A 72,089-nucleotide genomic window follows, 5' to 3' on the forward strand; every position below is an offset into this window, starting at 1 on the left:
CCCCTGACTTCATTACTCACAGGGACCCTTTACCTCTTGGCATATGGAGGCCAGACAGCATTCTGGGTGTGTGGGAGACACCCCATTTCTCAACAGCAATCACAATGGCTGCCTTTCCAGCAAAGAACTTAAGCACAGGAAAGAGATGGGTGATGCTAATAAACCTTGGCTGCAGTTTCACCTGGATAATGCAGGCGCCTCATCCCAGCTTCAACCGAGTCCTTTTGATTGTTTTTTTGATTTTTGTCCATAGTGTTTCTTTTTATGTCTTTTGCCTCACCTTGGCCCTTCCATTCCTTTACATATTCACAGGATATGTTACTTCCTGTGAATATAACTGTGTAATTTTTTTTTTCTAATTCTTCTTATTTTTGAGCCATGATCTCCTATATAGCCCAGGTTGGCCGTTGAGTTTCGAACCTCCTGCCTCAGTCTGCTGGGTGCTGGCATTCCAACCATATATATCATAACAGCCTAGGAACTGGGTTTAACATTTTGTGTGGGTGAAGGCTGGGAGTAAATGAGGTGTTAGCTATGGTTGTTGTTTGCAATTGCGAAGACAAGCATGTATGACATTTGTCCTTTAAAAAATTACTTGTAGATGGGGGCTGGAGACATGGCTCAGAGGTTAAGAGCAGTGGCTGTTCTTCCAAAGGTCCTGAGTTGAATTCCCAGCAACCACACAGTGGCTTATAACCATCTATAATGAGCTCTGGTGCCCTCTTCTGGCGTGCAGGTATACATGCAGACAGAATATTGTATACATAATAATTAAATCTTTTAAGAAATTATTTGTAGAAATAAGTGTATGTGGCAGCAGGGTGGAGTGGGGGTTATCTGGACTCTGCTTTATAATGAGTTTAAAATAGCTAGTCAAGTAGCTAACAGACTGTGACCAGAGAATTGTGACCAAGGTTTTGACTCTTAGACCTGCATGATCAGCTCAGAGACTTGGTTCACAGCCTCCTCTCACATTCCACGATGGCAGCATTCCTTTTTTTGTCCTATAGATGGGCAAGTTGAAGCTTGGAAAGCCAGGCAGCACAGCCCAGGTCACAGAACCTCACAAGATAGGGTCTGGGGGTGGGTTTGGGGGTAAGGTATAGTGGGAGAAGCTGATCTCCTCAGGCAAACCTTAGTGCTCCTCTCAAAGTGAATCTCTGAGGAGCTTGGGGAAAAGCTGTTTCCTCTGCTCAGCATCAGCCAGCGTCTGTAAAGGGCTATGAATGAGCAGGAGTGTGACCAAGGCCTGGAAATGATATGCTCAGGACCACACTGACATTACATAGACTATGTCAGGGGCCATGGTTGGAGGCCACAGAAAAACTCAGGGTCCCTGTATTGTAAGAAAGGAAGGATGCCCCCCATTAGAGAATGCAGAGCAGGCTTGCTGTGGGAGGTTCTTGCCTCTCCCCAGGGTCTCCCTAAGGGCACACAGGTAGAGACCCAGGCCCAGGGCTCCAGAGAGACATGGTACTGGATGGCCATAGCACAGAGCACACATGTCAGGGAACCAGGTAAGATGGTACTGGAGGAGTTAGCTCACAGGAAGAGACAGGCAGAACTCCATGGATTTTGCTGTTTGAATCTGAAACACAGATGCAAGGTATTAAGCATCCTGGAATGGCACAAGCATCTTGGGTACTGCTGGCAGAAGCAGAAAGATACTCGGGGGAAGGATGTTCAAGATAAATGTCAGGAATGAGAAGCATTGGGTCCTTGTGACCTCACTGCCTCCTTCAGTGTGCAGAACCATCCCTTCAGTGTTCAGAGTACGTATCCCTGTGGTCCTGGCCTGTGCCTGCTGCTGGCAATGGATTCGGTTGCTGCCCTCAAGTCGGTCCTATAGATCAGGGACCCGCTGTCCTGTAGGCTCATGCTTTCTACCTGCTTATTAAAGAAAGCCGCTATAGAACCTTCACCGGGATGTGCTGTGAAGGTAGGAACCCCTTCTTTTTGGGAAGTCTTTTGAGAAAGGGCATAAAGCACCCCCAGAACAGTCAGGGGACCATATTCCGCGCAGCAGCAATTCTTCTAAATATAGAACACAGAGCAATCACACGAAGGAGGCAAGAGATGTCCTTGGATGGCTCCACAGAACAGGCGGATGACAAAGCTGCTGAGAGGGTTTTGCGCTGAAATCCCGTGCTCCCCGATTTAGCAGAAGGCACCCTCTGCTCCTTTCACGTGAGTGGGCTGCGGCGCAGACCTGCGGTGATGGCACCCTGAGGCTTACCCCTTCACCTTGTCCCAGGCCTGCCTTCCCAGTTCCGTCAATTATTCCCTGGACCCCGGGAGTTTCTTTTTTTAACCCCCATGGAAGTAAATTTACTTCTCCAAACTCGAGCTATCTCTAACATTTGCCAGATCTCCCGGGCCGATTTCTTTTCTTTTTTTAAACTCATCTTCACGGCAGGAACATAAAAGGGGGGCGATCCATAAACATTTCAGATGCTTAATATACTGCTTCCTCTAGGTTGCTCGAAGCGGAAACGCTGCTCTTGAGGTGGGCATCTCTCAAAGTCATCGGGAGGGCTCGCCACGCACTCGGCCACAGCTGAAATGTGTTTTAATAAGGCCTCTCCCTCCTTTACAAGCCCCACTGCCTTTCAGCTCCAGCCCCCAGCCCAGGCTGAGGGAGGAAGATGGCTCTCAGATATCCTTTTGTTACTCTAATCGGAGCCAGAAGGGCTGTATTGACTTTTGGGCCCTTGGGGAGTTGTAGCTCTTTAGTATCTATCTCATCCAAGAAATCAAGTTTGATTAATTTGTCATCAAGCAAAATGTGTGATTCGCTCAGCGCCAAGCCTTTGAAGTTAATCGAAGGATGGGGTTGGGTTGGAGGCCCAGGTCAGGAGACGAATATGCCGTGGTGTCCCGGCAGAACAAGCGGGTCTAGGCACACCCGCCAGCTCACGCCAACAAAACCTTTTCCACCCAAGTGTTCTGAGTGGGCTCTTCCCTGGCAAAGGCTCCCTTTTGTTGTCTTTGTTAAAACAGCGTGATCAGGGCTACAGAGCAAGGCTCCACAAAGCATTGGGATGGTAGGATGTGACCTCCAGCCAATCTTAAAAGCTCTCCCAGAGAGGGCTGAACTGGTGTCAGCCTGTGCTTCCGGAATGAATATGGAAGGGGTCTCCAGCTGGGTCACAGGACAGATGCTCGTTTACGAAGCTCCGGTCTTGTTAACCCTCACTTGGTGGAGTCCCTGATTTCCTGAAAGTGTCCCTGAGATGTTGAAGGCGGGATTTAGTGTCACATTTCTTGTTCAAGCGCTATATATGGTATACAAGGAGTTACGGGGTTCTTAAAGAAAATGACAGAGTGGGCCGCCCTGATACATTCCACAGTGTAAGAGGTCCACCGTTGACATGTGCAGGGGCCTCTTCATGACAGTTACTCCTCAGGTGTAGACACAAAGACCCAGAGAATTAGGGAACAAAAGTCAGGGGCTCGCTCGGCTTTTAAAGAGGGCTGGGAAGTGCCAACAAATTACAAACAGCCTTCGTGCTTACTGACTCCAGTGTCTAAACTGTTCTTAGAGAATTTTAAAATACCAAGGAGCTCAGTGCAGGCCCTCAGCTTTAGAAAGCCTAGGTTGTTTTGATTTGAAAACAAAGGCAAACTTTGCTTATGACAAATGTTCAGACATTTCAATGATGTGCTATATGTCAGGTATGTGGAACTCAAAGATGTTTGAGTTAATTTCTTCCCCTTCTTAGGGACCAGTGGTTTTTGCTTGTTTGTTTTTGTTTTTTGTTTTTCAGGACAGGGTTTCTCTGTGTAGCCCTGACTGTCCTGGAACTCACTCTGTAGACCAGGCTGGCCTCAAAAATCAGAGATCTGCCTGGCCGGGATTAAAGGCTTGTGCCACCACTGCCCAGCTAGCGACTCTATTTTTTTTTTTTTTAAGTAATTCTTATTGGTGTTTTTGCCTGCACGTATGTCTGTGTGAGAGTGTTAGATCTTGGAGTTACAAACAGTTGTGGGTGCTGGGAACTGAACCCTGGTCCTCTAAAAGAACAGTCACCGCTCTTAACCACTGAGCCATCTCTCCGGCTCCCCTACCCTGGGCCCCCAATGGCTCTATTTTAATGCTACTTCTCAAGTCTCTAAAGTCTAAGTTCCACGAAGTAGAGGGGATTATGCTATTTATGTGTACATTTTCTGGCCCTAGTACCCCACAGCTGCCCAGCCATCACTTGATGGGGAAATGAGTCAAAATACATATAGAAATCCCCATGAGTTTCCCTTTCAGCTGTCAGCAGCTAAAATAAATGCACGTGGGAGCGTGGAGATGGATGGCTCAGTCAGTAAAATGCTTGTGCTGCATGCTTTCTGACCTCAGCTCAATCTCCAGGACACACGACGAAGAGCGGTGTGTGTGAGTATACGTTGAGAAGGCAGCAAATGGCGGGCCCATGGGAACTCACTGGCCAGCCTCATGTCCCAGGGAAGATCCCTGTCTCCGAGAACAAGGTGGACCACTCCTGAGAACCACCAGAGGTTGTCTTCTCCCCTCTGCACACACATGCATGCATCCCCCCCCCACACACGTACACAATAATAACATTCAGAGAATCCAAAGAACTCTCCAGACCGCCAGCACTTATCCCCGTTACACCCTTGGCTGCCTGTCATTCACAGTCGACAAGAAGGGGCTTCTATGTCACCAAGAATTTGTTCAGCCTAGAAAACACTTTCATACACCAGAACTTCCTTGACACGTTCCCAAGCAATGCCGATAATATTGTTGTAAAATCGTTAATTGGGAAGTTCTCTCAGGTTTGAAACTTGCTCATGGCGAGGCAACTCGGAAAGCAGGCCCACAGAATCCAGTGATGGGGACAATTTGTTCTTCTCTGGATGGCATGATGGGGCACAGCAATCAGCTGAGAAGCGGGGAGTAGAGAAGAACAGGAGGCTTGACCAAAACAGCGCCACCAAAAGATTCACGTGGGATCCTACCCAGGTAAGCTGGGTCGGCACCTCAACTCTCAAGTGAGCAGCTCATCTTTCTAGTACCAGCCACTCTTGGTACCACGGGGATGAACCCACAGAAATGCCTCCTGCTAATTCTCCACCAAGAATTAGCTCCCCAGTGCCTTCTTTCCTACGTTACTTGTTTCGGTGCAGCTGACTTCTCCCACCTAAGGATGAGGAAACTGTGACTCAGAGCAGTTGAGTAACTTGCTCTAGGCACCCGCTAATAGGATTTCAACCCAACAATTAAGCTCCCTGCATTACAGCTAGCTTGCTTTGAGTGTTCACAACCAAGGCCAGGTTGTGCATGCCAGGTGGGTTTGATTTGGGGCACCTCCTACAATCATTCTGTTGCCTTAAAAGGAAAAAAAAAAAAAAAAGATGCTGAAACTTCAATCAGGACACCGGTACTCTGGTCAAGAAATCAAGCCGTAACTTCTCTGTTCTTCTTTCCAGTCTCGGATAGAAGCATTCACAAACACAAACAGCTAAAGGTCACCAGAAAGCAGTGGGAGAGGGAGTTGCGGCCGATCCATCTGTGCCGGGATAATCCAGAGTTGGCCGTGAATATGTTTAAGGGCCTACACACTACAGCAGTAATTCTTTTTCACCTGCCATCCACAGCAGTCAAACGTGTTATTCTTGTACATTCTTCAGAGAAGAGTGTTAGGCATGTGTGTCTACAGATTGGGCACTCAATAAGTGAGACAGAAAAGCTTCAAATGTAAGTGTTTTTAATTCCCCGTTAAAACCTTGCGAAAAATAAGCAAGTGTATGGAGGGGGCCTAGGATGGAAACTATTTTCAAGACCGAGCTGGTCACAGAGATCTACTGTAAAATGCAGATGAGAAAATGTATACTTTTGGGGGAGGGGTGAGGCATCAAAGTGAAGGCTGCACCCCTGGTTTTCAGGCAGGAGGTTTGGGGATGCAGTTGTGACCCTTCCACAAACTACTTGTGTGACTTCAAGCAGACAGATGCTCCAGGCCTCTGAGTCACTGCCTATAACCTGACTATTTTGGATGAGGCTTGCAACTCTTCCATTCTTTTTTTTTTTTTTTAAGCTATAGATTCTTTTATTTTTTATTTTATTTTATTTTTTTAAGGAGGGGAGCATCAGGAATCTCAAAGTTCTTGCCTTCTGGAATCTTCCATTTCTATCGAGGCCCTGGTTTTTAAAGGGGCCAGGGCCGCGGTTACTGGAGAGCGATGGCGGCATGTCGGTGCTCTGCAATAAACACACCGTATGACTCGGGGCAAGTCCCTTCACCTGTCTTAGCCTTCACTTCCACATCCAGAAAATGGAAGCAACAGTATGGGGGAGCCATGTATGTATGTGCTTATATGGCATGCCATTCTACACATGTTAATATTACTACGGACACTATCCATGTTTATGAACAATGCCTGTTGAACTTTGCCCAGACACTGACTCATGGGGTCAGTCAGGGCTTACAGGACACAGGCAGAATTTTGTGTTCATTGTCAGAAAGAGCTGCCATAAAGTCCACCTCCTAGAAATGGCTCTTTGAAGACTAGAAACCTCTACAAGCATTTTTGACCCAATGATGCTGTTTTATTTCTTAAGACAACATTTTAAAAACCAGCACCTTGTCCCGTGTAAGTGGGGTACTTTGGGGATGTAGCTTCCAAAGGGAATCCACCTTCACCCCCATCGTTCTTCAGTGGGAAAGGAGGATCATGTTAAACCCTGCTCTGGGTCCAAACTTTATAGAATCCTGTATGCTCAGTAAAACAAATGGTTTCAGTTCCCTGAGCTGCACAGGAAATTGGGGAGTAGGAGCCTGTCCACATCCTCACTGTGGGGAGGGGTCCAGAGTCAGCCACGCCATCTGTACAAACTGTGCAGAGTTCAACATGCTTATGGTTAGAAAGGCTTATGATTTATGCTTGCTAGTTAAATATGCTTATGATTTAAACTTATTTTCTCTGGCAAAGAATAAGCTAGTCAGCACCGTAGCCTAGCCAGATGATGGGAATAGAAACATATTTCAGTGATACATATTTGAACTCGCTGAGCCTTGTAAAAGCTACTGTTTTCTTTTCTTCCTATAACAAAAGACCTATCAGCCTGTAGGATTCCAGAAATTTTTTTAGTGCTTTCGTTAGTGAAAGCACTTAAAACTTTCTTTTGTTTTGTTTTGTTTTGTTTTCCTAACAGTAGTCATCACACTGAAAGAATCACTGAGAAAGAAGAGGCAGGCATGCATGGTCTCGGCCTCCTAAACGCTGTACGTGAGGTGGGAAGGCAGAGCCTGTGCTTACAAAACAACTAACATCGAGTTCCAGAGATCTGCCCGCTAGATGATAACATGACAGAGCGTGCGCGGACTCCAGTGTGAGGGGGCATGAAGAAACGTCAAAGCCTTCTATGCTAAGCCCGGCCCCTCATAGATTTCATTAAATTTGCCGTGTTAAAATTAACTGGGCATCACAGACAGAGTCTTGAATTGCTTGCTCCTACAGTGAGGCAGGAAACTGTAGAGACAAATGGAAGCTGCAAGAGTTCTCAGGCGTTTCTGTTTGCTCGAAAAGATGTGTTATGCAAGCAGAAAGGAAGAATCAACTCATTTTGCTCAGTTAGGTGGGACAATTGACCCACGTGGACACACTGTCCCACCCAAAGAGAAACAAAAGTAATGAACTTAATGAAGTACTTTAGCTATTTTAAATAAAAGGTTAAAAAAAAAAAAAAGAAACTGAATACACAAAATGTTTTCCACAAGGCCAAGATGAGTCCTACAGCAATGGCATTCATTCCATAAACCAGAGACAAGTAACACAGAACCTAGGATACTCGAGGCACTATGAAGAAGCCCTGTGCACATCAGAGCCCTTTGGTAGAAAATTGTGCTGTGCATTGAGCTGGAATAAACAACCACTACATATATATTTGCAATGCAATTAAGATCAACATAATGAAACTGCTTGAGATTTTAAACCTAAAAACTGAAAAGGTTTATTTTGTTGTTTTGTTTTTGTTATTTTAGTGACAAGAACCCAAATCCAGAGTAAGAATTAGTGGCAACAGATGAGCAAATATCTGAAAACCAAGCTTTGAGAAACAGGAACTCTTAAGCACACTCTAATTTTCTTTTCTTGAAAAGAAAAAAAAAGGCAATGTAATAAATTCATAGCTATAGAGTCCTAGATGCAAAAAACAGCAAAGACTCTGGTATGAATAAACATCGTAATATAAATCACTACATTTTTGTGTGAGAAGAATGCAGGCTCGTCTTACCTTATCGCTGCAAAAGGCTGGAATAAAAATTACTGGCTTAGAGAAGCAACTTTCACATGTATCTGAACATCAAACACACACAGATATAAAAATCAAAAAATAACTAGAACAGAAAAAGTTTTCAGTCTGACCTTAAAAATACCGAGCAACTCACTAGATGAGACCAGATCAAAAGGAAGGGCATTACACCAGCTTGTAGCCAGATGTGAAGGAGTCCCAGGCTGCACGGGGCACAGATGGTATAAAATGGGGTGGCGGAGGGTGGGGGAGGACTGCAAGAACATCAGAAACACGAGGCGAGCAAACCCGGTTTGTCTTACACAGGTAAGACAGCTTGAAAGGACGAGTCGCTTTCAAGCCAACTGATAGGATTTTAAACATGAGGCAAATGTTGCTAGATGCCTCCAGCTGAAGTGTGCGCAAGGAGTTTAAGTTTGAAATTCTCTTGTGTACTAATTCAAAGGGGAGAAAAAAATCTTACCAGAGGGCAAGTGTAAGGTCATGGGGACTTAGTGTAAGCAAATACCAAGGATCCAGCATCCACAGTACTTAAAAACACAGAAAGCCCCACCCCCTGATAAAAGTCTGAGAAACTTGAAGGAAATTCAATATAGGCTCCCAAAACATCTCTGCTTGAGAAGAGCAAATGTACGTGTGTATTAACATGTCCAAAGTCTTTAATAGTCCTCACTGATTATATAAAATGATAAAACCACACTCTTATTTTACCCTTTTGACAAACACTGCTTCATTGCATGTAAAAATAGATACGTTAATTTCCCACCCAAAACTCAGAGGCATCGATTTTAGGAAGGATCATTTTTGTAACACAAACTTGCCAGTTTAACAGATCCCAAATGAAGACTTCTTCCCCAACACTTAAAAAAAACAAAACAAAACAAAACAAAAAACCAAAGTAAAAAACACATCCAACCTTAATGTTCAAAGTTGAAACTGGAAATATTGTTTCATTGAATGAACCAGTCAATTTTTTTTTTCAGGCAGCAACCCAGACAATAACACGTAACACACATTCCTGCAAACCCATGGTTTCTGAAGGACACAGAGCTTAGAATATCCAAAGGGCAGTTTATTGGATATTCTAATAAGCACAGCCGACACACACAGATACAATGAGACTATAAACTTCAGTAGCAACGATGGACAGAAAAGTGCTGACTTCATGATGACCTTTGCTTACCATCCACATGCTTTGGGGAGTGCTTATGTGATTCTTTGTAACACTGGTATGTATTAAAGCCTCCCTCCAGTTTAGTAACAGCTTGGCTAAGCTACGTTTAGAAAGTGACAATTAATTTTAGTGGAAACTCATTCCCAGGCTACTTTGATAGTCCTCCGAACAGTTTCGAGGTATTTTACATGCGCTTTTATAGCTCTGTAACATTCATTTAATCTTGTTCAATGATGCTGAACCCCAGATGCCATAAGACATTATAGAAAAGTAGTTACTGCACATATGGAGTAGCTACTTTTTTCTGAACATTAATTTTTCTTCTCTTAACAGGCTGAAATGTTATTTAGAAAAGAGAAGCCGTGGCTCTATATTAAAGGTTTATATTATGGACTTCCAGAAACGGGTTACTTATGATCACTGTGGTCTTAGCCATGAAGCTCTTATTTATGAGTACCTTCCCTTTGACTAGTAATGGTTTGTTTTTGTTTTTTTTTTTCCCCAAGACTTGGTGTTCTGCCTTGCTATCAGGTATCCGGGAGAGCTTGGTAAGGGGTTCCTCATCAGTTCTATGCAGAGGTTAAGGTCTAAAGACTTGCATTAGGGTCACAGCATGCTAGCTCAAAATGCAGATGCCCAAAGCTCCAGGTGTGTAGCTTGGGGAAGGAGCTTGAAAAGCTAGGGGGTAGTCCTTCTGCATGCTAAGCAGTCAGACCCTCTGGCTGATGATCTCGAAGGTCCCTTCTACTCCCACATTCTATGCCTTTGGGTTCTCTTTCAAATCTTGAGTCCTGTCAGCACCATGAAGGATAATGACTGACTTCTGGCCACAGCAGACTGACTAAAGCTAAGAAGTCTTCCTGTTCCTCCATATGCAAAGCAAACAAGTAAAAGGAAAAACTAAAGTAGTCTAGTTCAATGGTAAAGGAATCAATTCGTTTTTTTTTTTCTTGAAAAACGTGAAAATAAACCCAACTCACTGCCCCAGCAGTCCATTTTTGAAGGGATTTTTGTGTTTGTGTCACCTCACCCCTGCTTTTATTCTGTGACTCTCCAAATTCTTACGAGTAAGCTGAAGTGATACATAAATATACATACAGGCATTCCCCAACTTTCATTTCATTCTTAAAGGCATTCTATAATTATCTAAAAAGAAAGGAATCCTAAAACTTTGTCATCATTAGCCATGCTAATTAAATATTGAAACATTCCCTGTATTTTTATGTGTTTCATTTGTTTGTTTGTTTGTTTTCTCTCTTTATGAGTACTTAAAAGGCCAAGGGGAGGCTGGGAGCTGAGATGTTTAAAAGCATGTCTGGAGCATTCTGCCTGTGATTCGTTTTTGTTAGGCGTATAAGAATTAAATGTCTATCACTAAATACGATTTGTATGCTCGCTACAGAAAGTTTTTGCCAAGCGCTACAGCAGCATGTGGTGGAGATCTTCCCCATATACAGCAGGATGCATAGCAGACGCCTCTGGCCCAGAACTGTCAGCTGGAAAGCAGCGCCACCATGTGATCACTGCAGACGCTGTCAGTTTCGTGTGAACAGGAAAGTTGGGATCCTTGGGGACGGAGCACCTGACAGCAGAGATCCACTTCCTGTCACACTACCGTGGTCTCTGGACCCCAAACCTAACTCCACTCAGTCTGGGGAGTGAGAAGGAATAAGCAGCTGTTGACGTGAGTTTGTCTGAGCGTGTGCTGTTACTTTAGCCAGGGTGGGTCAGAGGCTCAGTGCTGAGCAGGGTAATCTGGTGGGAAGGCACGATTGTCTTCCTTACGTAGGAGACTGTGCCCAGCTCTCCTGATGGCTAGAGCCATCCTTCAATCAGGGACAAGTTCAGTCAAAGCTCCGCTGCCACACTGTATCCTGTGTGTACTAAACACAAGTCCATGTGAAAGCTCCTTCTGAGGGCGAAGTTTTATGGCTGTATTTACAGTGTAGACGTGCTAAAGCAAAGGAGGGGGCCAGGAAAGGTCTAGCGAACTTAACCTTATGGTTTCTCGGGGTCTTGTTTTCCTTCTCCTGTTTGTTCTCTGTCAAGGGACTCATGAATTAAATCACAGCATGGCAGGTCTGCTGGGTTAATTCAGAAAGAGGAGAGAGCTAGGGAGAAAGAGGAAATCTTAAAAACATCCAGAAAGGGCTTATAAAAGTCACAGAAATGCTTCAGGGACAAGGTTTTCCTGGCTACACTCGTCCTGATTTGGTGGGTACATCTCTCCCACGTAGGCAAGAGCCTTCGATGTGACAATCAAGGGGACGGCAGGATGGAGGAGAACACAAATGGGGTTCAGCCAGACTTCCTGGCTCTGCCTCAGAGACTGAAGCCTGACGGGAGAAGGAAGCAAGTCCCTGGCTTCTGTGTGGTGCTCTGCAGAGCAGACAGGGACGCACCTGCAGAACTTGACTGCCACACCAAGAGTCTACCGGAATCTACACTTGCCCCAGCAGTGGCCAAGATGGCTGAACTGCTCCGACACCGAGTCACACGCCCCAGATGTTGCCTCCCCCTCCCTCTCTCCACAGCATCAGCTTCTTTAAGGAGGCAATGGAAGGCTTTAAACTGCTTAAGTCAGCTCAGTTCTCACAAGAGTCAATTATGACTGAATATTCAATTAAAACCATTTCCTAAGCAAAGTTGACAAAATCCACTCAAAGTTATTCAGATGACAGGCTCTGAACACTGGGCAGGTTAAATCCTCCTCATGGTTATTGTTTTCCAAAGAGAAACAGCTGCAGAAGTTCACTGGGCCAAAAAAAAAAAAAAAAAATCTACTTTGTGTGCTTGTCATGTTTCATGTTCATAAACAATAGAAACTCGAAAGCATTAACATGAGCCTAACATTCCTATTTATTTTATTTTATTTTTACTTCAAAAGCTACATACACGCAAAATTTGAACATGTCATCACAAATGCTTTAAATAAAGTTCAAAAATAAAAATTCCTCAAAATTTATTCACTTATGGAAATATTATATATATGACAATTATAATAATAAAGTCGATTATATCCTTTTTGCTAATCTACCAGAAAAATACTTATATTATAAAAAGGAATTTCATGTCCAGAGTAAGTTTTAAGTCCTTGAGTTAATAGTTTTAAAACAAGTTTAGAAACTGTTCAGAGAAATGCAGGTTATTTAGACAAACATGTCGTAGGATTTTTCGATAAGGATCCAATACCCTGAGGAGTGAAACTGTTGAGGGACTTAAAGTTCAGCAAAGAAGAACCTCTCAAACTCTGACAGCTAATTATTTTGGCTGAGTGTTTAGCAATGCAAGTGGAGGCCACGACTTTTATAAACAGGTGCTCCTGGGAGCCATTTAAAATCTCTGAATGGGGAATTTTGTTTACAAATGCATGTGGAAAGCTTGGAGCAGCCCCATCTCTCCTTCCCACAGTGCAAGGGGAATTAAAAACCCACCCTTCTGAGAAGTACAGAGGCTGCCTGGGTCCTGGGGCTCTAAAGCCAAGTCCACACGAGGGAGGACCCTACTCAATGAAAATTACCAGGATGTGGGGCAAAGTTGAGAGGGGAATTGGAGCACTTGGGAGTCGATGTGATGCTCTGGAAGGTTTTCTTCCATCGAAACCAATGCTATTTTGGTGGTATACTACAATATCTAATAACACAGGTAAACAGGAATGAGACGCACTCAAGTTCAATGAGTGCCTCCGTGCTTCTGGCAACAGTGCGCAATGTGAACGAAGGGGAAAGATGCCTATGCTGGAAGACCATCCATCTTCAGAGAGGATGCAAGGCAGGAGACAGGGCTCACTTAACAAAAGATGTGAGAATTAATTTGGAGAGTCCAAAGTGGGTAAACATGGAAGAAGCACCATGCCATACAAGTAATAAACATTGCCTCCTCTATGCATCAGAAATATAAGGTTTCCTCTCAGGACAAATCATGGGGCTTTTGTTGAAAAGGCCAGATTGGGATTCTGGTCAGAAATTCTTACACAGTTTGATTTTGAGCCCGACACTCAATTGTGATTAAAGTTTTCAAGTTAGGCAAACCAACAATTTCTTTTCCTTACACTGCTTTTTAAAGGGGTTTTAAGATTCGTGTGCTGTCAGTGAGTGTGCTTTCTATGGACACACACACAAAGGAAACAATGCCCAGCTCACAGTGTGCAGGAAAGTGTCACAACAATTTATCAGAAAGGGGGTTTTGCTAGGCTAGGCTTCCTCCCAGTGCCCTGTGGCTTCACAGGCAGCCCTGTGGCGATTGTGTAGATGTTCTTTAATAAGGTACAGTAGAGCTGCTGAAGGGGAAGCCCAATTCTTATGCCTCAGTGAAAGGGTGTGCAGAAAACAATAATTACCCCGAATACAAAATCTTGGGGGGAGGGGGAAGAGTGCAAAGAACAGAGAATTTAGAAAGCTTTAAAAAAAATTAGTTTTCTTTTTCTTTCTCTCTTTTCTTTTTTTCTTTTAAAGCAAGTGATATGATGGCAGAAACCCACACGCTCTCCCCCATCCCCACCTGCCACTTTTGAGTCCTAATCGCCCGGTCTGCAAGGACAGAAACCCACTCTAAAAGGACCAGCATCGGGCTTCGGCAAGTCTCCTCTTCACTCTCCCTCCTGTTAAGACCGTTTCCAAAACCAATCAGCAAAGGACAAAGAATTCTTTACAGAGTGCAATTAGTGTTTTCCACGTCCACCTTCAAAAGCATGATGCTCTTCATGGGCTAAAGGACAGAAAAAAACAAAAAAGAAAAGAAGGAAAGAAAACTTTAAGCAAAGGATGGGCCAACCCTCCTCTAGGCCTCTCATTCAGCTTCCCCCGATGTTGGCAAGAACTCAAATACCTTTTTTTTTTCTTTTTTCTTTTTTTTTTTTTTTTTTTTGCTAGTAACTGTTAGCTAAGGTGTGCATTTACTGAGAAATGTAATAACGAAAATTAAAACAAGGAATAAACAAGCTATGGGATGCTGCCTGTTTCTTCTTGTCGTGCCTGGAGGGGGGGATGACTCATCCACACAAGCTGATGAGGAGAGTATGTTGGGGCTCTAGGCAAAAGCTACGAGGAAAATGAGCCCCACAAAAAATGCATGGGAAGGGGAGGAACCTATGAACCAAGACAGAGCCATTCACAAGCCCACCTTCAAGAATAAAATAACACAAAAGAAAACAGAACCACACAAGAGGGGGTGGGGATTACATTATGCCCCCTGCGTCTCATCACCTTTTGTGGGCAATGAAGTTTCATAAGAGTCGATGGATCTACCATATTCCCCAACCCTCACCCTGTACCTCAGAGATTTTCAAAGTTTGTCTTGTGGAATTACTTATTAGGAAGCTGACAATTAAAATTATGCTCTCCAAAGACTTAAACTTCTTAAACGGGGAGAGAAGAAATGAGGGGCCCCTGAGACACCCAATATTAGCTGTAAGACAAAGGGCCAAGTTTGAGTGAGGTGTAGCTACCTGTCACTATGAGGCAAGGTTTGATACAGCCAGAGCTATTCTGACCAAGGGCTTCTGCTGGCTCCTCCAGCTGAGTAGCCACTACATCTCCGTAGCTCCTCCCATTCCTGCTTTTAATTTAGACTACCGAGGGGAAAGATAGCTGGACGAGCAGATCCTCAGAGAACATCTAAGGTAGCCACTCCGAGCAGGAATTCATCTGGATAAACCACGGGAAAAGACCAGGGTGACTAGAATTGGTGACCTAATGTCTGCCTAAGTTTACCTGCACATCTCCCACAACTCCAGTTTTCTAAGTATCTAATTCGTTGTCTTTATTTGAGTACGTTTCTGCATGCCCGGGTACATTTGCACGTGAAGGCTATGGGAGTGGGGACGGAGGAAGACAGAGAACAGGGAAGGCAAGGAATAATCTTGGCTGTTCTTCCTCAGATGCTATCATCCATCTTACGCTTTGAGACAGGGTCGGGTCTCTCACTGGCCTGGAACTTGCTAAAGGCTGGCCTGGCCAGCAAGCCCCAGAGATACCACCACACTCAGCCTTCTCGATGTGTGTCTGCCTATGGATATGTGTGTTAAGTGGTGTGTACGTGTGTAGATGTGTATTGCATATATATGTGCATGTTGTATACATGTACTGTAATGTGTGTGTGTGTGTGGTATGCGTGGGGGGGTGTATGTAGTATATCTTTGTATACATAGATATAGTATGTGAACATGCTGTGTGTGTGCCTGATTACACTGGCGCACATACCTGTGCCACGTGTCTAGAGGTTGTGGAAGATTGTAGAAGGGCGCTGCGGACGGGCTTTGTCACCCTGGCATACTCCTTGGAGACAGGCTTTCTCACTGAATTTGAGGCAGGATTCGGACCAGAGAGCACTGACTGGTGAACCTCCTTTCTCTGTCCACACAGTGCCAGGGTTACAGTGGGTGTGGCAATGCCTAGCTCTTCCCATGGATGTTCAGACATGAACTCAGGAACTCACGCTTATAGAGCAAGTGCTGTTACGGAGCATCTCTCCAGCCCTCACCACTTTAAAGATTTATTCTTAACTATGTGAACTTGTGGGGGGGAAGGATCTACATGAGTGCAGATGCTTATGGAGTCCAGAATTGGGAGTCAGAACTGCTTGACCTGGAGTTTCAGACTGTCTTGGGTGCTGGGAATGGAACTCAGGTCATTTGCATCAGCAGTATATAATCCTAATGGCTTAGCCATCTCCTCAGGCCCTAGCACGCCCCATTTTAAATACGGGATCTGGGGATTGAACTCAGATCCCCTTACAGAGCTAGCTCCCTTACCCTAATCCTATCTTTAAGAAAGATGGTTAAAGGCAGACAGACACTGGATAAAATACAGACTGGCCTTCAGTGAGATATACTATTCTTCAGGGCCAATTTAAGAAGCCACAGAATGATAGCAATGCTGATCTGCAACTTATAAACACTGAGGCAGATATGATGCCAAGACTTTTCTTTAGTTTTTTTTTTTAATATTTATTATTATTTATACTGAATTCTGCCTGCATGTGGACCTGCATGCCAGACCTCATTATAGATGGTTGTGAGCCATCATGTGGTTGCTGGGAATTGAACTCAGGACCTTTGGAAGAAGAGCCAGTGCTCTTAACCTCTGAGCCATCTCTCCAGACCCACCAAGACTTTTCTTATCTCTAGTTGTATGAGGTCAGGACGGCCACAGTGGAAACACCGAAGTGTCTGTGGTCACAACTCATTAGCAGGTACACTGCTGTACTGTGGGCATCTGGGCATCGAAGGCCTTTTGTCATCTCTAGGGCAACTAGGGAAGCAATGAGAGGAGTGTTCTCCGATCCAAGAGCCAGCAGACACTTTAGAAGTAATCCATGCAGTCCTGACTGCTGAAGAAGCCACAGAAAATGGGAACACGAATGAGTGCTTCTTTAGGCAACCAGGTACTGACGGGTACTGAAATTTAATACTGTTATAATGATCATGTTTCACAAACCAGTTTTGCTTTTTCCCAATCAGATGAAAATGTAGAGACTCCTCTCTGCTGCACCCACATGGAATGGCTCTCAGCACCCACAGGGAGCTGAGAGGCTGGCTCAGCTTCCATTCTGGGCTTTCCTGTCCCTGCCCTACACAACGCTCACACCAGATAAAGGCCTTTGTCTTTGGGCTCTCCATGGAACTTAAGGGAACTAGGGAGGGTGTGTGTAAATGGTGACTTTCTCACTCAAATCATCAATCTGGACGGAGAAGAAATCAAATTAAGTGCCAGTGTCCAGTTCCTCGTTTGTGAGCTGCAGGCCAGGACCAGGTATACTTGGATTTTCCTGGCATCTAGCCAGCTGGCTTCTACAAACTCTAGAGTGCCAGGGCCCCATTAATAACACAAAGGTGGCATGAACTGGCCAGCCACTTCCAGCCTAGCTCACCCGGGACTGACCTTAACCTGTGAACCAGTTTCTGTCCAGGCCTCGTTTTTCCAGACTAGTTCTACAGCATGTGCTGGCAACCATGCTAAGTAGAGGACAGCCTGTTTCGTGTCAAATAATACAGGAAATTCCATTTTTTTTTTTATTCACACAGTCTGAGCTTTTAAATGTTAATGGGTGTCGTTAAAAAGCCATTTTCTGCTTAGACCTGCAGCTAGTTCCCTCTGACTCACACACCTGACAATGTTAGCTACCTTCAGGGTGTCTGTTCAGCTTTGACTCAACTGGCCTGGGCAAAACTTCCTTTCTCCTTGCTTGGTGTCCCTCATCCCCCACCCCAGGCCTCCTGCCAGCCACACCAACAGCTAAGCAGTGGACCGCCTGCATTTGGTCATTCTTATGTGACTATGCCTTGGCCCTAAAGATAGGACCTACTTATGTAAGAGGATACTGACTTCACTTTGAGCTGCTGGCCAGTTTGTTACCTGTTAATTTGTTCACAGAACTGAAAAGTAGAAGGGACCTTGAAGATCATCTGAGACCAACCTTCTGGGCACTTAGGTGACAGAGTGAAAGTAGGGTCAATTGTGACCACTTAGGGTCAGACCATTGAAGCATAGTAAACATCCCGTGACTCCCAACTGCTTCTGCCTCTGTTGAGTCGAGAGTTGGGCAGACTCAAGTGTGGGCCCACTTGAACTTGTTGCTAACTCACGTTTCCTTTTGCAGTTTCCACTAGCTATTCTTAGGGACTGGAAACCAGAAAATACTTTGGAGACCTTTTGGTATCCGGGGTGAACTAGAGTTGGCACGTCCCTAGGGAACAGGCGCGATGTCCGTGTGCCTGCTCTGTCTCCACCCTGCACAGCCGAGAGCAGTTCTTCAGGGTGCATTTTCTGTCTCTTCTGTTTTCAACTTTCTGTCACGACTTAGACAGGGAGGGCAGGATCCTTCTCCCTGTGTGGATCCTTTGATTGTTGCTACAGGAGTCCTCCCAGGGAGGCCTGAGTTTCCATCTACGCTACACTACTAGGGCAATCACAAAGTTCGAATTGTTTAGCCTCTTGACAAGGACCACGACTAATGAGACAATGATGAAGTCTATTTCAGAGAGTCTAAGATGCCCCTGCTCTGTCCCCTGCAAATCTCAAAACCTCTAGAATTAACAGTGCATCCTGGTTTAACTGAAAAATCTTTTATTGTTGTTTTTTTTTCTTTAAGTACTAAAATAATAGGGTGTATTATGTTCAAGAGCACCTTAGAGTCAATGAAATACAATAGTAAATAAAAATGGGTAGTGACTCCCAGAATGGTTTGGGACATAGAAAATCTATCACAGATATGTGTGTGGGGCTGCCAATCCTCTGACTCACTAGTGAAAGCGTAACCCAGCATGTGATCTACCAAACACTGGTTTCAAATGTGCCTAGATGCTTGCATTATGAAAAAGATGACTGTAAAGAGCACACAAGAGCAATGAACACAAATCACAATGGAAACAATGGGTCCACACACTGGTCACACCACTGCATTCCTGGTGACTCTGCCACAGTCACCATGATGAGGAAGTGGTAGCATTTCAATAGAACTGTCAATCATACCTGAGCTCCCCCGTAAATAGAGATGGTAGACATGATCGATTCCTGAGTCGGAAGGGATGAGTGACCATCTGATGCCTGCCAGCTCACTGAATGACTTTTCTTGTTTGCTGTTACTATTGATTCCCACAGAATATAATTTTCTCTGACGAATTTAAGTTCAGGTTTAACTACTTGAAATAATGAATATAATGTATATTTGCTTTCCCAATTCATGCACTTAGGCAAGTATAAAAATCTCATTTTAATTTCTGAAACTAAACTTGATTTAAAAAAAAAAAGAAAGAAAACCAAAGAGCATTGTGTTGAATTGTTTTTCTGCATTAATAGAGTTTTGAGTGGTTCTGCCTTCACCTCATTTGCCATGTGCTTCTTCTATCTCTGGTAGAAGAGTCTTGAAAACAGAGATTGGAAATGAAGCACTTACGTTTATAAAACACTGCTTTAAAAGATATGTGGGGCAGGAGTTCGTGGATCTTCTCTATCACGGTAGCTTCGCCCACTAACGAGGCATCGACATTCCAGACCTGAATGACATCCTCTCGGTCCCGAATGCTCACGCTGACTCCTATGACTTCGTCATCTGAGAGGAGGAGGACAAAAAGGCGAGAGGTGATTAGACAACCACAAGCTGGTCTCGTCACATCTAAGTGCCTGTTGCTTTTAGCTGTGCTTTCCGGATAAGCCAGGGACTTGCCCTGAGTGACTGCTTCCGCGGGGGACGGCTGGGGAAGGTGAACTCAGCACAGATGCTGCATGAGCCGCGTCCCATTTAGCCAGGGACTCAACAAACAGAGTGTTCAAGCCAAATGAATCTTCCAGATAAGTAATTTTCCCCCTTTTTAACATGCTACCCAAAGCTTTCTGTCACTTTCTGACTCTGTTTTGATGAGACTTTTTCTAAAATAGGTTGCATAATTCTCTGCCCTCTGTGAGCCAAGTGAACTCAGATGAACTTTTTGCTTGAGGCCTATCCCTCTCTGCTAAGAGCAGTAAGACCTTCTGTGACTCCCTGCTAAGTCTCTGGAGGTTGTGGGGCTGTTAGCACTATCTGCTCGGAACCTCCTGTGTCCAGTGGCTCCCCCGCTCTGCCTGCTTTGCCTGCTCTTTTCCTGGCCCCTAGTGCTTCCTTCCAGCAATCACCCCTCTGACTGTGTCGAACCATGGCTTAGAGAGCTCATGGCCACCGGTTGGCATCATGGGTAAACTAAGAGGAAATGTCTTCTGAGGGACAATCCACCATCAGCGCCCAGTGATGGTCATCAGGCAGCAACCTACACTGACAAGGTAGGCTTTTTCCAACATGGGGTCGGCCTGGAGGCACTTGAGCATGGCAGCTGGTCGATGAACCTGCTGTACCACTATGCCCCTGTGCAGCCACTCTGTTCACACTAACTGGCAGCAAAACGATAGAAGTGGAGGCTTTTGACTCCAAGCTTTGTGTGTTCATGGCAGAGACACAAAGCAGAGACAGTTCTTTGTACCCACGTACCCTGTGCCAATAAGTAGCAGACAAGCGAGAGGCACTACCTCAGTTAAATAATTTTTTTTTTGTTAGCTGATACACGTTGCCTAATTTGCCATCGACTGTAGGTTGACATATCCATGCCATCAGTTTTTCTACTCGCCTCCTGAACATTTGAACATGTTTCATTTAATATGATTTACCCAGTCTACTCAAAGAAGCCATTTTCTGTGAAAAAATTTCCTTTCTCCTCCATTTCACCCTTCCCTCCCCTCTGCCTGTTTTTCTTCACGAAGGAATTTGATCAAGGCTATGGTACGCAGTCTGACACCTTGTGAACGTGAACACGGGTGTTCAAAACCAGGCAAAAATCAGAGCAGGCTGTTAAAAGTTGGATTGACTGCATCCCATGAAGAAGAGGACCACGAGGGAAGTTTGCAGGGCAAAGGGGCATTAATGTCCTGCTTCTCAGTATGCAGGCTTGTGAAAAGGACGTGATTACTTTGCAACTTGCTGCCAGGCTCCGCAGCTGTAATGTGGGGACTTTGTTGCACATGCATCATATTCAAGCACACATTAAAAACAAAGCAAGACTTAATCTGCTCTTGGCCAACCTTGGAATCTCTCATCTCACCAAGATGAGATGAGATGATAAATTTCATATAAAAATAAACTTATTAAATAAAGAAAGAGGTGATCCAGTGTTCTACTCTCAAGAATGGCCAGGACACCATTGACCCAGTTTTGGGAGGAGATATGAGCGTTCCCCAGTCCTCTGGGATTATCCTTTCATACACTATTGGTAACGGGCGAGGTCACCAACAGATGCCTAATAGTGCAAATGGTCACTATTTCAGTTTGGCATGGCTTTTAGCCGAATGCAGCCCTTTGGCAAACAGCACTGTCAAAAGCCCACAGCTCTTAGGAGAAGGCAGGTCTGTGGTGAACTATGCAATCAATGTTCACATCTGTAACACCTGCGCTGTGGCAAAGCCCTGGCAGCAGAAGACGGTGGGGCCGGGAGGAGCCACTGTTTAAGACGCTCTGTAAGCGAGGCTGAGAAAGACTAGCTGGTTGCCTCAAGTGACAGGGATGGTTAATGGAAATGCTGAAGGTTACTAGGCAAGAGTGTCCTCCTTTCTAGCTGGCCACAGAAGAACTGGCCTTCTTTGCTCACTACTGTGGATTCACTATTACTTATGACTATTCTGGGACTTCTGTGTTTATGGCTACACACAGGGTGCACTTTGGGCCAAATAAAGATGATAGCTCTTCTCCAGTGGAACAGGAGAAATCTGCACCTGTAAGACCATTTCATCTTAACATATGCTTTGTCTGAGGCGAGTAGAGGTGGTGTGGGAGGCAGTACAGATAGGCCAAATGGCTGAGTACCCCACCACCACCACCCAGTGAGGTAAAGTTGAGGTTGGTCATGAGACTACCAAGATGACAAGAGCTCTCAGAGACAGCCTAAGTCTAACTAATCCACACCAGTTCACACACACACACACACACACACACACACCAAAATAGGAAATGAAAGCACATAAAACCCTGAACCAAAATCAGCATAGAAGAAACAAAAACAAAAACAAACAAACAAAAATCCCCACAAAACTTCACTGTAAATGTATTTTCAGGGAAGGAGTGACACAAGCAGTGAACCCCTCCTGGATGGTTCTTCGATAAACTCAAGGTAAACCAAAAGGGTTCATGGAGAGGAGAAGGTGTGACTGTGGCAGAGCTCATGGCTTAGAGTCAGGCCTGTGGTTCCCGCCATGCTCTCAGAGAGCCGCTCAGCATGCCAAAGCCTTCTCCAAAGGCAACTCCCAAAGCTAGAAGCTCCTGTTTCTACCTTAGCTGAGAGGCCAGGGAGATACCTTTGTCTCCCCATGTCTGCCTCTCTCTGTAGAGCCAGAAGAGCAAGAGGAAGGGGATAAACTGAGAGAGAAGGAAGGGACTCTTCCTAGCCACCCACAGACCCCACTATCCCCTTTCTGCCCATGAGGCGGCTACAGGAAATCTACTATGAACCTTGCTAGCCCACTGATGAAGACTTTCCTTTTCTTTCTGCCTATTTATATTAGATGAATGGCTATAACTGTCATAGAGTAAATAACATAGGCATGCATATATGCATACATATACACACATATTTATGTATGTTTTTATAGATGCACTACATAGCCAGCCCTTGCTATTTATGAAGAATAAGCTTTAGATGCCCTCCAAACCATGGATGTTTAAGTCCTTTATATTAAAGGTCCTTTGCACATAATATTTATTTAGGTATTTATTTTGGAGCAGTTTATTTTCGCACGCCAGGTGGGCGCTGTACCACAGAGCTGTACTGCCAGGCCAAACTTAATTTGAATCATCTCTTTTTTCACTTATAATATTTAATGCAAATGCTGAGCAAGTTGTTTGCATCGCTTCCTGAATAACGAGGAAAAATGTACGAGTTTGGTTCAGATGCTGTTCGTGCTTCCTACTGTTTCTGATCTGTGAAACCATGGCTGCAAGATCTAAAGGTAGGAAGGGCTGGCTGTACCCACATGTACATACACACACGTGCTTATAGACGCAAATCTCACCCCAAACCCCAAACCACAGGAACACTTCTAAATTACACCACAGCTACAAAAACCAACACCTTGCAGGCAGGTGAAAAAGACTACACGTAAAAACAAAGGCGTGTGAGTAACAGACAGGAACCAAGCAGGGTATGGACAGCTGGGCTCTGGGCTTCCTACCTGCTGCCGCACAGTCTGTGAATTGCTCCCCAATGGTCGCTAACAACAGTTCTTTCCAAACTGTGGACTGACGTAGGAGAGAATGAAAATAAAAAACAAGGCGATGTTTAGGCAATTATCATCAGGTGCTAAAGAGATGCAAGCGCCCCACCCACGGCTGGAACTTGTAGATACATCCGAATCACAGGAGTGAACATGTGCCGTCACACATCCACAGGGCAGCTGGCCAATGACTGACTGGGCCCGCACAGATACGAGTGACCCAGGGCCTTAACTGCTAGTGAAGCTCCCATGAGCCCCAGGAGAACTGGGGGGGGGAGGGGGAGCACACCTTCAACTCCATTTTCTGATGGATGCCTTTTAACTCTCCAAGTGTACCAATCCATTACACTTGAGCGGCATTGCTCAACTCCTTCTCTTTGTTTTTTTCTCTCCCTGTTGATACAGTACTTACAATGTTACCCCGTAAGACTTTACTCAAGTCAAGAATGTTAAGAAACACTGTTATTTACTGAATGCCAGAGACTTGCAAAATTCCCTTTGCTGCTGACAGGTTGTTTGTGCTGAGTGATAACTTCATGTAGGACTCGAACACACACAATTTCCCTTGAAGTGATGATTAGCCTGCATTCATTGCCCTCTGCCTCCCGCCAGTGAGAAGCACCAGGGTTCCTCCTGTGGAACGTGTAATAACGCCGTCAAGTCAACAGAACCCACTCGCAGGATACTGGCTCAATGGCTCTCCCAGTTTTTTCCCTGGCAAAGGTTTAGGCTCGCTCTTGCCACAGTTCCTAGGTTCTGAGGCCACCCAGAGCCCAATCTGGATCTGAGAGGTGGCTCACTTTACTCTTTGCCACCTGGGCAGGCCTTGAGCTACTCCAGCTTCCGTGTGGGAGGGGAAAAGGACAGAACTGACCTCAGGGCTGTGGCAGGTATGGCGCTTGTTAATAACTCCTCTGCACAATGACTGCAAAGAGAGGGCTCAAGATTTACGGCTGTGCCATAAGTGGTGGCATGCATCCATATGCCAGGCACTCAGTACACATTAACTGTCACAGTGCTTATTCTTACATTCTGATGAGCTTGCAGCAGCTGCTTATCTTTCAGTCAAGGCGATGGCGGTTAGCTAGGGAGCTGAAGGTGAATCTGTACTCCTAGAAAGGCTTGTGCCTTCTTTCCTAGACCCTCCCTTTACCTGTCTGTCCAGCTTTGATCTTGAGCTCCACAGGGAATGGAGCTGAGGTGGGAGAGGAGAGCATGATGCTTCTGTTTGGGACACAGGCTCCCAGACTTCCAAAGGGGGGACTGGCACATAAGAGCCCAGGCACCTGTCCAGACAAAAAGTCTATCTGTGCCTGAATTCAGCCTAATGAGCTGCAAGGTAGGCCAGGACAACCCAGCCTTGGGCAATTTTCTGTGGGTGAGGGCATCAAGAGGGCTTCCACTACAGTTGAAAGTCTAATGTGAGTAAACAAGGCACAGAAATATGCAAGGTCCCAGGGCGCCCCCCCCCCAAAAATAAGCCAGCAAATAACTGACACAACACACGTAGAAGGAGGTAACATCTAAGAAAAACTAAGGGCATCTTGCTTTTTCTTATTTTCTGCTTGCACTCTCTTAGCGGGACAGAGGGTTCAGCTTGCCTGGCTCCCATTTAGCTCCTCAAGAGTTTTTTCATGTTTTCAGTGTAACAAGCAGATGTGCAGCCCTGACCAGGCAACCTGGTTGTTCACACTTCAAATGCGTGCTCACAGGGAAATGACTCCTGTTCAAATGCGTGGCCTCCCAGAAGCATTTTAATTCTTTGAGCATAACTGCATGAAAAGAATCCAAAAAAAATTTTGCCCTTCTGTCTATTTTATTTCTAATGATTTTTACTACTTATGTATTAATTGTGGGTACACGTACATGTTTGTGTGTGTGTGTGTGTGTGTGTGTGTGTGTGCAGGGGTATGTAGTAGCCGGACGTTGATCTCTGGGGTCTGTCTCAGTCATTTCTCCATCTTACTTCTTGAGAGTGAGGATCTTTTATTGAACTAGCACTCACTGTTTGCCTAGACCAGCTGGCTGGAAAGTCCCAAATTTCCTCCTGTTTCTTTCTCCCCGGCACTCGGTAACAGGTATTCACAGCCACGTGCGGCTTTTTCACATGGGTCCTGGGGATGGGGACCAAGTAACTGTGTTCCATCGCAAGTAGTTTATCTAATGAGCCATCTCCCCAGCCCCTGTCTTGTTATTTTACGCAGGGTCTCACTGAATAACGTATTAGGATTTGAACTCACGATTTCTTCTACCTGTATTTACAACTTCTGGGATCAAAGGGATGTGCTCCCATGCCCAGATCATTTTGTCTACTTTCAAAGGAGTTCTGTGTTTTCCCAGGACTCAATGTATGTTAATCTTTAAGGCTTAGGCTCGTGTTTCAGTAGTAAGACTACTCCTGGGGAAACTAGACTACTGAGGCTTGGCCAGATCTGATCCATGCATCCCAATGAACGGGGAGCCCTACGTGTTCCTATTTTCCATGTCATGGTCCTTCTGGAGGTGCTTCCATCTTTAGCCAGGAGAGCTGAGCCTTTGGTGGGAAGGACCCTGCCCTTCTGTGGAAGATCAGTTTGCATGTGTTAGGCACACCTGATGAGGAAACAGTTATCATGAAGATCTGGCTTTGCTCTAAAGTTTACAGGCTCTAGACCTGGGATGCCACTGCATGATTTCTGCAGAGTCACACTTACACATTTCCTTATTCTCTGTCTCCCGCCCACCTTTTGAGATAAGGTTTCTCTGTGTAGCTTTGGCTGTCCTGAAACTCACTTTGAAGAACTCACTTTTCGGACCAGGCTGACCTTGAACTCAAAGATCGAGTTGCCTCTGCCTTCTGAGTGCTAGGGATAAAGCTGGACCCCACCACACCCACCATTTTCAAGGCGACAGCATTAGGTGATCATCAACAATGTCAGAGAACAAATTTCTCCACTTAGGGCTGCCAGAAGACTTCCAGACAGGTTCTGTGAGAAGCACAGTAGGTCCAACCCCAAGCCCAAGCAGTCCTGGGAAATGATCAGCAGAGACATACCGTGCCGTCCTTGGGAACTTTCATCTTCCACACGCCACCCTTCGCATTACTCTCTTCCTCCCTACATCAAAGAACAACATTTAAAGCTGCACCCCACGAGGAAGGAGTATTTCTTATTTCCACTCCGTTTAACAACAGCTGATGTGAGAAAAACAAAAGTGCACAGGTATTTTTCAGTAGACATCCCCTAACCCTATGATTAGTAACAAAGGCAAAAGAATGAAAAAGGAAGGGAACGGAAACGAGAGGGAGGGAGCAACAGGGAATTGGCTCCGATGAGGATGCAGAGTGGCGCAGGGATACAAGGTCCTCATTTTGGAGGAGGTGAGACTAAGGGGATGGACAATTGATGCAACTGCTTTGAGGGTGTGAAGATCTATACATTACAAAGCATATTCATGATACTGTCTCATTTCATTCACATGTAAACTAGGAGCCACAGATTTAACAATGTTCCTGTGATGGACCAGGGTTTAATAAGCCACTTCCTGTCCAGGAAAAGCATCCCAATTTCCCTGTGAGAGGCATTCTGGTAGGGTCGATTCCATATTTTGATTTTTAAATACAAGCCTGTATCTTAGGTTTGCTTATAAGGCTACTGTTTCTGTCTCATCTTCATGATTGGCCAGGGATGGAGACCTGAGCCACAGTGAGCCAGTGGTGGCAAACCCTAGCTTTTATTGTGCTTGGAGAATGCGGACACTGATGAACTTGAATTGTCAATCACCGCAGGACTGGCTGTACAGGTCTGTCACCCCAGCTGTTTGGGAGGCTGAAGCAGAGGAATGGCAAGTTCAAGGCTTCTCACGATTACAAAGTGAGTTCAAGGCCAGCTTGGGGAACTTTGTCAGACCTTGTCTCAAAAACAAAACAAAACAAAACAAACAAACAAACAAACAAAAAAAAACGGGGTTGGGGGCAAGGACGTGGATGTAAATCCAAGGTAGGTAGGGTGCTTGTTCAGCACGTGGTCCAAGGCCGTAGGTTCAATGCCAGTGTTGAAAAAGACTAGAATGTGAGATCCAACTTCCCACAGACAGAAAAACCTGACTGAAAACTCAGCGGCTAACACTGCATAAGCAAAGGAAACACAAAGTAGAGTGTCGGAGTCCAGAGGAATTCTGGACACCCAGATGTACGGGACTTCAGCCCTACCTGTAGACTACTCAGTCACAGGTTCCAACAAAATGCTACTTTGTTTCTGTTCAATTTAGGTTTCTACCACTGACTGAGAAATGAGCCAAGAAAGAATTTCATCTTACTTGTGAGTAAGTAACTGTGAAAGGTTGAAAGATACAAGGATTTATTGGCTAAGAGGCTCTAGCCTGGGCAAACTAGCTGTCTAATGCTTTCACCACTACATCAAGCGATTAAGGGAGCTATGGCAGGCTCCTCTGAGACCCTGGGCCTTGATGAGCAGGGCTTGCATTCTGCTAAAAGGCATGCCACAGGAGAAAAGAGTCCTCATGAAGTTCGTGGCTATTTCCCTCCCACCTTGACCTCCAGATGAACCATACACACTTACCAAAGCGGTCGCCTCTCTCCTCTCATTAAGTGATAACTGCATCTCAAAGGCAGGCTGGTCACGGGAGGGATGTTATTGTACACACTCCAGAATATCTTTAAAAGAGAAATACTTCATTTAAGAGACCTGGTATTGATTAACCACGCCAGGACATTCTAAAATTAATGGGTTAAAGAAAAAAATTGATTCTCATTAATTCCTAGCCCCTTGGAGTGCATTTTTCTCATTAGCAAACCAAACTTCTTACTGCAGAACATTAAAACATTGTTCCTTCTAGATATTAGGCTAGGTTCCATTTTTTTTTTTTTTAGAAAGCTATTGTTATGAAGGACGTTTTCCTAAGCTACATGTACTTATACAACCAGAGAGGTAAAAACGTACAGTGCCAGAACTGTTCATTGTTTTAGATTTATGTGTTATGACTGTTTTGCTTACATGTATGTGTGTGTCCCGTGTGCATGCCAGGTACCTTCAGAGGTCAGAAGCAGGCGTCATACCCCCTGGAGCCGAGGTTGTGAATGGTTGTGAACCATCATTTGGGTGCTGAGACCCAAACTTGGGTCCTCTTTGGGAGCAACAAGTGCTCTAGGCCCAAGGACTGATATTAACAAAAAATGTTTTTCATTAGGAATTGTGTTAAATATGTAGATTTCAGCTGCTTTTTTCACAGGAGAATGTGAGATCAGAATGTTAAGCTATAACCTTAAGATATATGGAGGCTGGTTTGTTTTGGAAGATTTTATTAAAAAGATTAGAGAAAAAGCATGCTCTGTAGTCTACATTTCAATATAATCTTATCTAAAGACCCCCATCATGGGGTCAGAGAGATGGCTCAGTGGTTCAGAACACTTTCTTGCAGAGGACCTGGGTTCTCTTCCTAGCACTCCTATCACGTGAGTTCCAGCCACCTATGACTGGGGTTCTGATGCTCTCTTCTGACCTCTGTGGGCATGTGGACACATGGTGCACATCCAGATGGGCAGGAGCACAAATAAACACACAAATAAAAAAATAAAAATGAAAGATCCCCGTCAGCTCTAATTTCATCATGAGTGGAGACTGGTTACCAAGAAGTTGACCCTGGAAAACTCAGCTTCTTGAAACTGTAGGTCATGACTTCGTATGGGTTGCGAAGAAGCTGGTAGCAGGACAAGGTTTCTAACAGGCAGTAACAAAACTAACTCAAAATTAAACGCTAAATACGTGATGACTCTGGAATGTTTCTTGGAGCATCTGCCCATGCTGCTCATGTAGCTTCACTATAGTCATGTTTCTGAACACACAGCATGTAACACCAGTGAGCACGCCTGGGACACCTCCTCTTAGACCAGAGAAGACTGCATGCTATCCCTGCAGTATTTTCACTGTGCACGTGAAATCTTCTGTTCCGATGGAAGCACGATGTTAGAGTACAGAGACTTTTAACATTTTATCCTGCTGTAATTCCTCAGCATGAACGATCATTAGCATATATTTGGACTGTAGTGTGTTAGAATGTTTGGCTTGAGGGCTAGAGCGATAGCTCAGGGGTTAAGAGCACTTGTTGCTTTTACGGAGGACCCAGGTTCAGTTCCCAGGACCCACGTGGCACTTCACAATCTTCCATAACTCCAGTTCCAGGGGACTTGATACCCTCCTCTGACCTCTGCAGGCACCAGACAGAGTCCATGTATGAGATACATGAAGACAGAACCTGCATACACAGGAATACAAAAAACTTCAGGATGTTTCATTTTTAAAAGTTGATGTGGTGTGGTGGTACATGCCTGTAATCCCAGCACTCGGGGAGGCAGAGGCAGGTGGATCTCTGGGAATTCGAGGCCAGCCTGGTCTAGAAATAGAGTCTAGGACAGTCAAGGCTACACAGAGAAAAAAAAACAAAAACAAAACAAAACAAAACAAAAAAAAAAACAAACAAAAATAAAAATAAAAAAATTGATGTTTGAATTGCTTTCTTGCACTTCACTGAAAAAAAAAATCATTAAATGAATTTTGGCTTGGGATTGGGTCCAAATTCTCATGGACTTTTGAAATGGCTGCACAAACACTTTTGTAGTGCATGTTGATGCACAGTGGCATTCTCAGAACTATAAAATCAAATGTCTATCAGCCCTGAAACATACGGAATGCACGCTATGCCCTGTGGTATCAAATATTCAACTAAGACGCATTCTTTTAAATAAAAATTAAGCACACTCATCTCATTAGTATGCACATTTGCTTTTGTTTTTAGTAAATGATGAAAGTATGCATATATACCAGTTAATTATTTAAAAATAAATACTCTTACGGTCCATTATCAGTAATGTTTTAAATGTGCATACCTACTTTACGTTCCTATACACCCAGGTCCATGTAAAACTTCCTCAGAGGAAAAGGTTCAGGAGAGGAGACAGATCCAGAAGCCCTGTTCCAGCACACACACATTCTCAAGGGAAAAGGTCTTGCTAACAGATGTTCGACAGGTCTGCGCTTAGCAGAGCCTTCACTATAATCACTAAACTGCACTTCCTTGTGACGGACTCTGCCAGGAAGAGGTCTATGGTGCTTTGCCTCCGGGCTGAGGGTGAAGGCGAGAGGAAGCACCTTAGATTCTGATTCTCTCTCTTGTTCTTCCTAGAAGGATCAGAGAACAGCTGAGCACGACGCATTATAAATGGATTTCTGGTCTGTGTCTTTGCCAAGGTATTCCTTTTGGCCTTCACACATACACACACATACACACACACACATACGCACACCTGGACACCTGAATTAACTGCAGATATAGTAACGATGGACTGAAAGAAAGGCAAAGGCCACATAGAATGTATGTGTGGTAGACTTCTCAGTGGGGAATCCACTTCAGCACTTCAGAAGCCTTTTAATTAAATGGTGCTAATTTACGCAATCACAGAATTAGCACGGTGTGATAGTAGATCCTCTAACCGACTTGTGTCCCTGTGGCAAGCTGATGCTCTATGCGTCCGTGAAAACAGTAAGATCTCACCTTCTCTCTGGGCTGTTGCTGCGAGCAGGCAGGGCTGGAACGTGATTACCAAAGCCCTACTGACCTATTTTCTTTGAGGATACCACTACATGTTTTGTGCATATCTTTCTCCAGTCTTTGAAGTCACAAACCAGTCATGTGTAGAGTCACAGAAGGAGGGACACCTGTTGACAGTGCCTTCCAACCGGCCAGGTACCCACATCTCCACTTAGTTTGGTGATGCACATAACTCCAGCCCAAGACTCTTGCCATAACATGGCAACAATCTCTGCTGCATCCATGGACCAAATGGCACAAAATCAAAAAGCTCTACCTCAGAGAAAGCCAGGAGGATGCTGCTGACAGCAAACTTTCCACCCTGAAGGTCAACCCTTCCAAAGCACCTCCCCTGACATCCCTGCTAGGCTTCTCCAGTCCCTGACCTTTCGCATAGCATTTGAAGTACTTAGAGAAGGACACACAGCACACATTTCTTTTATCTCAGAATGAGAAAAGGCCAAAGGACCCCGAGCTTGTTTACTTTGGGGAGTCTGGCAGGAAGAAGACAGACCAGTCTGATGCAATGGCGGACTCAACTTGGAAACTGTTTTGTCGTTGTGTGTGTTTGTGCTTGAATACACAGTGGGAGCAAAAGTTCCAAGCACGCCAGCGGGAAGGGAGCCACTCAGAAAGCATGCTGCACTGCACAGCTGTTTCCAAATTGCTGCACCTCCCTCCTCTGTCACCTACTGGTGGAGAAGGAGCTGGAGGGATGTGCCCACTCCCGGAACTTTGTTCTTTCCTTCGGGAGCAAAGGACAGACACATGCAAGCTTCATGATTCACAGTGACTGTCTCCAAAACACCTAAATGTTACTACAGGTTCAGCTTTGCAAGTAGACTTCCAGAGGCACCAGGCTTACAATTAATCCTCTTTGGCCTGCAACAGAGCATTGCAGTATGGCTCTCTGACCCCTCAAAGCCTTACTACTACCTGAGGGCTAGCAGAGCTATCAACACTGGCACCGTTCAGCCAGTCAACATCTGTGGATGCCAGTCGTATGCAGGACACTGTGACGGAACTAAGTTTACGAGGAAGGACAGCTGTAATCACAGGAGCCACTCACTGGTTGATAAGATTTTAGCATCATTGTTGTTGTTTTCCTTAAGGATCTAAGGCAAGGCAGCGCAATGAGGACTAACACCTGGATTTAAGGCACTGGTTCTCCATGGGCGTCGGTGACACACACCTTTAATCCCAGCACTCAGCAGGCAGAGTAAGCGGGATCTCTGTGAGTTCACAGCTAGTCTGTTCTACAGAATTCCAAGACAGCCAGGGCTATAGAGAGAAACCCTGTCTCAAAAACAAACAAACAAACAAACAAACAAAAGTACTGGTTCTCAGAAAAGGTCACTCAGTCATCGAGCATCCCCACCCTGACCCCAAATGCACAGTAGGAGTACCACACCAATGCTCCCTTGGGTGGTTCCTTGACAGTGTACTGACAGCAACCGGGAGGGAAGACATGGTCAGACATCAACTATGGCATTGCACTGGCTGCAGTCAGAGCAGCTGTCCTGCCTGACAGTGTTCTGCCACAGCTAACCATTCATTAGGCGAAGTTCAGAACTTCCCTCTTCAGTTTCCACCCGAAATGTTCTGAGAGGTGGGAGGGGAAATTCTTGAAAAAGTCTTAGAAAGATGCTACGCGTTGATGGGAAAAGAATGAAGTGTTTGTTTTATAAAACAAAAGGAAAATAAAGCAAGGGAACCTGAAAAGAAGGAAGTGGGGAAGGAAGGAAAGGTGGTTTGATGCCTATCATTGATTGCCAATTTGACTCCATTTGGAACAAACTAAAATCCAGAAAAGGGGACACACCTGTGAGAGTTTTTTTTCCCCCTTGATATGAAGTGGGGTATCCACTTCTAGTCCAGACCACTAAGGTAGGAAGACACATATCTTTTTTTGTGATTGTTTGTTCTGAGACAGGGTAGGCTTGACTGACCTTGAGCTCACAGAGATCTTCCTGTCTCTTTCTCCCAAGTGCTGGATCTAAGGTGTGCACCACCACAACCCTGAGGATATACATCTTTGATCCCGATCCTGAGGCTGGAATGACACCTTTAATCAGAACCACACCTTCTGCTCGAAGTCTACAGAGGGACACAGAGAGGAAGGAAGGTTTTTCTCTTTGCCTGCTTGCCCTTGCCTTGCTAGCACATGCATTCTTCACTGGCATTGGAATCTACTTCTTTGGGATTCCAGTATACACTGAAGACCAGCCAAGACAACCACCAGCTTTGTGGACTGAGCAAGTACTGGATCCTTGAACTTTCCATTCACAGCAGGCCATTTTCAGATTAGCTGGACTGTAGCCTGTAAGTCATTCCAATTTATGACTATAACTTCTGCTACCCTAGAGAACCCTGACTAGTACACCAGGGAATGAGGAAATAAAAAGAAAAGGAAAGGGGGGAAATAGAGAGGAAGAGATGGAGGAGGGCGGTAGGAAAAGAGAGGAGGAAAGGTCAGGAGGGGAGGGAACAAGAAAGAGAGGAGAGAAAGAGGGAGAGGAGGGGAGGGAAGAAAAGAAGAAAGGAGGGAGGTAGAGGAGAAAGGAAGTTGGAAAAGAGGAAGAAAAGAAAAGGGGGAGGAAAGAGGAGAACTCGTCAGGTTTTCTTCCGCGTTGCAGCATGGATAGAGGAGAGTGCTTCCGAGACAGTGGAGAGTCAGAGGTTCCTACCTCTGAGTCCAAGGTCCTCACAGAGAGAATCAGAGCTAAGAACACAGTAAGCAGCCTCTTTGGCTGGATGTTTTTTAACTCACAGAAGAACCCAGGCTGAAAGCAGAGAGCTGCTGGCTTGCAAATAATCACACAGAATGCTTGCTGATTGAGTCCGAGTTGAGAGTTACAGCCCAGTGAGGAGAGGCAAAGTCTGGGGAAACCTTGAGCAAAGCAGTGCACACCTATTTCCTGGACACAGCCCATAAGGCTGGAGTTCACACTGAAGTTGTAAGGCAGAGGAAGATGGCACCCCAGCGGGAGGAGGCAATATTCTCTTAAAAATAACTTTTAAATTTAATTTTATTAAATGTGGTTTTGCTTATATGTATGGTTGTGTACCAGGTGCGTGCAGAGACCACAGAAGCCAGAAGAGGGCATCAGATCCCCTTGGAACTGGGGTTACAGATGGTTATAAGCTGCCACATAGGTGCTAGGAATCGAACCAAGGTCCTCGGGAAGTGCAGCCAGTGATCTTAACCACTGAGCCATCTCTCCAGCTCAGGGGCATAGTTTTGCTTCAGGGGCTTCCCACAGCCTCAACGCTCCTCTTGCTCTGGGAAGGTAAAGTTAAGGCCGACAACGTTCCTCACCCCGCCCCCTCCCCCACCATGCTGGAGGTGAGGAATCGATCTCATGATTGACAGAAAGCACATGGACAGAGGGACCTGAAGTCTGGATGTGCATGTACCCATCAGAGGCCATCATGATCTGGGGCCATGGCAGGGCGGAAGGTGGCAGGAAGCTGACACATGGCAGGTGTGCTTCTACAGTTCATGGGTAAAACAGAAAAAGGCAGACAGGTGCCCTTGAGAGATTTAACATTGGGAGACTCCAAGTTTTATATTAGACGTGACTAAATTATTTGTAGTTTGTAAATAAAATCTCATTTACTTCCCATCCTTACTCCTGCAACATACACAGGACCATGAACAATCTCACTTAATTCTTAGTTCTCTATAACTGGGTTTGACTATAAACGTTGGTTTCACGATACAAATAGTATGTCAATTAAACGACGATTGAAGAATCCCCTTATATATGACATTAGGTCTCTGTATAGGCAGAATTGCCTTCAAGTCTTTGCCCTGTTTTTCCTGTTCTTCTCTCTTCTGTCAAGGGAGCTCCACATCCTTCTGCGACAGGATGCCAGCCACCATTGGTTACTCTGTTATGACCAGGGCAGTGAACACCATGACTCCACTTCCCTGTCATCCCTGTCAACCCTGGCTTATGAAACCTCTGTATCTGCTGCGCTGACCTTTAACAGCCCAGCACATCGGGGCGCCTGACCCCAGATCAGGGACATGCGCCTCTATTTAAAAATATTAAAATTCATTATCGCGCGTGTGTGTGTGTGTATGTGTGTGTGCACACATATGTAGGTCAGAGGACAGCTTGCGGAAGTTGGTTCTCTCCTTCCCTCACGTGGACTCTAGGGTTTGAACTCAGGCAGTCAGGCTTTACCTACTGAGCCATCCCAGGCCCACCCCCTCCTACTATTGCACCTAGACAAGTTGTCCATGTTTCTTTCAGCTGCAGTGAGTTTTACATATTGTTCATGAAGGTGTTCCTGTTTGAAGGGTGATGCGGAGATTCTACTCACAGAAGAAACACTGTTCTCTCCGTTCTGAGTTGTCTATGGGAGGTCCTGGGTAGGACACAGGAGAGGTGAGACCAGAGGGGCAATGTATGAAGGTGACAGCCCAAACTACTGAGGTTCGGGATGGAAATTCTGAAAAGGGGTGCTTTCGGGGGTGGAATTAAAAGTCAATGGGAGGGCAATGCTGGAAAAAAAAAAAAGTACTACAAGCCAGCCCTCCCTGCAAATCATACTGGATTGGTAGCTCTTGGTGTTCCCAGCAGAGGTCATGGGCTGCTCTGGATACCTCTCCTACTCCGTTCTTCACACAGGGGAAGTAAATGGATTTCCGGCCTTAGAGAGTCACCATGATCAGCTGTTTACACTGCCAATTTTGTGTCGCATGCCACCCAGCCTCAGTTTCCCTAGCTTACAAAAGAGGATAGTAATTTTCTACTCTTCACCAGGCATCAAACTTGGATTTGCAATAAGTGCTCAGGGTAATAAAAGAGAATGTATCTGATGTTAAGCCACTGCTCAGAGCACGTGGTTCTTAAACTTCATCAAAACATACATGGGGGTGGGGGCACAAGTACCACTGGGTAAGTGTTTAAATAAACGCTACAGTAGCAGAAAGAATTAGCATCAACATACAGCCAGGGAATAAAGACAGCAGGAGCAGGGCCTATCCTCATAAGCTCAAATGCTCTTTCCCCTGCTAGTTCTTACGCACTAAGGACCATTCCTGAGATGCTGAAGATGACCACAGCTGAGTTACCAGAAATTATGGACAAGTCAGATTTGTTTTTAATAAATAAAAGGTTTTAGTGGTGTCACCTGGGGAGTATCCACTTGTCATGAGTAATTGTGAAGCTGTGGTGCATCATATTCCTGCATGAAATATGACTTAGGGGTGTTTGCAATGACGGGCACAAGGAGACGGGCAATGAAAGGCAAGACATGCTGCCGGCATTGGTCACTGACTGTGCATTTTTTACTTTAGTGTACTTCACCTCAGCATGATAAAATCTGTCATGATTATTCTTGCCTTGAAGGTGAGCAAAGAAGACATACAGAGGCTTTAAAAAGAAAGAAAAATGTGGACATGCTACCAAGTGCCAGCTATGGACCCCAGCCCCATACCCTAGGCACCAAAGAGGCAGATTCCAGTAACCTAGTAATCCCTAGCAACTTGCTGTAAGAGCTGATAAACACAGGCCCCACAGAGAGCTGCACCCAGGTCTCACTTATCCTTCATCAGCCTCATGGGACAGCGTCTATTCTCACATTCATCGTGCAAATAAGGGACTTGAGGTGTCCCACAGCCTCCTTATCACTGTTGTCCCCTCCCGCCATCTTGAAGGTGTCCTTTCTAAATCAGCCCTGAAAAACTTTCAAATCACGGGGGAAACCTGTGTTCATCTATAGGCTGCGTACCCGTCAGTGCTTCGTACACACAAAGATTTAAGATCTGGTCCTGAGTGAACGGAATTTTTGACCCGCTGGGAATGTGCAGCCACCGCTGGCTACCGCTTTCTGAGACGAGTTTCGTGGAGGTCCAGGAAATCTGTGCTTACAGTCATTTCTCTTCCATTCACTCCGTCCTTCATACCGACTGGGTGAAAAGAGGTCAGACAGAGCAGAGGACAGTTCTGCATGCTTCCCCGTGGCTCAAGCTCAGTCTCAGGAGGAAGGCCATACACGGGCAGAACAGGAAGAGCGGTTGCAATGGGAGGGAGAGATGGGCAGGGGGTGTGAAGACATGCTGGCGAAGGACACATGCATGCTAGTTTTTAAAGGTCCAAACATAGAAACTGTATCCTACTAATTGCATCTCATTACAATAAAGACAAGTCTCTGCTGTGTGTCAGCCTGAGGCCCTTAAATTGGTTCCTAAAGATCCTAACAGATACACTGTAGATGCAAACCATGTTGCAAGTACGGTTAGCATGCTAGGGTGGGAAGTTCACCTTCTAGCCTCTGTCCTAGGATCCCACACCCCATGCTGACCCTCTCCTGTCAGTCACAACAGAGCGGAGGAAGGAGGAATCCTTCAAAAATCCCAACAGGGTTACAGAGCTTCCTCAGGCAGGTGGGCCTGTGCTCTGAGCTTTATAAAAGTGGCTTCTGGGAAGAGTGTCAAAAGCCTACAAATTCACCAAAAAGAAGCTAAGGGGAAGCTCTCCCAACTCTGAGGATTCTGGCTCTCTGGGCAGCAGCTCCTGGGCTGCTCCAAGTTACTGCCGTTCCGGCAGCCCTGAATGGTAGCCCTAGAGCAACACTGTTTGCTTTTCACATGTTTATGTCACTTTCCTAAGAAGATAAGAAATGGAACTGTGTTCACAGGGGCTACTCATGGCTGCTTACCACCTAGGTTCCTGGGGCTGTGTAAGTATAAAAGTGTAATTTGTTAAACCGTTGGCAGCAGGGCCTAGAAGAAGGAAGAAGGAAGAAAGAAGAAAAAAGAAAGAAGGAAGAAGAAGGGAGAAGGAAGAAGAGGATGAGGAAGAAAAAGAGAAGGAGAAGGAGAAGTAGTCTGTGCTACCTTGCACAGGACACAACTGGGATGCCTACCTATCTAGCAGAGCTACCCAGGATGTAACAAAATTTAGGGGCACAAGAAGAAAAATACTTGTAACTTGTAGCAAACCCATGAAACCCATGACATGTAGCTAGCATGGCTTTGATGCAGCCCCAAAGCCTTGTATCTGCAGCTAGAAAGGATACCCAGGGAAAGGCAGTTGATGGAGTTTGCTTGGAAAGAAATGAGAAATGCGATTAACAAAGCAAATCAGTTTTTTTTTTTTTTTTTTTTTTTTTTTTTTTTTTTTTTTGAAACTGTTTGTCTTGGGGGAAATGGCTCAGCCAATAAAGTACTCGCCAGCATTGGCATTTAAAAGGCAGGTGCAGTGGTGTCACCTCTACTCTCACTAATGCTGAGCTGAGTGTAGAAACAAGTGGATCCTCGTCTGCTAGCCTAGCCTCTACTAGGCAGGTTCTAGGTCAGTGGGAGACTCTGTGCTTGAGGAATGACACTCAAGGTTAGACCCTGACCTTCACATGCATGCAGAGACACACGCACACATGCACCCCATGCTTGAAGGGACAAAGGGAGAGGAAGGAAGAAAGAGACACACAAAGAGACAGAGACACAGAGAAGCCAAATAGAACTAAGGATCTGTAGGGGGTCTCTTGCCTATCAAGTATCTTGCCGAATACAGTGAAAATATGGTCGTGCTCAGTCTCCATGGTGACCCATGGAGACAGATGGTACTGGTACACCAGTTACACAGAAAATCAGAGAAACAGAGAGGCCGAGCTGACACACAGACATTTGCAAGGAATATGGACGCATGTCTTTAAAACTGTCACTCTTAGCTGTGCACTCCTCTCGCCTCCCCTGCAGATCAATGAAAGATGTTGGTGATGAAGTTTTACCTAGGGCTGGAGAAAGCCGGCTTCTGGGTGAGAGGGATGAACAGTTGCTATGAAGGTGGGCCTAAAAGACAGCTCCAGGGCAGAGCCCTGAGCGAGGGCCGCCCAGGCAGAAGAAATTGTGAAGTTGGGTGACTATCTATCGTATATCCCTCACTGGCTGAGAATGTCCCTTTCCTCCCTTTCCGCTCTTACCTGTACTGTTTGCACTGTGTAGATTTTCTTCAGATTCGAGGCGCACTCAGCTGCTGTGGCACCAGGGAGTGATCTAGCAGCAGGAAAATAACAAGCAAACAAATCCAGTCAGTGACTGTAAGGTAGTCCACAATGTACCTATGCTGGTTCTGATGGCACACAGGTCCAAAGCATCAGAATGGGATATTTGGAGATGACGGGCTAGAATTTAACTCCTTTGGTGTGAAGGCATATGTTTGCTTCTCCTAATAGTCAGAAACTTTAAAAATCACATGAAAAAAAAAAACTTAAAAAACAAACAAACAAACCAAAAAACATGAGAACAGCTTAGTAACAAGCAGGCATTGTTTCGGACTTCAGATAAGAAGCCGCCTGCTGTGCCGATGGCCATGAGAATGCAGTGTTCTCCTCTGGGTGATCAGCTCAAGACCAGGTACCTTTTGGTAAACACAGCACCCCTGTATTTACAGAGGGCCACTCAGCTATTCTACGACTGCTATTACAGTTAGGCTTGGTTTCCCCTCTAAATTTTTTTTTTCCTTAAAAGAATACTTTCAGTAGTTTCTCCCAAGCTCATGCAAATAGCTTTTGTGAATTTTACATTAATCTCTAGTTTCTGTATGTTCCACTAGATGGCAACACACTACAGGTTTATTCTCTGGGAGGAAAAAAAAAAAAAACAAGATCGCACTTGGCTTTCCAAGTCCAGTTGGGACTGGGCTGCGTCATTCTGTAGGGATTCACACACTCTGTCACCACTCTGCTTCTCTGTCTTCCTGCTGACCTAGCAGTCCATGCTCAAAGGCCCTGGGATCCTTGTCAGTAGCAGCTTTAACAACACTTCACCCGGCAAACGGGGCTCAGAAGCCTTTTGTGTGGCTGCTGGAGAAGAGAAACATCCTGTGCACGGCTGACATACTACGGTCTGGAATCGACACTAAGAATATTCTTCAGCAGCCGCTGACCCTAGTGACCCTAAGAGTCCCAGGGGTCATCAACATGGGGCACTTCCTGGAGGCTGTTATCCACGGTACCCTAGAGACGTAGAGAAAGCCCACACCAGCTCTGAAGCAGAGGTGATGAGAGGGCAAAGGTCCTGGAGACAGGGCTCCACTGCCCACATTATGGACCAATAAAAGCATCAGAGCTGGGGACATGGCTCAGTGGGGGAGTGCTTGCTGTGTAAATGTTAAGGACCAGAGTTCAGATCCTCAGTGTCCATGTGAAAGCCAGGGGCAGGGACAGACATCGGCAACCCTAGTTCGGAGGGAAAGGAGACATGTGGATGCCAAGGGTTTGCTGGCCAGCCATCTTGCTAAACTGGCAAACCCCACGTTCAGTGAGAGAGTCACCCTGTCTCACAACACAAGGTAGAGAGCCACGGAGGAAGAGACGCAACATCAACCTCTCACCTTCACACATGCACATGAAGGCTTGCATGACGGCCTACACATACACACATCACACACACAAATCAAAATATCAAAATGCATTTTTGAACATAGTTTCCTTGTCTAGGGGTCAATAAGGAGGCAAGTATGTACTCGTTTAGGCGCAAAGGTGTCCTGTCACCCACTAGGAAGGTAAATTCTAATCAATAATGAGTCTATAACTTTTTCCTTGCAAGTTTTACGGCCTTTAATGTTTTAAAAAGCAAAATAACAGCCACAAACATGGCTACCATTTGTGATACTACCTAACCTGACCCGAGTCAACGGTGGCGATGAACATAGAGGGACCAAACCCTGGTGAGAACAGCAGTTGCCTGGACCTCAAAGAAACCCATCAGGGAGCATGGATGGTCTGGACTGTGGTTACTAGAGCATCTACTCCGACAAAGATAAATATGCTACATGAAGCAGGTTATTATGTTTGTAGATTATAAAGACTTTAGAAAAAAAAAAAACAACTTCAGAGTACTTCACCTCTTTTTAACTTGTGTGGTACGGACTATTGAAAAGGCTGTTGCTTTTACGTGAAAAATCAACCGGCATTTAATCCAACTAATTTTTCTTGCTTTGTGCGCTCTGGCTGACTGCTCTGCCAAGTACGTACAGCAAATGTATTCTTACAAGCTCTTTAGATGGGACTCCTCCCCTCACTGCTCCCTCCTTCAGGAGGGAGGGCAGGCGAGAGCCTGAGGAAGGGGGAATGGTTTCTGCAGTTTTTTTAATCTGCAGAATAAAATAATATATTTGACTTTTTCACCGATTTTTAAAGGCCCTCTTCAATTTAGGACAGCTTAGAGTATTATGTGGGTGTTCGCTTCGGAGAAAGCATCATGCCAAATTATGAAAATCCAACATGTGGGCAGTAGCTACCATTTAACTTTTCAAAAATCCCTGGTGAGCACTTGGTCTCCGAGGCTCTTTTTAAGGCCCCTGTTTCTAGTCTGCTCTCCTCCTGATACTCCTCGGCAGGAGACAATTGTACAAGCCTTTTGCGGTCTCTGCTTCACTGTCTGAGTGTCTGAAGATGCTGAGTTTCTAGAGCTCGGGAGAAGCACCTGGTAGGAAGTCACTAAGATGCTCTCACCAGTGGAAGATAGGGGAAGCCAGGGGGAGGAGCCAGGCTCCTGAAGCTCTGGATGACGTGGTCCTGCCGGGGCCCCTGTAGCCTGCAGTGTGCTTGCACGCTGGGGCTCAGCGAGGCATGGCGGCTTTCCAAAGGACACGACCACTCAACAAAACCAGATGATGTGCTCGCGACAGTTCTCCTTATCCCACACTGCAGAGCTGCCCGGCCACGACAGCGCGATCACAAAACCCATGTCTCATGTATGCTAAGCATGCGCTCAACCACCGAGCTTCACCCGGTTCCATGCTTTCATTTCTGTGTGTTCATGTGCACACAGGGTTATCTCCACAATCACTCTCTACCAACTGGCTAGTACCTGGGATCCTCCTAGGTCCTTGCGTTCTACCCTGGGATTACAGGCATGCTCGTCACACATAGCGCTCAAGTCCTCTGTGCTTGCACAGTGAGCACCGTCGCTACCATCCACACTTGTACTTCTAAAAGTACAAAACAAAACCTAACTTTTTCTGTGTGTGCGTGAGTGTGTGCGTGTGTGTGTGTGCACCACACTCATCCATATGTGCATATGTAGAGGTCAGTATCTTCCTCTGTAATTCTCCACTTACACTTACTTGTTTTTCTCTGAACCTGGAGTCTGCTGTTATACATTAACTGGGCAGCAAACCTCCAGGGTTCTCCTGACTCAGTCTCCCAGTGCCGGGGCAAGGGTGGTTTCAAGCGCACTATATCTGCTTTTCACACTGGTGTTGAGGATCCAAACTCAAACCCCCATTCTTGCCCGGCAAGCACTTTAGCTACTGAGCTATCTCAGTCCCATTTGCTGCTGTTTATGGTGGAATCTTGGGGTGTTCTCGACAAGGCCACCGCTTCTTTGTAATCTCATTGTTAACTCAAGAGTGTGTCTGTGGGAATTAGAAGATGTGGTTTAAAATAGTCTTTCCAATGAAGCAGGGTAGGGGAGGTCTTCACAGCACCAATCAGGAACATGCGGGCCACATCCATCCTTTGATAGGCTAACAGTTACATACCAGTGTGTCAGGGTTAGGAAGGAATGTCAGGCTCCATAGAAGCTCATTGTGGTAGTTAGAATTTAAAAAACAAAACAACAACAAACAAACAAAACATTTGAAGAAATGTACCTAAATAAAACCTTTCTTGCCCGCATTACATTTGGTCCTGGCTTTTGATCTCAGCAACTCTAAGGTAGACAGAGAGCTTCCCAGTTTCTTCATGAAGGAAGTTGTAATTCTGATTTCAGAGGTCTCATCTAGCTGCTGGGCAGATTTATAAACATCTGTCTCTCGGACTAATACAGTAATGTCAGGACACTGTTGGCTGGTCAGTGCAGGTCTGATCTATGCACCGAACTTGTCAACAATACTCACTAAAACACACCACTATGTCTCAACCTCACCCCTGAGCCTTAGGCTTCCTTAACAAGCAAGACTGGGGCACCGCCACAGATCCCATTTTAGAAAGGCAAATAAGCCAAGATTTTCAAGTGGCCTGCCTTGTAAACAGGCCAGTGAGCACTGGATTTGCTGATTCAAATTATCTCATCTGCTGTCATCTGCTGTGACTTTTTTTCCTCCCTTCACTACTGAGGACTAAACTCAGAGCCTCACACATACTAGGCAACTAGGCTACACCTCAGCATTTAAAAAAAAAATTATTTTGAGACAGGGTCTCACTGAGTTGTCCAGGCTAACCTTGAACTTGAAATCCTTCTGCCTCAGCCTCCTGAGTAGTTGGGGCTACAGATTTGTGACTGTTTCTCGAGAAGGCAATGCACACTGAGTAAGGCTGCTGCAACGGAAGGGCAAAGATGTGGAACAGATTTCAAGCAAGAGATATTCTTACCAAAACCTCCTAGGTAACATCTACCTTTATTATATCTTCTTACCTTACCAATATCAGAGATCTCATTCTCCAGACAGAATACTAGTCAGAGCCCTCTGCCTGCAGACCAGGGTACTCATGTGGAAGGGCAGTGACCCAGATGAGCAAAGGCAATATTGGGAGGCATTTTGTGCTGCTCTAAGTAAGTAGGCGAACCTCCATAATGCACAAGACACAATGCCTCACGATACAGAAGCTTTGGGTTCAAAATCCACCTTCAGAAAACCCTGGGGTAGTTGGCCCTGAAGCGCCTCGGAGGATTTAACATTTAATCATACTAGGAACATTCATTGCTACCTCTTTTGGAGCTGAGAACACAGTGATGGTTATTCCAGACAAAGCCCTTGTCCTGGTGGAATGTATGTTCTACACAAGTCACCTCTGCTTTCTACATACCAACCCCAGGCTCCTGGAGGCAAAGAAACAGAAATTGTACCTGTATTGTTTTCGCAGAAGAGAAGATACGGGAAAGAAAGCTGACAAAGGAGTACAAGTGTCAACTGTGGCCATTCCCAGAGGACCACAGATGTGGGACGCCAGGCAACCTAGGATCAGGCCTGTATTATTCCAGTTCTCTGGAATCTATACAGCCCTCCCTGCAGTGTAGCGCTGAAGCTGAGAACCCAGCAATGGAGAGATAAAATGCCCCTAGTAGGTGAGAGTCTAGATTTTGAGTTGTTCTTTCCAAGTCTACCTTGTACTTAACAACTGTAATGTAACCACTGACTCCTTTTATTGAACATATATTAGCTCCGATTCTCAAAGTGATTCTGCCAGACTGATACAATAGCCTACACTTACAATCAGGAAACAGAGACTCTGCATGCTTGTTTTTGAAGTAGCAGATACAGATTCTTCTTCATCAGCTGCCTCTGATGCTATGGCTTTCCTGACTTTCTCCCAAGACTATACTACCTCTCAATGAAAACTGACGCATCACTGTCAGCATGGTGGCCCACAAAACAAGGGTTATGGCAAAGTTCTCCTTCCTCTCTCTCATACCGTCTGCTCTCCTAGGCTTCCATTTCTCATCATTTGCTACACTGTGTGAGAGCCACAGAGACACAGAGCCGGGAAAGCCCCGATGCCTGGCAACACAGCTTTGGAGGAGGAACATTTTAGACCATTGCTAAGGAGCGGGCATAGGAGGAAGACAACACACCCAATAAAGACCACTGAGGAGCAGGAAATCTATGGAGACTAGTGACTGCTCGTAATCAACAGCTTCCAGGCCAAGCCCAGTTCTGTCACCAGCCTCACCCTCTGCTTTCCCCCTCTAGCAACAGCCCCTGCCTACTGTTTTGCTGCCTGGACACATGAGCTAGTGCTAGGCTGAAGTCTCTCTTACACAGTGCATCTAAAGGTACCTGGTCAGCGGGAGTTACTGATGCCATCCTCTGCAGACAGACAGACAGAACAGGAACTGATGATGAGAAAGCCCTCAATACAGACACAACAACCGAAAACAGAGAAAAGGCCACACAAATAGCTGAGAGCTTCTTGTGTCCACCTGCAGAGAGGGCACCCACCAGACTTTCCCAGGCTGCAGCCGTGGCGGAGGTGTTCCCTGTGTGAACTTAGTTAATTAAGAAACCGTTGGTTAAGGCAGAAGGGATCTGGGGCCTGCCAAATCAATGATTAATGTGAAGATGTCAGAGAGCTGTTTATGTTACATAAGACCGAATTCCAAGCTCTCTGTCCCTATTACTCCAGTGTCTCTAACAGGACAATACAGAGTGAATCCTAAGAGTCTCTTTATAAAATTGATGAAAAATTCTTCTCATTTGGAGCACCAGGAGGAGGCAGGGAATCCAGAAATACTGGACCAACTGTTCTGCTTAAACGGTTCCCAAGCACCAAAGCACCGTTTGCACACAAAATTTTAATACGCTGTTTACAAACCACATTTACTCACTGAGACTCTTCACAAGAGCATGCTCTCCTCATGGACACCTCAAATGCCTGCAGGCGATGTTACCCCCTTTCCTTATTTAGGAGATACCACGGGCCAGTGACTGAAGAGATTACAGGTCGCCTACATGGGCACGTGTCATGTTCTGCCTCCACTTGGCAGATAAGATCACTGAGACCTCACTGGAACAGGAACTCACTCTCTGACACACAGCTGCAAGTAGCAGAGCCATAGTTGGCTGACATCTTGCATTCGTGGTGACCCTTGAAGGGACCCACCTTGCATGGAACACGGACCCAAACACCACACCTTGCAATCCTCAACTTGATCATCCCAGATGAACACTCTCCTGAAGGTAGCCACTGCAGGTGGGGCCTGGAGTCGGTTCCTACCATAGCGATCTTACCCGTGGCTGTGGCACCACTCCCCAGCCTTTGAGATACCTGGTGAGGCTTCCCACAAAGCAGAAGTGCTCTAAAGCACCTTGGTCACCTGAGGTGTGGCCGGTCCACAAGCAGCAGCTCCCGGGAGCTTGTCAGAGGCGGGTACAGTCTCTAGGTCCCAAACATGCCAAGTCCCTAGGGTTTCCAAAACTCCTTCTAGTCATGCTGGCCCTGTATCATCTGAATAAAGTCACCACAATACCCTCGTGAAGTCCAGTAAGTAATGGCATCATAAGCAAAACGCAAAAGCTACTGTTTTCACAGAGCCATCAGCACCACTCAAAGACATCACTAAAGCAACGTTATTACTGACCGTGGGGGATGGTCCTGTCCTGACACTTAGATGTGGGGTTCCGACAGGGCTCTGTTTTCTACACTTAAAAAAAAAGAATCTCAATCTCTCTCTCCCTCCTGCACCTCTGTGTGTGTGGTGTGTGTACACGTGAGCGTGTATGATTATGGACTCAAATGTGTCATGTCATATGTATCATGATTAGGAGAGCCCATGTGTTGGTCTTCACCTTCCATTTTGAGGCTAGCTGGCCTGTAATGTCTTGGGAATTCTGCTTATCTGCTTCCTATCTCCCTGTTGGGGTCCTGGGGTCACAGAGGCATGCTCTCAACAGCTGCCATGAAGCAAGGTCTGGGGATTCAAACTCATGGCCTCATGCTTGCACAGCAATTGTTTGATCCACTGAGCCATCTCCCCAGCTACCTCTGCAAATTTTAATGCAGGGGGTCCTTGGCTGAATCATCTTACACAGGCCTCAGTTTCCCCATTTGTGAAACTAAGTCGCTGAAACCGAGAGATTACCTCTAAGCCCACACCACTGCATGACAGGACACATGAGGGAATGAAGTCCTGTTCACTGTTCCTGTTCCCAGGGAAAGTGTCAGGGGCTCCTGATCACCAGAGCCTGTGGCCACCCAGTGCTCTTTCCACCCTGCTTCTCTGCTGCACTTCTGTGTGAACTCAAGCAGGCACTTCTCTGGACCTCAACGTTGTCATCTATACAATGTCACGGGGACACACCCATTGCAATATCATGAGGATTTTGTGCTTGAGTTCATACAGCATGTGGGTCACTGCTTAACACACAGGAGTACTGTACTGTGTATGTCATATTAATAGGAAAAGATGGGGAAAGACCATTTATAGCTTTGTTTAGTACAATGTCTCCAATTATGTGCCCAATGCACATACACTTTGTGGAAAGCATGAATGATGACAATATTCAAACATCCTACAGGAGGTGGTTTCGTTTTAGCAGAGAGAACAAATCTGGAGGGGAAAGACTTCAAAGCCAGGGATGTGTCTGCCGAAATCCAGCCTCCCTGAGCAATTTACATCAACATCGGGCTCAGCTGTCAGAGGGAAAACACACACAGGCCCAGTACCATGATTAAGTATGCCCCGCGTACATCATTCACTCCATTAAAGATGATTTCATTTTAATCACTTTTAGATAGATCTGTGGCTTGCGGCTACACCAGCTTCCTGTTGGAGAGTCACATATAAAAGGGGCCAGAGCTTGTTGCTGACAGTTAGCAATGCATCTGCTGGAGCTGTCTGCATTACCTAAGCATTCTATACGTTTATCTGGCTTTGAGTTCTCCCTGCTTCCAGATAGTACCACTCCTGTTCCATGTAGCTGTGGGGCTCTTCCCATCTTGACTCAACAATTAATCCTTTGGGGACAGAAGTCAGGTGAAGAGGACAAGTTCACAGACCCCACTAAGACAGACTGACTCCTGAATCGTCCTTATGCCATGTCACTGTTCTTGCCTGTCTTGGGTTTCCCAGAACAGCAGAGGAGGCAGATTTCTGAGGTTGAGGCCAGCCTGGTCTATAGAGTAAGTTTCAGTCTAGCCAGGGCTCCAAAGAGAAACCCTGTCTTAAAGCATCTGTATTATAAAAAGTGGGAAGACTTTGTTTTGTTTTGAGCTGTCACTATCAGCCAAGAATGAGTAACTTTTCAGAGTGAGAATGCTGAAGGCCCAGGGCCATTCTGCAAGAAGCATCCATCCCTCAGGGAAGGGCACTGACTGCCAACCAGATCAATACTGAAATAAATACAAAAATAAATACAACCAGATCAATACTGAAATAAATACAAAAATAAAACGCCAAGCCACTTAAGAGTTCATAGAGATGTAAAGGGCAAGAATGAGGGAGGAGGAGGAATGTCAGTGTCAGGTCAACCTCTTCTCGTGTCCTCTGCTGACCTCATCCATGCAAGTCACTCAATGAAGAGAAGTTATGTGGGGGTCTCCTTCTGCAATCCCGCCCCACCTCTGTCAAATGTGTGGTTATGGACCACACCACAAGAATGCATTAGGACGCCTCACACCCCGTAAGGTGGATTTCCCCAGAACTCCATGTGTTTGAAGTCTCACTTGTGCTCTTGAGGTGCTCTGCTGGCTGGGTGGGGAAGGGCCACACTGCAGCAATGGCTGCACGCTCGTCTCTCTAATTGTACGTGATCCACTTTAATATGTTTAGTACTGAGAATCAATGTACACAGCAGTGACATTCCAGTTCGGATACAAAGGGCATTCACGACAAGTTCATCCTCTGCACCCAGAGGTCTTGCTGAGTGGGTCCTGGACAGGGTGAAAGCTAGCATTTTAACAGCATAGGCTGGTCATTCTGATGTAAGAGTTAGAGACACACAAACATGGGGCGGCTAAACTGGATGGACTTGGTGGCAGATGCTGACAATGGTCCACTTCTGTGATCAAAACAGAAGTTCAGGCAAGAAGAGACAGCTCAGTAGTTAAGAGTACCAGCTGCTCTTCCAGACAACCGGGGTTCAAGTCCCAGCACGCACATCGACGCTTACACCTGTCTTTACTCCGGCACCAGGTGATCTGATAACCTCTTCTGATCCCTGTGGGCACCAGACACGATTGGCAACTACAGATTTACATGTAAGTGAAATACTCATATACCTAACAGTAGTAGCAACAAACAATGAACAAAAGTTCATTCACAAACACAAAGCGCCTGCTATGGGCCAGGTACTCTGTTAGGTCACAGACCCAAAGACATTACCATCTCACCATCAAGAGTAGGAGACAAGAGATCAACTGTCCATAACAGAATGCTTTCCTAGAAAGAAATGCTAGGGAAGAGCCAAACAGTAGCAGGCTGTAAGCATCATGGCCCAGGGACAATGCATTAGCCGGGTCCTCAAGGTAGACCAGTACTCATCCTATATCCCAAACAGCAGGAGCTCATGAGAGAAAGTTCACTAGCAGTGAAGTCCCTAGTCCACCCAAGACAAACATCAGAAGTTTGCTGTTACTCAGGCTTGGAATTAGAGAAGGTGTTGTCAGGTCAAAAGGAGAGTTCCGAACTTAAAATGGCAAAACATAAATTGGTACTGTAACCTGTAAGTTTAAGGTTTTTTTTGTTTTGTTTGTTTTCAAATACAGCTCATGTCTAAAGCCAGCTGTGGTGGTACATGCCTGGAATTCCAGCACTCCAGAGGTTTAGGCAGGAGGATGTCAAGACCAAGGCTAGCCTGGACTGCATGGTAAGACCTTATATTGAAAAACAAAATGAAACAGAGCCTGTTATGGCTGATATCTAACTCCCCTCCTGGCCAAACACACCTCAGCACTGAGGACCTCTCTGGTAGAATTTCAGGTAGAGATCTAGAACCCCACTTTATCTGAACCACACACGAAGCTGAGACCTCAGAGACCTAAGTAAATTCTGCAGCATGGTGCGAGGCCACGACGGGCAAAGAGCCAGATCAGGCGTATTCTCAGAAGGGTTCCCTCCCAGACAGGGCACACCTGGAGAGGGAGGATATTGGGAAGAGGCAGGTACCTCAGCAAGCTGCTATGCTCCTGGAGCTACAGCTGACTGGGGCCAGCAGAAAGAGTGAGAGGGGCTCATGAGGAGGAAGGGATATCTTAGATTTTAGTGAGTTTGCTAAGGGTCACTAAGACTACCAAAATATAGATATGGATGGAGCAGAGTACTTAAGAAAGAGGATGCAAGGCTCAGACAGACATGTCAATGTTGGGCTGCTGGTAGTATGGTGGGGATGTGCAGCAACACAGGTGAGGAGAACAGGAAGACGCTGGAAAGAAATCAGCTCCGTTTGGGAGTCATCAGGAAAGCACCCAGACTGTGTGCCTCCTGGCTCCTGGCTGTACGCGTCTGGACCTGAGAAGAGGGCTAAAGTTTACTGACAGACATGTGCAAGAGTGAGATGAGCCACCAAAGAAAAGTGCAGTTGCTATGGGGAGAATTCAACGCCGCCATGAACACTATGAAAGGTCCAGGAGCTGAGAAGTGAGCCACCAGGATCAGGCCTCTGCCCTCACAGGCTCACATCCTAGAGAGAGACACTAGCCAACGGCAGAGAGTCTAAAGGCAAAGCATAAGACATCAGGGGCTGTGGGTGTGAGCTGAGAAGTGAGCCACCAGGATCAGGCCTCTGCCCTCACAGGCTCACAAACTAGAGAGAGACACTAGCCAATGGCAGAGAGTCTAAAGGCAAAGCATAAGACATCAGGGGCTGTGGGTGCGCACCTGGAGTCACTCGTGCCCTTCTACCTCAGTGGTCAGGGAAGGTCTCGCTTGGAAGGCGACATAGGAGCAGAAGCTGGAAGGACACAGAGAGCAGGCTACAGACTTGGGAAGGCAGTCCAGATTGCAACAGCAACAGCAGCACTGGGAAAATCCCATGCTTAGGACACTGGCGAAGGAGCGAGGTGGCCAGGAGGGAGAGCAGCAGAGCAGAAGAGTGTAGTCGCACAGTTGTTCTTCAGTTTCTGCTCTGGGCAAGGGTGGTTACAGATGACTCTGGGATTTGGGGGCCAAGAAACTGGACAGATAGAGATGGCACTAACTGTTAGCTGCTCATAACTAAGCTCCAGAGGACATCAGGGACCAGCTGTGAGGGCAGCCAAAAAGGTGGCCCGGTGCACACAGGATGCAGGATCTGCCTGTGGTGTTCTGTCATCTCCTGTCTCAGCGGGAGCCGCAAGCCTTCCTTGGGCCTGGGTGGAAGCCCTGTGCAACAGGACAGGCCCAAGGGCTCAGTCCTGTGAGAAGCAGAGGGAAGGAGGTCACCACACAATGACCAGGAAACATGCAGGGATACTGGAGGGAAAGGGAGGCAAGAATCAAGCACACAGAGTTTAAATACCCAGCTAAGGGAAAGAGGTCTCTTCATCCTGTGCACTGACCCATATACTTACATTCTTTGCCACAAAGCCCATTGATTTTTCAGACAAGTAAGTTTTGTTTTTGTTTTGTTTTGTTTTTGCAGTTGACTACTTAAAATGCAAGTAATTTCTGAAGGGTTCTCCAGTTTGCCTAGTGGGGAAATGAACTCAGGATGCTGGGCTCCTGATACTGAATTCAGATCAGCTGCTCTTCAGACAGTGATTTGTATGGGGAGGCCAGGGGTCAGGCTCGGCTATCTCTTCTCAGCAATGCTGTCTGTCTTGGTCCTTTCCAGACAGGGTCTCTCACAAGGCTGGAGCATAGGCCAAGTGACATACAGGGTGGGCGGCCAGCAGGTGTCAGTGATTACCTGTGTCTGAGATGTTTAAGTATGATGTGCCTAAGTATGAGTACTGCATCACTGTGGCTGGCTTTTCCCTAGGGTCCTGGGGAGGGGCGGGGGAATGCAGGTGCTCATGTTCCTAACAGTTTACCAACCCAGCTTGCTCCTCTGCCCCATTAGTTGAAATGTATTAAACTCTTACTCCAGGTCAGGGCACCTGCTCGGACCTGCTCGGTACTTTACACACACTGCTTACAACGGCCCTTGCAATAAATGCCACATTATGGTCACTTAACAGTGAAGTGCAGCTGGGTGAGCCTGGGAAAGTTGCTCCTCCTCCTCCTCCTCCTCCTCCTCATCATCATCTAGACAGCTGCAAGGTGGGACTGCCTAAGACACAGGTGCCAGGAAGAAGTTCCAGGCAGCAGGGGGCCTTTGGGTGCTGTGGAAGGCTGTCCTGTAGGACTCTGTAAGAAACTCACTACTTTCTGCAAAGTTGCTTTCCGGGGGGTGGGGGGAAGGAGGAGAGGATTATTAAAAGTTTAACTTCTAGAACCTGAGGTGGGCATCCCAAGTGTGCCCAGGGGTGGGCACAACCTCTAAAAATAAAAACGGCAAGATTCTCAGAGAAGAAAAATAAAGTTCAATAAAAATCACGAGATGATGGATCAGGCACAGCGCTGAAACTAGTTATAATTGCTAAGTTACTACAGCGTTTCTATTAAAAGCCTGGACACCACAGAAATAACACATTACACTTATTGACTTTTCAGAGGAGGAAAAGTGCAAATCAATAGAAGACAGACATAATTTGCGTTTTTGTTTTTTTTTTTCCTAAAGCGACCTCTTCTTAGGGCTTTCCTCGTTCCACGTGGACGCTCCCACTGAGCTACACCCCAAGCCTGCATATTCTCAGGTTTAAGAGATGTCTTCGTAAAGCACCGAAAATTTTTGGGGCATACAGCACTGACACCTTAGAACAGCCCTAAAATGTGCTGTTCTAAGTAGACTAAACTTTAATCTGCTGAAAGGAGAGTTCTCCCAATCCTGTTTATGCTGGTCAGCATGTCCACAGTTTGGACCACAGGCCGGAGACACCTTGAGAACAGACGCCAGGTAATAACTCCACAGTTAAGGACACCTTTGAAAACAAAGACATGACTTGACGCTGCTAATGACTGCCAAAACCCCAAGCCACTCCTGTTATGACAGTCAAATTCTGGAAACTCAGAATGAAAGTGAAAATGTTTTGCAAATCTCCTCCACCCCCAACTTCTCTTCCTCCCCAGAAAACAAACTGGCTCCAGGTGACAATTCCTATAGGAAGGAGCCAATCCACCAGCAAAAATAACTGTTTGACAAAAATCGCAGGCACTGGTGGAAAGCTAAAAAAGAAAAGGGGGGAAAAGACATCAGTGTGGTGTGTATGACTAAGTATCCGGAAACTGTCACAAACATTTCCTCCTAACTCTTAACCACGTTAAACACAGTTTTATCAAAATTCCCACACACTTTGGAAACAGCTTAAGCTATCACTACGCGCACGGATGACCGGTGTTAAGACAGGGCCAGATATCCACGCATCTCCACGCAACTAAACAAGTTGTTCTACTACCGCCCCTAAGGCACAGTTCTAGGTGCCAGGGACTCTGCATGCACCCAGAGTCAGCCCCTGCTCTGCGAATCTCGCTCAGGGCAAACGACGGAGGGCCTGATAACAAACTGAAAAAAGTTCACACTGGAGGAACGCGGTGGCATTAAGCCTTGTGAAGAAAAACAAGGCAGGATGGAGATACAGGACGGTGTGAGACATTTCTATTTTAGACAAGGATGCTGCTGGGGCCTCTCAGAGGCGAGGAGGGCACCTGAGCTGACCCGCAAAGCTGTCCTGTGTCACAGAAGCCCCAGCTTCCTCCCGACCCCTCGCCAGGGCCGGGGGCGCAGGTGCCCGCAGCGAGGTTCCAGACGACCCCGCACACTTCCCTGCCTCTGGCCGACTTTTCCGACTGCTGTCACCGCGAAGGTCGCGTCCCGAGCAAGCCCAGCACCCCGCTGATACACAGGGCAGCCTTCCCTGGCCGACCGCGACTCCCCGCCCGGCTGGCTGGACCCTATCGGGGGACGCGCGGAACTCCTGCTGCGCCCGCGCGGGGCCCCCCGGGCAGCGGCGCGCGTGGGGCGAGGACGCGGCCGAGACAAAGCGGCGGGGCGCGGCCCTCACCTGTCCAGCCAGAAGGTCCAGGGCGAGTGCAGTGGGACACCACCCGGTTCCGGCCGCAGCGCCGACAGCGGCAGGCCCAGAGGCTCGCCAGTCTCGGGGGGCGCGGCGGCCGGGGGCAGCGCCATGTTCTCCGCCGGCCAGGCCGCGGACGCGCGGACGCGCGGACCCGGGAGCTTACTAGTCTCCCGGCGCCAGCCCCGCCCCGCCCCGCGCCCCGCCCGGGCCGGCCTCGGCCCTGCCCCAGCCCAACAAAGGCCGGCCCGCGCCGGGAGCAGGGGACCCTAGGGAGAAGGGCAGTGGAACAGTCACCCGGCTGGTCCCACAGCTGGAGCCAAGGATAGACGGAAGGTCCGGCCAACGGATCAGTGCGGATGGAGTCTCAGAGTCCAACAGTACGAGGGAGGAAAGAGAGAGATAGATTGACATACCAGCTATCTGAAGGCTGGATGGGAAAGCTGGCAGATGGCTGGAGGAGGGACGGAGGGATGGAAGGGCAGATGGAAGCACAGTTGGATGTGATAGATAGATGGAGAGGGGACCAATGGCCGAACAGATAACGAGGCTCCAATGTTTGAGAGTGCAGAAACAAGGCTTTAGGCAGAAGACAGAATCGGGCAACACTAACCGAGCCCATGAAGTTTTCTTTGAAGCTTTGCATGACTCGCGGTGAGAATAAAGTTGCCTAACAGTGTATTATAAGGGACCAGGGTTACCTTCCTTCCGTCCCTGGAGCCACGGTGTGCCCACAGAATGCCTGGCTTCTAACAGAATCCTCAGAGTCAGCCAAAGTTCTCTAGGTCTGCCTCCAAGCATGGCAGGGGTGAGGTGGGGGTGGGGGTGGGGGTGGGGGCAGGGGAGGAGCTGTAATTCTGCACAGACAGCCTACACTTGTGAAAATCCAGGAAGTCAGTGCAGCCATGAGACTCCTGAGTTCACAGCAAGAGGAACCCTCAGGCAAGCCTCCTCCTAGACCTTGTGACTCCCTTCTTTACAAGAAAGGCAAAGGTCCAGAGGCAGGCTGGATTCCAGACGGTACCTTTCCAACCTCTGAAAGCTGGAGGCATGGAGTTGCTCTTTTAGTCCATTTTCTACCTGACATTAATTTTGCTTTCTGCTTGAGGGAGAAGAGCTGGAGGACATGACAGGTTAGGGGCTATATAGCTTCATGACAGGTTGTCCTAAACCCAGGACAAGGGTTCTCCCAACAGGCTAGTCTAGGTAAGCTAAAAGGACAACGAAAGAGTTTGTGTGCTTTGTCCCCCCTTCTTGGAATGTAACTTCCAGAGTGCAGGCTCTGGAAATGTGACTGTGAGCAAGCCCTCCGCCACTGAGGTACCAGGGTCCATCCGGCCAGATGCCTTCATTGTTTTTGTTTAATCTTTGGCAAAAGCACACACACGGCTTTGTTAAAGCCAATCTGAGAGCTTTGCCCTATAAGCTTCCATAATAAATAATGTGATGTGGAAGATACTACCCCCCCCCGTCTTATAGACAAGGGACAGATTGGTCAGGTAGGTTAACACCAAGGTCACATGACTAGTACATGGCAAAGCTGGGATTTGAATGGGTATGTCAAGACTCTAGAGTTTAGGATTTCCACTGCCAGACTCTCCTGCCCCTCTGGATGAAAATAAAGGTCCAGAGATTAAAAATAAGTAATAAATAAGAGGCCTCACTCTCTCCCGAGACAATCAATCTGTGTCCCAGAGGAAACTGCTGCTAACAGCTTCTGGAAAACACACATCTCTGCATACAAACACACATCTCAATTTACAAACTGTATCTCCAGCTCTTTTTATAGAAGAAGCAGACGCATTTAACATCAACGCGGCACTATCTTTTCTTGTCTGGCATTATGTCTCTGAACATCTTCCTTATCAAGACACACAGATCTACTTCACCCTTCAAAGATATGATCAGGACTCACTGTGAAGAAGCAGCCCCCAATATGTCTGTACTCTTTAGCCATTTTCTTTTATAAGTAAAATCCACCCTGGGCATCTTCATAATTACATTCTTGTCTATCCAGGCTCACTTCAGAGTGAGTTTGGAGGATGAGAACAGCTGCCTGCATTTAAAACTCCGATCCGTGTTGCCAAGTTGTACATGATGAGCACATCTCCATGCATGGGGGTTATAAATAGCACCTGACTCTGAAGACTCAGGCTTACTAAGTGACATTTATCTGTATGAAATTCTAAGGCATGGGTAGAGAGGGCGGCTGCCTTCTAATGATCACAACTAGTCAAGCTGTCGCAGTTTGATTCTTCCTCATACCCGGTAATAACCGCTCAGCCAGAAACAACCAGCTCTCCATTTCTGTTGGCAGTCCCTACAAAATACACAGCCACATAAATAAACTCCTTCTAGGACTCGGGATCAGAAAGAGTCTGAAAGTTTCTCTGTATTATATATCACACCCTTGCTTTGGCTTTTAAGGCATTAAAAATGACATGTATCACTGGACCATAACATGGATATTGATCAATGAAGAAGGCGCTCCTATATTTTTATGCGTATTTCTATTTCTATTTGGATGGCCTAACTGTGCGTCTGCATCCTTTACTGTGAAGGCCTGAAATGTATCTGGGAAGTTGGTGCTACATGACCAATATAAGCGACCTGAGGCTTAATAAAGAATTCAGGCAACGTGGCGAAGGCCAGAAGATGAGAGTGAGTACTTCTGTCCCCTCCCCACTGAACACATGTTGATTCTCATGATGCTTCAAAATTATACTTCAGTGAAAACAAATTAGGAACATTTCACTTGAATTCCCCACTTCACAAGTAGAGGGCAGGAGCCAGAACCTCTGGGTAGACAGGGCACTTCGTGTCCCCCACAGAGGAACACACGGCTACAGAGGAAGGCTAGAGAGGAGGCTCCAGCTCCACAGAGGTGAGTTGACTTACCTGAGGCCACTGCTCTAGGCCATGACAGAGGCAGAACTAAACGTGGGTCTCTTGAGGTCCAGGCCAAGGTGCTCTCTCATTGCATAACACACAGTGCAGATGCCTTGGGGTGGCAGGAGAGAGGAGAAGGTGACCCCACAGCCCCTAGCAACAAAAACAACAGAAAGGACTTGAGGCACTCATAAATAATTAAGCAATTAGCCGCTGCAGTGACTCCCCTCCCTCCAGTATCCAGTCACCAAGGCAACTTGGGCAGGGTGCCTGCTGGTTGCCTGGTAACAGTGTGGTCTGTTCCCCTGACATGCTCCCTAGGCATCAAAGGATTTGAGAGCTGGGAAGAACCTTCGGCAGGGATCAGCATTCCAACCCCTTCATCTTCCAAATGAGGAAATGGAGGCCCAGAGAAGCTGGGTAACTTGCCCAAGGTCACACAGCTACTCAGAGGCACATCCAGGCTCCATTCCCAGTCACCTTCCATTAGTATACCAGGGAAGCCTCAGGAGGACTACAGATGAGAGAGACGCTCTCTCTATGGTTCCTAGAAGAACAAGAGAGTCGAAGCCAGTGAGCAAGCAAGAGAGAGACAGAGACCTTGAGTGCTCATGTGCAATTAGCAGGAGCTGGTAATCCCATCAGCCCAACTTTCATCATCACCATGGCAACATGGGTGAGGCGGGTGCTGGTTGCCTAGTAACAAGTGGTCCTCTCTCTTCCACTCATATCCGGCTCCCTGGGAGGCACAGAAACAGTAGAATGTTGGAGTTGGAAGGGAAGGCAAGGATGCTAAGTCAGTCCCCTCCTTTAAACAATGAATGATGCATGAAAAGACTGTGCAAGTCCTATAGTTCAGGGCAAAATGGTGACATTCCCCTAATTTATACACTGCTACAGCACAGGGAAGCCAACCTACGGTAGAGTCATAACACAGGTGTAAATGTCTGGTGGGTTTTTTGTTTTGTTTTGTTTTTTGTTGTTTTCTTTTTTCTTTCTTTCTTTTTTTTTTTTTTTGAGAGGAGACAGTTCCACCACATGTCCGTATAGTGGGAATGCTGCATAAAAAAAAAAAAACAACTCAGCGCAGAGTCCATTCCTGCAGTTACACTTTGAGTCTCTAAAGCCAGAAAGTCGAGTCACACGTGCCAAGGTTCCACCTGCGAGCAATGGGCACCCCGGCAGTCCAGATCCCGAAAGCCATCAGTAAATGTGAAAATGTGCGCACATGTCACAAAGCAGTTGCCAAGGTTCTGTCCAGTGAGTGCTTGCATAGCCACTATGCGAATGCCACCATCTTGAGGTCGCCAGGTCACCATACAGGCAGGAGAAATCTGTGCCACTCTGACCAGGGTGTGCACAAGTATATGGCTAGATCTGTAGTCACGTGCCAACTGTCTGTTGGATAGATGAAAGCCCTCCCTGGCAATATGCTGTTTACATTGCTGGGTTCCTTCTCTGAGGCTGAGTAGTTTCCTGTTTACAGCTTTGGGGTGCTATAAATACTCCAGCCTGCCTGTCTTCCACCTAGGAGCTCCAAAGAAAAAGGATGTCTATGGCCACTAGGTGGCAGACATCAGGATCGCTAAACACCGGGTGCTAGAAGGCACAGCCTGGGGCACAGACTTGCACAGAGCCTCCGGCAAACCCACGGTTTATAGTTGCTCAGCCCTAAAGCCATAGCTTAGAGGTGTCGGGTGTAGCTTGGGGAGGTGGACCTGAAACTAGTCTGGCTCTCTAGTGGGGTGAGGGGAGACTGTAGTGTGCTTTAACAGCACTTGCTTTCCCTAAGTCTGAACTAGGCTTTAACTGCAGTCCATGGGCATTAAACTTTCTGAGCCCCATATTCCCCACCCAAGTACAAGGAGAAGGTAACATGAGCTCATTTTGGTAGGACTGCCCTCTTTTAAGGGCTGCACTCAGTAAAAGCTCAACCAGTGTTACTGACCCAGGTTCTAACGGCCGCTGAGGGTCTGGTTCTGGGCTGCAAATGGAAAGAGAGGTCTAAAGGAAATCGTACGGAACAAGCATTTGCCCTGTGGAGCCTGGACAAACATTTGCCATGAAGAGTGCAGTCTTTTGGTTACTGAGCGCAGAAAAAGTGGCGCTGAAGCCAGGGCATTCTGAACTCCTTAGTCACCCACTAGCCGGCTGTGGGCTTTGTCCTATCTTCCTCTCACTCACTCCTGCTCCACCTTTTTTTGACTTTCAGCAGAGGCCGTCACGGGCAGCTGCTACACCCCCTTAGCCAGACTCCCTACCTTTAACCCCTGTCTGAACAGCTGACACAGCAACCTAGAGCCACGCCTCCAAACACTGATCCCATCCTGCCCTAAAGCTCTTCGGACTCCTCACTATTCTCAGGACAAAGTACGCTCTTTCTGACAGCCAACAGGACCCAAGTTTTTTGTGCCTGTCCATCACAGAACTGCCTTCGTTCCGGTCCCCAGAGCTGCTCTTGGGCCACAGGGCATCTGGACCCACCAGTCCTTCTGCTCCTCTTAGCTAGCCCTGTCCCTCACCCCAAGCCTCCATTTGAATGTAGAGTGCCTCCTGATTATTTCTTTCAGAGCCCATGTCACAAGCTTCCTGAATCTACAGGGCATCCTCCCACACCGGAATATCTGGCCCTGGAGGGGGAAGCTCATGTCTATGTCCTCCTCAATGTCCTCCTCCTCATGTCTATGTCCCCGCACCCTGCACAGGCTTGCCCCCTGCTGGCACACCACCAAGACTTGGCAAGGAACTGAAAAAGGGTTCACGAAGCACACCGACTGCCTTGGCTTCACTGAGCACTCTTCCTCTTGTCCGTGGACAACATGATGCTCTCCTACAATGTGCTTCGCTTTATTCCTTCTTTGGTCAAGGCCCCCAATGGCTGCCTCTCTCAGGCTGAGGTCTGAATTTTCCAGTCTAGTGTCTGAATCCTGCACACTTCCTCCCACCTTTCCAAATTCAGTTGGAAGTCTATTTCCAAATGTATGCGGGTATGCACACAAGTGTGTATATAAATAGAGGTGCATAAACATACCTTTATTTACACATTCTTGGAAATTTGTAACTACATACATTGAATATATTTGACAATATACGTGATCCAAGCAAACCTGCTCCCTATTCCCTCAGTGTGTCTAAGCTTAGCCTTAATGAGCTCCTGGGACAGGCCTGGCCCCTCCCAACTCCTGCCTCCCAGGTCTCAGCACCTGTCTGGCTCATGGGAGAATCAGGTCTACTGTTCCTGCCTGCCTGCACTTGACTGTGGTACTCACATGTCCTTGGTACTGCCTGAGACTATTCCTTTCTGCCACCCACAGTCTCTAACCATCCTTCCAGGGTCAGGAAAAGTTCCACTCCGCGAGACACAGAAAGAGGCAGCGCACTGCCAAGCAGACAAAGTGTTTGACTTAGGAACGCTTGCTGTGGCAAAAGGGACACTGGGAATTAACTTTGCTTTTGTTGTTATTTTCGGCTGAAAATGGAGCCCTGATAATTTCAGCAACAATGGTCATGTACCTAGCCTTAGGAACTCCTCGTAAGGAAAGGACCTTTGCTGCGAATGTATAGTAGTCTGTCACTGTTCCCTTAGATGGTTCCTGCTGGGGCCAATCATCCATAGTCTTGGCTGATGGGATATAAATGTTCCCCTTTGCCCTGTCGGGAGAGTTAGTAAAGGCAGGCTGCAGAGCATGAACAACCTTCTCATTTGCCTACAACTGTCCTGGTTTGGGCTCTGAATGGTAGGACCCAGTATTCTGCCCTGGAAAGCTTGGCAAACTAGAGTGTCTGGCCAGTTAGAAGCAGGCCTGGGGGTCACTGCGAGTTCCAACTCATGTCACAGCATGGTACCATAAATCTTGATACAAAAAATATAAACTTACTACGTGACTAAATCAGAAAGTGGCCTCGAATATTAGGAAATGACAGCTGATCCCTGTTTCTCAAAGTCACAGTCAGCCAAAGCCCCTGAAGTTGTGAAAGCTTGCCTCTGAAGACCTCAAAAAAAAAAATACTATAAAGTAATGTTTATAAGGTGGGTATTTGGCAAATGTCTGAAGAGTGACGCCTGCAGGAGAAAGATGCCTTTATCAAAGCACCTGCTGAAATAGTCTGTTAAATCACATATCTCTTTGTTCCCTCTCTGTGGCAATGTGGTGTGTATGTGGGGTGTATGAGTTGCATGTGTGTGTGTCAGTACAGGCCTCAGGCCAACTGGCGCCTTCCTCAGTACAGTCTACCTTACCTTTTAAGATAGGGCCTCTCACTGAACCTGGTCTCACCTAGGCTGGGAGGCCAGTGAGATCCAGGGACCTGGTCTCTGCCACCTCTGTGCCCAGATTCTTATGTGGGTGCTGAGGATTCAGAACTTGTAGTTGTGTGAGCAAGAACTTAACCAGCTGAGCCATCTCCCCAGACCAGTCATTTGCTTCTAAAGAGCTGAGTACACCAAAGCTTGAGAATGCATTATCAACTGATCAGCAGTCAATGAGTAAAGAAAAATAAAGCGGGATTTAAAATGAAGCTGCACACACACACACAATCTCTCTTTATATATCATCTGTATATCTGTGTAACATTTTCAGGACTGTAACTTTTAAGCTCAACACTAACTAGGAACTGTGACGATGCTGGCAGACAAAATCAGCGGAGGGCACCTTTACAGTTACTAAGTCTCCTGACCTGTAACAAATATCAGCAGAAATGATAAATCCAGAGAGGCCTGGTGATGTCTGGCTTGTTTTTATTTCCACTTGTTATACAGCATATGCATACTGTTACATTGTATGTTATATACAATTCCTTTAGAAGTGTCTTAATATTTTGGGTTAGTAACTCACTCTCAGTGGCTAATACTATGTACCTACTGATGCAGAGGTCTGTTGCAAAGCATGAGGCCTGATAAACAATGAGATACCTGGTGGCCCTCTGGTGACTTTGTATTGAGTCTTTTGGGCTATAAATAACTGCTATAATTGACAATGATTTGGGGATATCAAAAGAATCATTCTGTTCTTCCTAAACTCACTCCATCGCTCAGAACTAGAATGAATTCTCCCACATTTTTGTTCAACTTTCCATCATACCTAACATGCCCAAGGGTCATGTTTTCTTACTATATTGGAGTTAAATATTTCATGTTACATTAAACATGATCTTGTCAATAAAATGTGGTACCATTATTTTTCAAAATTTGAAAAAGCATAGTTAATGATGCAAATAATTCCCTATTTTTCATCTTGAAAGAAAATCATTAACACCACTCCCCTTGCAAGAACAGAATTTAGCTGTAAGAGGACACAGGCCATCCATAAAGACAAGATACAAATTAGCAGTGGAGCGAGGCGCCCCCTGTTTAGAAAGTCCAGAAGGAAATAACGGCAGAATCGTTCCTCCACAGATCAAACAGCGTCTTAATAAGTTGGGGCATCGTGGCTGTTGATTTAATTTAATGGGAAGATACCAGAAAATGACTATGACCTGACCCATGGCAATGTCCTCGTTTCCTATGCTCATCAGCCTTTGCCTGGGGAGGCCTCTCTTTTCACTCTGAAGGAAATTCACCTCTCAAGTGGGCTTCCAGCCCTAACTTTCAAAAGTGGTCCATATTAAAGAAGGAGGGGAAAAAAAAGCTCTGAATAGAGTTAAATTGTCAGAATGAAGAAAGTGGTCAAGTCCTCTATCAAAGACAGAATCAAAATACTTCTTTTACTAGGCAATCTGGTAAGTACAGGTTGTCATGGAAACCGGACGTATTCCGATTATAGGAGGAATGACATTGTTCATCTAACTAGGTGTTCATCTCTTCTAAATGGGGAGAAATTGTTGTAGCTGAAATCCATTATATTTCCTTCAAATCTGCATTAAAAACAATCATTTTCTTTCTTTTATACAGGAATGCTCAGACACAGAGCCCCTCTCTCATAAAATGGAGAATTAAAACTACTTGCAAAAGAATTGGTGTGTAAATAAAAAGACATAAAATGAAAATGAGTCCTGTAATATAAACCCATCCACAAACTGAAAGGATGGGAGAGTGGGAGCCAGCCAGAATATATAAAGCCTCTTTACCCACTCCAGGGCAAGCTTTTCTTCAGTGGCATTAGCAACTGGTTTGAATAGAATGATTTAGGCCAGAATAGTTGTCTGGAAGTTAAGGTGACTTACTAAAATGTTTGATGTTAGCCCTGGTTCCTAGTGGATCCACAGAAGGGGAAGGGACGCTGAGCTGAGCGGCAGTTTCCGATCCTCATCAACAGAAACATGGAGTGCAGTCTGTTTGTGAGAGACAGCCTGAAGAGATCTTTCTAGCAAAGCAACCTAGAAAAACAATCTTTCTTTCCCTTTCCTTTACCAGATTAAAAAATAATAATAATAATTTCTCTATCTCACCCACAGAAAAAAGGGAGAAAATTTTGTGTGTGTTTTCTTTTCCAGCTATGCTGAGGTCTCAACAGCCCCTTATGCAGGCACTTAGAACAATAATATATTAAAATGAAAAGAGGGACAGCTCCAATATAGATAAGAAATACTTTAAACTCATCAAGAAAATGAATGACCTGACTAGAAAAAGCACAAAAAGATATGGACAGCTCACTGAAGACAGACAGGCAGCAAACAGAATATGGAAATACGCTCAACCTCCCTTGTTGTCGGTAAATTGACAATTAAAACAACAATGACATAACTTACTAGAATGGCTAAAATCAAATGCTGACAAGGATGTGGAGCAGTGGGGCCTCACATTCATTGCTGGGAAAGCCAAATGGCCCAAACACTTTGATAGAGCTCATCAGCACCCTACAAAGCAAGGGGTCCTCTTCCCAGAAGACCAAGTTCTCTATGAGTTAGAAACTCACAGGCAAACTTTTACAGTGGCTATCCTCGTGACTACATGATTCAGATGACAGCATGGCGGCCTTTAGCAGGTGAGTCGACAGTGGACTAGTACCGACTGTTAAAGAGAAGTGTGCCTGTTACTAAACCACTAAAAGACGTGGATGAACGTTAGGTGCACTTTGTTAGCTGAAATGAACCAATGCCACATGCTCTAGGAATCAAAACCTACAGCACTCTGGAAAAGAAAACCGTGGAGGCAGTTACAGCTCAGTGGGCCAGGGGCTCACCGAAGAAAGAAAGAGAGGGACAGGTAGAATGTGGAGACTTTTAGGGCAGCGAGACTCTTCTCTGTGCTACCACCGTGGTGGACCTGTGCCATCACATGTCTGCCTAAACAGAAGTCAAAACCGAGAGCAAAGCTTAGGTGAGGAAGGGTGGCGATGCTGCATCAGCAGTTATTTCGAAGGATGCACTCTGGGGTGAGACACGGCACTGAGGGAAGGGGTTGGAAGCCTGTGGGGGTATGGCAGGGCACTCAATGTCCCCTTCCTGCATTCACATGAGGATGCATAGGTATGAGCACACATACCTCCATTTTCATCAGCACTTAACCACGTGCTGCGCTCACTCATCTAATCCACATATCAGCCCTTCTGAATCACGTAATATTACCTTCCCTGTCTGTCCACACTGGAGTCTCCAGATTTTAGTAACTTTCCCAACATGTAGCAACAAGTACGGACCCCAAACCTAGTCCCTGCTCCCAAGCCTGCCCTCCTAACACTCCTCCATTCCTCCACATGCTTCCCTCCCCTGAGAGCATCTCCATGTCTTCTGAGAGATGAGGTGGGGCTCTTGATACCCAAATTGTGCCTCTGAGCATTTGAAAGATCACAGCGAGGAGAAAGTACCTCTGTGTCTGGCGTACATGGACACCAACCCACTGAATAAGCACGAGAGGAACCGGCGCACATCAGACTACGAGTCAGAGCAAGTTGATATTTATCACAAACGCAGTTGAGTCATCTGCTGTGAGAGAAGGAGTGTTTACACGACATAAACCCACAGATACAATCTCAATGAGGACTCGATGGTATGGCTCAGGGCCTGCCTGGCATAAAAAGGGGAAACGGGAAAATATATTCAGAGTTCATTTATAGACATGTATGAAAATTGCATTATGTTTCAGCATATTTTTTTTAAAAAAAATCAATCAATTAAATTAAAAAAAATCTCAATGAAGCCCAAGCACACACAAAGGAAGAAAAAATTACATCGAGACAGTATAATCAAATTGCTCAATACCAGAAAAAGAAAAAAAAAAAACTATGTGGAAAGAGCAAGAGCGAAGTTACAGAGTTCTTTTCACAGACAATAATCCTGGTACAGAGACGGTGGGCCGGCAGAACAATGTCCGCAACTTAATGAGGAGACAACGGAAGGCTGCGCTTCTGTGACCCTGCACCATGTTAATGACACTGTTCCATTACAAAAGCAAGAAATCCTCTACCAGAACCACAGTGGGCATGCTTTCCCGGTTCTTCCCGCCCACAACGATCCTCCAGAAGCCACAAGATGACGGTGAGGAGGGACAGAGGCCGGCTGAGGGCCCTGACACACAGGGATGATGCCCTATCCCCGGTTTTCCTTTGCCTTTTACTGCCTACACTTGGAGCTGGAGACGCTGGCACCCAGAAATGCCCGTGAGCACAGAAAGCAGAGTTATAGGCAGAGGATCGGGGAGGGAGGAGCTGGCAAGAGAGGAAACTCAGAGAACACAACAACAGCCGATCACAAAGGACACACCTGTCTCTAGGCAGCTACCCAAGCCAGCAACACCATGAGGGATCTCAGATAGTAAAATCCAGCAAGCAGTAGCATGAGTAACAAACCCGAGGCTGAGGAAACTACAGTCTGCAAAGTGGTAATGAGCTTGCCTTGCGAGTGTGAGTTCAATTTCCAGGCAGAAAAAAAGAAAGGAGGGGTAATTCCAGTGGGGGCGGGGGGAGAGGGGTGTGGGCAGATATCTGGAATATCACTGCCAGCCATTCTAGAGGTGGAGACGGGTCAGCTAGCCAGATAGCTTAGCCTACTTGGTGAGTTCCAGGCCAACAAGGGACTGCATGTCAAGGAACTAAGAAACCAGGATACCTGGGGAACAATGACATCCAAATGACTCCCACAGGCCCAGGCACATGAGAACCTGTGCTCGCACGCATGTGCACACGCACGCGCGCACACACACACACACACACACACACACACACACACTATTCATGACCCAACAAAATGCCATGGCTGTATTAATGTCAGGGACAGCAGAGCAAAGCTTATTGGCAACAAGGAAGGGAGCAGAGCACTGTGAAGCACCCCCGGCCTAGAAGATGTCTCATCTTAAACACGTGTGCCCCAAACAAGTGGGCTTCAAAGCCTTCAGATACACATAGCTATGCCTGATGGGCATGGAAAGAGACAGGCCACCTACAACTACACTTGTGGATTTGGTCCTCTGCGTTCTGGTCATGGGTAGGAAATCGACAAAGATATAGAACAAATGGACAACAAAAGCAGCTAATACAACCTAACTGACATAGATAGCCTTTCTACAGAATAGGCAACATTTCTAACAGCTCACCAAGACAAATTATGTGCTAAACAACAGAACAAACCTTAACCTCTCTTTGAAAAGTCACTGACGGAGAGATAGCAAGAAACTTTGGGTGCTGGGGAGACAGCTCAGTCAGAGCCTGGTGTACAGGCATAAGGAACTGATGGGCAGCAGAAAAGCAGGGTTCAGACCACTGGAACCCTACCCAGCCTTGCCAAGTCGCTGAACTCACCAAGAGACACTGACTCCCCAAATAGTGGAAAACAACTGAGAAAGATACCGGTTGTCAAATTTACGTCTTCATGTGAATGAATGCACTGGGCATCCCCCCAACATGTCCACAAGCCCACATCAACATGTACCTAAATTTGGCATATTTCCAAATGCTTGAAAATTAAGCAGTACTCATATGAAGAAAAATAGCAAAGACATTTAAGATATACATATATATATATATACATTAATATACAATGGAAAATATCTGCCAAATTGCTGCTGAGGGGAAATTTATACAATTAGATGCCTATACTAGGAAAGAGACAAGGTCGCCATCAACAGCATGAATCCTTACATCAAGGAACTGGGCGTGGTGTCTACATCTGTAATTCTAGCAGTCAGGATGCCAATAGGCAGGGAGATCACTACAGAGTAACGAGGCCAATCTTAGACCCTGCCTCATTAAAATAAGGATGCAAGGAAGGAAAAGAAGGAAGGGAGGGGAGGCAACCCAAGGCAGACAAAAGAAAGAATAAAGAAATGAAATCAAAAGCATAAAAAGAATAGAGAAAAAAAATCAATAATACTTACTTAACGTGGCCTTTGTAGAGAAATTAAATTAAAAGGAAAATACAAAAGAGAAAAAGCAAAGAAAAACACAGGAGAAAGAAAAATACTTTTGATGCATGCAAAGCTTAAAGGTATCATGCCCAGAGAATGAGCACTCTTAGAAACGTCACAGAGTCCTTCCTGAGGAAGGCAAACATAAGCCCACAACCGGTATTTAGTGGATTGTTAAGACTGAAACAATGACAATGTATGAGTTTCATAATGTATATAACAGAAACCCACAACAGTCACACACAGGGGATGCTTATGAATGCTGTGGTGAGTTCTTAAGCTGTGCTTGAGGACTCAGAAGAGCACCTAAGGGCAGATCGTGTTAAGTTAGCGATGTGTGCTGTGACCCTCAAAACAAAAGCAAAAGCAGAAAACCCTCTAAAGTCACAATGAAGCATAGCAAATAATCCAACCAAGTCTCTAACAAGAAGTCCAAAGATATACTGAATTTCAGAAGAGAAGAGCAGGCAAAACAAGCAGAAAGCAAACTGCAGGATGGATTTAAATGTTATGATATCAATATTCTCATTAAATGTAAACAGACTATATTCCAACTGCATGTTACTGATTGCTAAACTGGATAATAAGCAAGAATCAAGCAGAAAACTACCTACCAGATGTCACTTAAAAAAACTGTTAAAAATTAATTGCTATAGTATCTAACTATATAGATGGGAGTCTTTTCCCAGTCTATTTATTGTAAAATAATCTTATTGCAAAATATGCCCGGTATATGGTCATAAAAGCAAGCTACAAATCAATGTAACTTCTACTTTTGCCTACCATTTAAGCCTGGGGTGTCTCTTTCTCTCTCTCTCTCTCTCTCTCTCTCTCTCTCTCTCTCTCTCACAATGTGTATCTTTAAGTTAATTCTCAGTCATTTTGTTCTAGCAATAGATTCTTGTCATGTAGCGCAACATTAAAGAAACCAGACAAAGACTGTTTGTTTTTAATACCAGCAATGAAAACTAACTGAGGACACAGAAGTGCCAATGCACTAAGAGGATAAAATAGTTGCAAATTCTGGACCTGACAGCAGCTCTTTAGAATACACAACCAAAATGGTTATCAGTTCAAGGAGAAATATGGAAACGCAGAATTACAGTTAGAGATTTAACACTCCTCCCATGGTAATCAATAGATCAAGTAGACAAAAAATATAGAAAGAACATAAAGACTTTAATAAAATGTCAATCACCTTGATCTGATTGACATTTACAGAGCACTCCACTCAATAAACACACAATACACTCTTGTCAAGTGCACGTGAAGTTTATTTTTTTAACCAAGACACAACATATTCCAAGCCATAAAACTAGTGCCAATAAATTTAATGGAACTTGAGTCACTAAGTATGTTCTCTGATGAGTAGACTCACCAGAAGGGAAATTAGAAGCATTCTGCAATAAGTCGATGCAAAAACACATACGTTAAATTCATGGGATGCTGTTTAAACAAGAGAGGACAGTCTATGGTGCACACATCAGAATAAAGGCCTTAAGTCCAGGGTTTAGCTCCCATGTTACACTAGGAAACAAAACTGAGTACAAATTAAGGAGAAAGAAAACTAAGGTCCCATCAGAAAACAGTATGACAGAAACAATATCAGGGGGAAAAAAATCAATGAAACCAATACGTGATTCTTCAAAGTTTTAAAAAATTGATTTAGGTCTCGCTACAGGACTTGGAAAAACCAAAAAGACACAAACTACTGTTGTCAGAGTTGAGGCAGGTGACATCAATGCTGTTTATTTTTTTATCAATACACAGAAGACAACAAAGGGAAAGCCACTAAGTAGGCAAAACAGAGGATGGAGACAAACTCCTTGAGAGGCACAAACTATGTATGTTTATTCACAAAGAAACAGAGAACTATAACAGCTATGCATCTGTTTTAAAAACCTGAAATATAACTAGTCATTCCTCAAAAAAAAAAAAAAGAAAAATTCCCAGCCCAAAGGCTTCACAGGCTTATTCTATACAACACATAAGGAAAAAACATTAACTTTATATGAATGAGAGAAACAGACAGACAGACAGAGATAGGGAGGGTGAGTAAGCTAGTCATTGTGAGAACTTTCCTATTAGGTTGGATTTACCTTGGAAAAGAAAGCAGTAACTCTCATGAATATAAATGGAAAAATTCTCAACAAAATGTTAACAAGTGGAACACATGCACATCTCTCTTTTCCAACATATTTCCAATATCTTTATTGACTGGGAATTTCACATAATGCACCCTGATCACACTCGCCTCCCAGTCCTCCCAGGTCCACCTGGCATCTTTTAAAGGGGCAATGTGTCACAACAAATCGGAGTTTCTCCTGAAAATGCAGGGTTGCAGTAGCATGTAGGGTCAATCAGTTCACTTCACAAGCCAATAAAGTCATTGTGGGGCTACTGGGATGGCTCAGTGGCACTCGGATTCCATTCCATTGCATTCTGAGCATCCACACATTGAGCCATGAACACCCACGACTCTAGTTCCTGGGGATCAGACACCATCTTCTGACCCCTTCATATAGAGCACATGGATACACTCAGGCAAAACATGCAAACACATAAAATAAACCAATGTAAACGTTCCTAAAGTAAGTCTACAAAGATGTAAAGAGACATCTTTAAAACCTGACTTTTATAACCAAACTTTAAAAAAACAGAGAATGCCCCCCCCCCGAAAAGTTAAGAGTGGAAGGGAATTTCCTCATATACGGCCATTTACAAAAACTCAGTAAACATCATGATTAATTGTGACACACCAAATACTTTCCCACTGATACAAGAGAGAGACCACTGAGGTCTGCCCTGATCCTTGCTTAACGTAATTTTGGAGCCTATCACCAAAGCAATGAAGTTGTGAAAAACAAAAATAATTCCTAGATTGGAAAAGAAGTTGAAATCATCTTCAGTCACAGGCAATAATCTAGACATAGTAAACCCTATGGGGCTACTAGAATGGATGAGCTTAGCAAAGTTTCAAAGTATAAGAGCGGTTCATAAAATTCAATCCAAGTTTTTTTATACCAACATGAAATAGCTGGGAGGAAAGGTTCTTGAAATACTATTTATAATAGTTTAAAAATACTACATGTGGCTGGCTGGTGGTGGCACAAGGCTTTAATCCCAGCACTTGGGAGGCAGAGGCAGGTGGATCTCTGAGTTCTGAGTTCGAGGCCAGCCTGGTCTACAGAGTGAATTCCAGGACAACTAAGGCTACCCAGACAAACCCTGTCTGGAAAAACAAAAACAAATAAACAAACAAAAACCCCAAAATGAAATACTGATAAATAAATCTGACAGACAATATACATGAACAAATAAAAACAGATCTGGGGACAGAAACTAAGGGAGACCCAAATGTACTGGTTTCATTTCTGTTGCTATGGTAAAATATGCTGATAAAAGGCAAGCTGGGGGAGGAAGAGTTTATTTGGCTCAGATTTCTAAGTTATAGTCCATTAGTACAAGGAAGTCCAGGCAGGAACTGGAAGTATCATATCCACAGTTGAACAGCGAGAGTAAACGCATGGCCTCAGCTAGCTTTCTTTATACCGATAGAGCCCAGGGCCCAGCCACAAGATGATGCCACCATTGAGGGTATGCCTTCTCACCTCAATGAACAGTCAGGAGGACTGGCATACCCATAAGCCAATCGGATCTAGACAATTCTTCATCAAGACTCTCATTTCAGCTGGCTCTCAGTTGCGTCAAGTTGACAGTTAAAACTAAATAGCTCAGGCCAGAGAGATGATGGCTCAGAGGTTAGGAGCACTGTCTGCTCCTCCAGAGGTCCTGAGTTCAATTCCCAGCAACCACATGGTGGCTCACCACCATCTATAATGAGATCTGGTGCCCTCTTCTGGTGTGCAAGCATACACGTAGCTGGAACATAGTAAATAAATAAATCTTAAAAAAAAACACAAACAAACCAACAACTAAATAGGTCACTAAATAAATGAGAAGCTCCACCCTGCTTAGGAGACAGTACTCTAAAGACTTTAATTATCCATTGCATAATCCCAATTAAAATCTCAGCAGGCACTTTTGCAGAAGTTGATAACTTCATTCTCAAACACATATTTAAATGGTAATGACTCAGAAATAGCCAAATTTTGGAAAAAAGAATAAAACTGGAAGAACAGCAGTGTCTTTTTTGAGGTTCATTGTCAAACCACAATAACCAATGCAATATGGCATTAAGATCCTGAAATAGATAGCTTAGAACGGAGGAGAGAGTCCAGAAATAAACCCACAGATGTATGGACAATCAGCTTTTGACCAAGATATAAAAGCAGCTGAGTGAGCAGTAAGGTTAACAAAGGGTGCTAGACCAACTAGGTATCTGTGGAGGGTTGGGGGAAACATTAAAAAAAAAGTAAATATAAAATCTAAAATAATAAAACTACTAGAAGAAAATACAGGAAAAAAAAAATCTTTGAGATATGGTTTACGCAAAAATTCACCAAAACTACAGTCCCTTTAAGAACCAATGACTTGATAAAAATTAAAATCCTCTGCTTTCAAAAAGACATTAAAGGGGTTGGTATGACAATTCAGTGGGTAAAGGCACTTGAGGCCAGGCGTGATGATCTAAGCTCGATCACCAGAAAGCACACGGTGGAAGTCGAGAAACAACTCCCTCAGGTTGCCCTCTGACCTCTACACATGGTACATGTGGCCAGTGTAGCACACATACACACAGACGGAATCTGTCAAAATACAATAAGGAACAAAAAGACTCAAATTTTTATTAGGAATGGGTTTATTAGGAAAAAGAGAAAAAAAAAACACTCCTAAGATTCTTAAGTCACTGTCCTGCCAGGCCAGGAATATTCGGTGACTGCAAAGGAAAAAATACCGTGACAGTACCAACTGGGTTTTGCTTGCCAACAAGGAACTTTAAGACAGTTCAATTTCAGGCCAAAAAAGCTATCTCTGTGACATAAACAGCATTCAAAACCACGATGGCCCTCAAGAATGCCAACTCTCAAAAGTCAGTAATACCACACAGCTTTACTGAAAAATATGGGCAAAAAAATGGACACGCTTATCAAGTAAAAGATATATACAAGTGGCAAATAAGCATCTGGAAAATGCCTATATTAGTTATTTCCTGCCTAGTAGAAGTCTGTCGGCTGTGCTGCCAGGTACAGTGACAAAATACACCATTTCCAGATGTCTAAAACCTCATGATTCCGACCTCCAAAGCATCCTTCTCAAGAATCTCCTCTAGCATATACATAGCACACAAACATGGAGCTAAAGGAAAAGAGAAAGATGTGAGCTACACCGTATGGGAGCTCTGACACACAGTAGGGAAACAGGATGCCATGGAAGAAATGAGGCAGTGGCCGAGGAGAGAGCAGTCCAGACTAGGCAAGAGTAATAGGAGGAGAACAGAAGGAAGATGGACGGCATCAGGAGACTTTTTGAGAGATGCTAAAGCTTCACGCTTGCAATGCCGAATCGGACCTTGCATGACCTTAGGTCTGCCATGCAGAAACAAACCGAGGGCTTTCGGAGGGCTGAGGGCATCCCACCATGTTCCACCTCCTAAAGCCTCCACTCTACCTCCGGTGCCACCACACTATGGACCCAGTTTCCAATATGGAAGGCTTGGGGTGGGAGGAAAAACAAACTGAATCCCAAACACACAGCAACAAGCTAGAAAAGTCAACA

General features: G+C 45.7%; 1 protein-coding gene across 2 annotated transcripts; it reads right to left on the reverse strand.

Annotated features, from left to right (window-relative positions):
* Positions 1 to 12,289: 12,289 nt before the first annotated feature.
* Positions 12,290 to 53,418, reverse strand: Eif4e3 (eukaryotic translation initiation factor 4E family member 3). 2 transcript variants are annotated; one of them, XM_021643611.2, is made up of 7 exons: positions 53,231 to 53,418; positions 38,687 to 38,759; positions 27,724 to 27,818; positions 26,199 to 26,259; positions 23,123 to 23,189; positions 19,332 to 19,487; positions 12,290 to 14,144 (listed from the first exon to the last, which is right to left on the reverse strand). In XM_021643611.2, the coding sequence occupies exons 1-7, from the start codon at positions 53,353 to 53,355 to the stop codon at positions 14,098 to 14,100; spliced, it is 624 nt and encodes a 207-aa protein (XP_021499286.1). In that variant the 5' UTR covers positions 53,356 to 53,418; the 3' UTR covers positions 12,290 to 14,097. The 2 variants fall into 2 exon arrangements, with proteins under 2 accessions (XP_021499286.1, XP_060239840.1); XM_060383857.1 differs by lacking the exons at positions 38,687 to 38,759; positions 53,231 to 53,418 and adding an exon at positions 32,698 to 32,808.
* Positions 53,419 to 72,089: the final 18,671 nt, after the last annotated feature.

This window comes from Meriones unguiculatus, chromosome 5 (genome assembly GCF_030254825.1).
Source record: "Meriones unguiculatus strain TT.TT164.6M chromosome 5, Bangor_MerUng_6.1, whole genome shotgun sequence".
Classification (NCBI taxonomy): domain Eukaryota; kingdom Metazoa; phylum Chordata; class Mammalia; order Rodentia; family Muridae; genus Meriones; species Meriones unguiculatus.

Excerpts from the sequence above, each read along its gene's own strand:
- Eif4e3 (XM_021643611.2), bottom strand. The coding sequence starts at position 53,355 with ATGGCGCTGCCCCCGGCCGCCGCGCCCCCCGAGACTGGCGAGCCTCTG. Across the intron at positions 27,819-38,686 it reads ACACAGTGCAAACAGTACAG|ATATTCTGGAGTGTGTACAA; the intron begins GTAAGAGCGGAA and ends TCTCTTTTAAAG. Across the intron at positions 14,145-19,331 it reads TAAAGCAGTGTTTTATAAAC|CCCATGAAGAGCATCATGCT; the intron begins GTAAGTGCTTCA and ends TCTGTCCTTTAG.